Below are 72,089 nucleotides of genomic sequence, written 5' to 3' on the forward strand. Positions count from 1 at the left end.
GGGACCTTCACCGTCATTTCAACAGACAAGTAGGGTCTTTTAAACACACATTTTCTAATTTCATGTATATAATAATTTTATAGTTAAAATATTGATTATCAGAATGAAATTTAAGTAATCAGTCCTATTTCTATCTTAACACTTAAGTTTCGAGCTAATTTCAGGTTTACAAGTGGGGACCTAAACCGTCTTCCAACCTTATATCAGGGGACATTTGTGTATAAATTATTAGGTTTTGTATTAGTGTCGAAGCCTATATGGTTCCATCAGGTATTTCAATTTCATTTTTCACACTCGATAAATTTACAAGTGGGGACCTTCACAGTCATTTCAACAGACAAGTGGGGTCTTTTAAACACACATTTTCAAATTTCATGTATATTATAATTTTATAGTTTAAATATTGATTATTATAATGAAATTTAGGTAATCGGACCTTTTAAAGGCTTAACACTTAAGTTTTGAGCTGATTTCAGATTTACAAGTGGGGACCTAAACCGTCTTCCAACCTTATATCTGGGGACATTTGTGTATAAATTATTAGATTTTGTACTAGTGTCGAAGCCTATATGGTTCCATCAGGTATTTCAATTTCATTTTTCACACTCGATAAATTTACAAGTGGGGACCTTCACCGTCATTTCAACAGACAAGTGGGGTCTTTTAAAAACACATTTTCTAATTTCATGTATATTTTAATTTTATAGTTTAAATATTGATTATTATAATGAAATTTAGGTAATCGGACCTTTTAAAGGCTTAACACTTAAGTTTTGAGCTGATTTCAGATTTACAAGAGGGGACCTAAACCGTCTTCTAACCTTATATCTGGGGACATTTGTGTATAAATTAATAGATTTTGTACTAGTGTCGAAGCCTATATGGTTCCATCAGGTATTTCAATTTCATTTTTCACACTCGATAAATTTACAAGTGGAGCCTTCACTGTCATTTCAACAGATACGTGGGGTCTTTTAAACAAAATTTTCAAATTTCATGTATATTATAATTTTATAGCTAAAATATTGATTATCAGAATGAAATTTAAGTAATCATTCATACTTATAGCTTAACACTTAAGTTTTGACCTAATTTCAGGTTTACAAGTGGGGACCTAAACCGTCTTCCAACCTTATATCTGGGGACATTTGTGTATAAATTATTAGATTTTGAATTAGTGTCAAAGCCTATATGGTTCAATCAAGTATTTCAATTTCATTTTTCACACTCGATAAATTTACAAGTGGGGACCTTCACCGTCATTTCAACAGACAAGTAGGGTCTTTTAAACACACATTTTCTAATTTCATGTGTATAATAATTTTATAGTTAAAATATTGATTATCAGAATGAAATTTAAGTAATCAGTCCTATTTCTATCTTAACACTTAAGTTTCGAGCTGATTTCAGATTTACAAGAGGGGACCTAAACCGTCTTCTAACCTTATATCTGGGGACATTTGTGTATAAATTATTAGATTTTGTACTAGTGTCGAAGCCTATATGGTTCCATCAGGTATTTCAATTTCATTTTTCACACTCGATAAATTTACAAGTGGGGACCTTCACCGCCATTTCAACAGACAAGTGGGGTCTTTTAAACACACATTTTCTAATTTCATGTATATTTTAATTTTATAGTTTAAATATTGATTATTATAATGAAATTTAGGTAATCGGACCTTTTAAAGGCTTAACACTTAAGTTTTGAGCTGATTTCAGATTTACAAGTGGGGACCTAAACCGTCTTCCAACCTTATATCTGGGGACATTTGTGTATAAATTATTTGATTTTGTATTAGTGTCGAAGCCTATATGGTTCCATCAGGTATTTCAATTTCATTTTTCACACTCGATAAATTTACAAGTGGGGACCTTCAAAGTCATTTCAACAGACAAGTGGGGTCTTTTAAACACACATTTTCTAATTTCATGTATATTTTAATTTTATAGTTTAAATATTGATTATTATAATGAAATTTAGGTAATCGGACCCTTTAAAGGCTTAACACTTAAGTTTTGAGCTGATTTCAGATTTACAAGAGGGGACCTAAACCGTCTTCTAACCTTATATCTGGGGACATTTGTGTATAAATTATTAGATTTTGTACTAGTGTCGAAGCCTATATGGTTGCATCAGGTATTTCAATTTCATTTTTCACACTCGATAAATTTACAAGTGGGGACCTTCACCGTCATTTCAACAGACAAGTGGGGTCTTTTAAACAAATATCATTCTGATAATCAATATTTTAACTATAAAATTAAAATATACATGAAATTAGAAAATGTGTAAGTAATCAGTTCTATTTCTATCTTAACACTTAAGTTTTGAGCTAATTTCAGGTTTACAAGTGGGGACCTAAACCGTCTTCCAACCTTATATCTGGGGACATTTGTGAATAAATTATTAGGTTTGAAATTAGTGTCAAAGCCTATATGGTTCAATCAAGTATTTCAATTTCATTTTTCACACTCGATAAATTTACAAGTGGGGACCTTCAACGTCATTTCAACAGACAAGTAGGGTCTTTTAAACACACATTTTCTAATTTCATGTATATAATAATTTTATAGTTAAAATATTGATTATCAGAATGAAATTTAAGTAATCAGTCCTATTTCTATCTTAACACTTAAGTTTCGAGCTAATTTCAGGTTTACAAGTGGGGACCTAAACCGTCTTCCAACCTTATATCAGGGGACATTTGTGTATAAATTATTAGGTTTTGTATTAGTGTCGAAGCCTATATGGTTCCATCAGGTATTTCAATTTCATTTTTCACACTCGATAAATTTACAAGTGGGGACCTTCACAGTCATTTCAACAGACAAGTGGGGTCTTTTAAACACACATTTTCTAATTTCATGTATATTTTAATTTTATAGTTTAAAGATTTATTATTATAATGAAATTTAGGTAATCGGAACTTTTAAAGGCTTAACACTTAAGTTTTGAGCTGATTTCAGATTTACAAGTGGGGACCTAAACCGTCTTCCAACCTTATATCTGGGGACATTTGTGTATAAATTATTTGATTTTGTATTAGTGTCGAAGCCTATATGGTTCCATCAGGTATTTCAATTTCATTTTTCACACTCGATAAATTTACAAGTGGGGACCTTCACAGTCATTTCAACAGACAAGTGGGGTCTTTTAAACACACATTTTCTAATTTCATGTATATTTTAATTTTATAGTTTAAAGATTTATTATTATAATGAAATTTAGGTAATCGGAACTTTTAAAGGCTTAACACTTAAGTTTTGAGCTGATTTCAGATTTACAAGTGGGGACCTAAACCGTCTTCCAACCTTATATCTGGGGACATTTGTGTATAAATTATTAGATTTTGTACTAGTGTCGAAGCCTATATGGTTCCATCAGGTATTTCAATTTCATTTTTCACACTCGATAAATTTACAAGTGGGGACCTTCACCGTCATTTCAACAGACAAGTGGGGTCTTTTAAACACACATTTTCTAATTTCATGTATATTTTAATTTTATAGTTTAAATATTGATTATTATAATGAAATTTAGGTAATCGGACCTTTTAAAGGCTTAACACTTAAGTTTTGAGCTGATTTCAGATTTACAAGTGGGGACCTAAACCGTCTTCCAACCTTATATCTGGGGACATTTGTGTATAAATTATTTGATTTTGTATTAGTGTCAAAGCCTATATGGTTCCATCAAGTATTTCAAGATAATTTTTCACACTCGATAAATTTACAAGTGGAGACCTTCACTGTCATTTCAACAGACAAGTGGGGTCTTTTAAACACACATTTTCTAATTTCATGTATATTTTAATTTTATAGTTTAAAGATTTATTATTATAATGAAATTTTGGTAATCGGAACTTTAAAAGGCTTAACACTTAAGTTTTGAGCTGATTTCAGATTTACAAGTGGGGACCTAAACCGTCTTCCAACCTTATATCTGGGGACATTTGTGTATAAATTATTAGATTTTGTACTAGTGTCGAAGCCTATATGGTTCCATCAGGTATTTCAATTTCATTTTTCACACTCGATAAATTTACAAGTGGGGACCTTCACCGTCATTTCAACAGACAAGTGGGGTCTTTTAAAAACACATTTTCTAATTTCATGTATATTTTAATTTTATAGTTTAAATATTGATTATTATAATGAAATTTAGGTAATCGGACCTTTTAAAGGCTTAACACTTAAGTTTTGAGCTGATTTCAGATTTACAAGTGGGGACCTAAACCGTCTTCCAACCTTATATCTGGGGACATTTGTGTATAAATTATTTGATTTTGTATTAGTGTCGAAGCCTATATGGTTCCATCAGGTATTTCAATTTCATTTTTCACACTCGATAAATTTACAAGTGGGGACCTTCACCGTCATTTCAACAGACAAGTGGGGTCTTTTAAACACACATTTTCTAATTTCATGTATATTTTAATTTTATAGTTTAAAGATTTATTATTATAATGAAATTTAGGTAATCGGAACTTTTAAAGGCTTAACACTTAAGTTTTGAGCTGATTTCAGATTTACAAGTGGGGACCTAAACCGTCTTCCAACCTTATATCTGGGGACATTTGTGTATAAATTATTTGATTTTGTATTAGTGTCGAAGCCTATATGGTTCCATCAGGTATTTCAATTTCATTTTTCACACTCGATAAATTTACAAGTGGGGACCTTCACAGTCATTTCAACAGACAAGTGGGGTCTTTTAAACACACATTTTCTAATTTCATGTATATTTTAATTTTATAGTTTAAATATTGATTATTATAATGAAATTTAGGTAATCGGACCTTTTAAAGGCTTAACACTTAAGTTTTGAGCTGATTTCAGATTTACAAGAGGGGACCTAAACCGTCTTCTAACCTTATATCTGGGGACATTTGTGTATAAATTATTAGATTTTGTACTAGTGTCGAAGCCTATATGGTTCCATCAGGTATTTCAATTTCATTTTTCACACTCGATAAATTTACAAGTGGGGACCTTCACCGTCATTTCAACAGACAAGTGGGGTCTTTTAAACACACATTTTCTAATTTCATGTATATTTTAATTTTATAGTTTAAATATTGATTATTATAATGAAATTTAGGTAATCGGACCTTTTAAAGGCTTAACACTTAAGTTTTGAGCTGATTTCAGATTTACAAGTGGGGACCTAAACCGTCTTCCAACCTTATATCTGGGGACATTTGTGTATAAATTATTTGATTTTGTATTAGTGTCGAAGCCTATATGGTTCCATCAGGTATTTCAATTTCATTTTTCACACTCGATAAATTTACAAGTGGGGACCTTCACCGTCATTTCAACAGACAAGTGGGGTCTTTTAAACACACATTTTCTAATTTCATGTATATTTTAATTTTATAGTTAAAATATTGATTATCAGAATGAAATTTAAGTAATCAGTTCTATTTCTATCTTAACACTTAAGTTTTGAGCTAATTTCAGGTTTACAAGTGGGGACCTAAACCGTCTTCCAACCTTATATCTGGGGACATTTGTGTATAAATTATTAGGTTTGAAATTAGTGTCAAAGCCTATATGGTTCAATCAAGTATTTCAATTTCATTTTTCACACTCGATAAATTTACAAGTGGGGACCTTCACCGTCATTTCAACAGACAAGTAGGGTCTTTTAAACACACATTTTCTAATTTCATGTATATAATAATTTTATAGTTAAAATATTGATTATCAGAATGAAATTTAAGTAATCAGTCCTATTTCTATCTTAACACTTAAGTTTCGAGCTAATTTCAGGTTTACAAGTGGGGACCTAAACCGTCTTCCAACCTTATATCAGGGGACATTTGTGTATAAATTATTAGGTTTTGTATTAGTGTCGAAGCCTATATGGTTCCATCAGGTATTTCAATTTCATTTTTCACACTCGATAAATTTACAAGTGGGGACCTTCACAGTCATTTCAACAGACAAGTGGGGTCTTTTAAACACATATTTTCAAATTTCATGTATATTATAATTTTATAGTTTAAATATTGATTATTATAATGAAATTTAGGTAATCGGACCTTTTAAAGGCTTAACACTTAAGTTTTGAGCTGATTTCAGATTTACAAGTGGGGACCTAAACCGTCTTCCAACCTTATATCTGGGGACATTTGTGTATAAATTATTTGATTTTGTATTAGTGTCGAAGCCTATATGGTTCCATCAGGTATTTCAATTTCATTTTTCACACTCGATAAATTTACAAGTGGGGACCTTCACCGTCATTTCAACAGACAAGTGGGGTCTTTTAAACACACATTTTCTAATTTCATGTATATTTTAATTTTATAGTTTAAAGATTTATTATTATAATGAAATTTAGGTAATCGGAACTTTTAAAGGCTTAACACTTAAGTTTTGAGCTGATTTCAGATTTACAAGTGGGGACCTAAACCGTCTTCCAACCTTATATCTGGGGACATTTGTGTATAAATTATTTGATTTTGTATTAGTGTCGAAGCCTATATGGTTCCATCAGGTATTTCAATTTCATTTTTCACACTCGATAAATTTACAAGTGGGGACCTTCACAGTCATTTCAACAGACAAGTGGGGTCTTTTAAACACACATTTTCTAATTTCATGTATATTTTAATTTTATAGTTTAAATATTGATTATTATAATGAAATTTAGGTAATCGGACCTTTTAAAGGCTTAACACTTAAGTTTTGAGCTGATTTCAGATTTACAAGAGGGGACCTAAACCGTCTTCTAACCTTATATCTGGGGACATTTGTGTATAAATTATTAGATTTTGTACTAGTGTCGAAGCCTATATGGTTCCATCAGGTATTTCAATTTCATTTTTCACACTCGATAAATTTACAAGTGGGGACCTTCACCGTCATTTCAACAGACAAGTGGGGTCTTTTAAACACACATTTTCTAATTTCATGTATATTTTAATTTTATAGTTTAAATATTGATTATTATAATGAAATTTAGGTAATCGGACCTTTTAAAGGCTTAACACTTAAGTTTTGAGCTGATTTCAGATTTACAAGTGGGGACCTAAACCGTCTTCCAACCTTATATCTGGGGACATTTGTGTATAAATTATTTGATTTTGTATTAGTGTCGAAGCCTATATGGTTCCATCAGGTATTTCAATTTCATTTTTCACACTCGATAAATTTACAAGTGGGGACCTTCACCGTCATTTCAACAGACAAGTGGGGTCTTTTAAACACACATTTTCTAATTTCATGTATATTTTAATTTTATAGTTAAAATATTGATTATCAGAATGAAATTTAAGTAATCAGTTCTATTTCTATCTTAACACTTAAGTTTTGAGCTAATTTCAGGTTTACAAGTGGGGACCTAAACCGTCTTCCAACCTTATATCTGGGGACATTTGTGTATAAATTATTAGGTTTGAAATTAGTGTCAAAGCCTATATGGTTCAATCAAGTATTTCAATTTCATTTTTCACACTCGATAAATTTACAAGTGGGGACCTTCACCGTCATTTCAACAGACAAGTAGGGTCTTTTAAACACACATTTTCTAATTTCATGTATATAATAATTTTATAGTTAAAATATTGATTATCAGAATGAAATTTAAGTAATCAGTCCTATTTCTATCTTAACACTTAAGTTTCGAGCTAATTTCAGGTTTACAAGTGGGGACCTAAACCGTCTTCCAACCTTATATCAGGGGACATTTGTGTATAAATTATTAGGTTTTGTATTAGTGTCGAAGCCTATATGGTTCCATCAGGTATTTCAATTTCATTTTTCACACTCGATAAATTTACAAGTGGGGACCTTCACAGTCATTTCAACAGACAAGTGGGGTCTTTTAAACACACATTTTCAAATTTCATGTATATTATAATTTTATAGTTTAAATATTGATTATTATAATGAAATTTAGGTAATCGGACCTTTTAAATTCTTAACACTTAAGTTTTGAGCTGATTTCAGATTTACAAGTGGGGACCTAAACCGTCTTCCAACCTTATATATGGGGACATTTGTGTATAAATTATTAGATTTTGTACTAGTGTCGAAGCCTATATGGTTCCATCAGGTATTTCAATTTCATTTTTCACACTCGATAAATTTACAAGTGGGGACCTTCACCGTCATTTCAACAGACAAGTGGGGTCTTTTAAAAACACATTTTCTAATTTCATGTATATTTTAATTTTATAGTTTAAATATTGATTATTATAATGAAATTTAGGTAATCGGACCTTTTAAAGGCTTAACACTTAAGTTTTGAGCTGATTTCAGATTTACAAGAGGGGACCTAAACCGTCTTCTAACCTTATATCTCGGGACATTTGTGTATAAATTAATAGATTTTGTACTAGTGTCGAAGCCTATATGGTTCCATCAGGTATTTCAATTTCATTTTTCACACTCGATAAATTTACAAGTGGGGACCTTCACCGTCATTTCAACAGACAAGTGGGGTCTTTTAAACACACATTTTCTAATTTCATGTATATTTTAATTTTATAGTTTAAATATTGATTATTATAATGAAATTTAGGTAATCGGACCTTTTAAAGGCTTAACACTTAAGTTTTGAGCTGATTTCAGATTTACAAGTGGGGACCTAAACCGTCTTCCAACCTTATATCTGGGGACATTTGTGTATAAATTATTTGATTTTGTATTAGTGTCAAAGCCTATATGGTTCCATCAAGTATTTCAAGATAATTTTTCACACTCGATAAATTTACAAGTGGAGACCTTCACTGTCATTTCAACAGACAAGTGGGGTCTTTTAAACACACATTTTCTAATTTCATGTATATTTTAATTTTATAGTTTAAAGATTTATTATTATAATGAAATTTAGGTAATCGGAACTTTTAAAGGCTTAACACTTAAGTTTTGAGCTGATTTCAGATTTACAAGTGGGGACCTAAACCGTCTTCCAACCTTATATCTGGGGACATTTGTGTATAAATTATTAGATTTTGTACTAGTGTCGAAGCCTATATGGTTCCATCAGGTATTTCAATTTCATTTTTCACACTCGATAAATTTCCAAGTGGGGACCTTCACCGTCATTTCAACAGACAAGTGGGGTCTTTTAAAAACACATTTTCTAATTTCATGTATATTTTAATTTTATAGTTTAAATATTGATTATTATAATGAAATTTAGGTAATCGGACCTTTTAAAGGCTTAACACTTAAGTTTTGAGCTGATTTCAGATTTACAAGAGGGGACCTAAACCGTCTTCTAACCTTATATCTGGGGACATTTGTGTATAAATTAATAGATTTTGTACTAGTGTCGAAGCCTATATGGTTCCATCAGGTATTTCAATTTCATTTTTCACACTCGATAAATTTACAAGTGGGGACCTTCACCGTCATTTCAACAGACAAGTGGGGTCTTTTAAACACACATTTTCTAATTTCATGTATATTTTAATTTTATAGTTTAAATATTGATTATTATAATGAAATTTAGGTAATCGGACCTTTTAAAGGCTTAACACTTAAGTTTTGAGCTGATTTCAGATTTACAAGTGGGGACCTAAACCGTCTTCCAACCTTATATCTGGGGACATTTGTGTATAAATTATTTGATTTTGTATTAGTGTCAAAGCCTATATGGTTCCATCAAGTATTTCAAGATAATTTTTCACACTCGATAAATTTACAAGTGGAGACCTTCACTGTCATTTCAACAGACAAGTGGGGTCTTTTAAACACACATTTTCTAATTTCATGTATATTTTAATTTTATAGTTTAAAGATTTATTATTATAATGAAATTTAGGTAATCGGAACTTTTAAAGGCTTAACACTTAAGTTTTGAGCTGATTTCAGATTTACAAGTGGGGACCTAAACCGTTTTCCAACCTTATATCTGGGGACATTTGTGTATAAATTATTTGATTTTGTATTAGTGTCGAAGCCTATATGGTTCCATCAGGTATTTCAATTTCATTTTTCACACTCGATAAATTTACAAGTGGGGACCTTCACCGTCATTTCAACAGACAAGTGGGGTCTTTTAAACACACATTTTCTAATTTCATGTATATTTTAATTTTATAGTTTAAATATTGATTATTATAATGAAATTTAGGTAATCGGACCTTTTAAAGGCTTAACACTTAAGTTTTGAGCTGATTTCAGATTTACAAGAGGGGACCTAAACCGTCTTCTAACCTTATATCTGGGGACATTTGTGTATAAATTAATAGATTTTGTACTAGTGTCGAAGCCTATATGGTTCCATCAGGTATTTCAATTTCATTTTTCACACTCGATAAATTTACAAGTGGGGACCTTCACCGTCATTTCAACAGACAAGTGGGGTCTTTTAAACACACATTTTCTAATTTCATGTATATTTTAATTTTATAGTTTAAATATTGATTATTATAATGAAATTTAGGTAATCGGACCTTTTAAAGGCTTAACACTTAAGTTTTGAGCTGATTTCAGATTTACAAGTGGGGACCTAAACCGTCTTCCAACCTTATATCTGGGGACATTTGTGTATAAATTATTTGATTTTGTATTAGTGTCAAAGCCTATATGGTTCCATCAAGTATTTCAAGATAATTTTTCACACTCGATAAATTTACAAGTGGAGACCTTCACTGTCATTTCAACAGACAAGTGGGGTCTTTTAAACACACATTTTCTAATTTCATGTATATTTTAATTTTATAGTTTAAAGATTTATTATTATAATGAAATTTAGGTAATCGGAACTTTTAAAGGCTTAACACTTAAGTTTTGAGCTGATTTCAGATTTACAAGTGGGGACCTAAACCTTTTTCCAACCTTATATCTGGGGACATTTGTGTATAAATTATTTGATTTTGTATTAGTGTCGAAGCCTATATGGTTCCATCAGGTATTTCAATTTCATTTTTCACACTCGATAAATTTACAAGTGGGGACCTTCACCGTCATTTCAACAGACAAGTGGGGTCTTTTAAACACACATTTTCTAATTTCATGTATATTTTAATTTTATAGTTTAAAGATTTATTATTATAATGAAATTTTGGTAATCGGAACTTTAAAAGGCTTAACACTTAAGTTTTGAGCTGATTTCAGATTTACAAGTGGGGACCTAAACCGTCTTCCAACCTTATATCTGGGGACATTTGTGTATAAATTATTAGATTTTGTACTAGTGTCGAAGCCTATATGGTTCCATCAGGTATTTCAATTTCATTTTTCACACTCGATAAATTTACAAGTGGGGACCTTCACCGTCATTTCAACAGACAAGTGGGGTCTTTTAAACACACATTTTCTAATTTCATGTATATTTTAATTTTATAGTTTAAAGATTTATTATTATAATGAAATTTAGGTAATCGGAACTTTTAAAGGCTTAACACTTAAGTTTTGAGCTGATTTCAGATTTACAAGTGGGGACCTAAACCGTCTTCCAACCTTATATCTGGGGACATTTGTGTATAAATTATTTGATTTTGTATTAGTGTCGAAGCCTATATGGTTCCATCAGGTATTTCAATTTCATTTTTCACACTCGATAAATTTACAAGTGGGGACCTTCACAGTCATTTCAACAGACAAGTGGGGTCTTTTAAACACACATTTTCTAATTTCATGTATATTTTAATTTTATAGTTTAAATATTGATTATTATAATGAAATTTAGGTAATCGGACCTTTTAAAGGCTTAACACTTAAGTTTTGAGCTGATTTCAGATTTACAAGAGGGGACCTAAACCGTCTTCTAACCTTATATCTGGGGACATTTGTGTATAAATTATTAGATTTTGTACTAGTGTCGAAGCCTATATGGTTCCATCAGGTATTTCAATTTCATTTTTCACACTCGATAAATTTACAAGTGGGGACCTTCACCGTCATTTCAACAGACAAGTGGGGTCTTTTAAACACACATTTTCTAATTTCATGTATATTTTAATTTTATAGTTTAAATATTGATTATTATAATGAAATTTAGGTAATCGGACCTTTTAAAGGCTTAACACTTAAGTTTTGAGCTGATTTCAGATTTACAAGTGGGGACCTAAACCGTCTTCCAACCTTATATCTGGGGACATTTGTGTATAAATTATTTGATTTTGTATTAGTGTCGAAGCCTATATGGTTCCATCAGGTATTTCAATTTCATTTTTCACACTCGATAAATTTACAAGTGGGGACCTTCACCGTCATTTCAACAGACAAGTGGGGTCTTTTAAACACACATTTTCTAATTTCATGTATATTTTAATTTTATAGTTAAAATATTGATTATCAGAATGAAATTTAAGTAATCAGTTCTATTTCTATCTTAACACTTAAGTTTTGAGCTAATTTCAGGTTTACAAGTGGGGACCTAAACCGTCTTCCAACCTTATATCTGGGGACATTTGTGTATAAATTATTAGGTTTGAAATTAGTGTCAAAGCCTATATGGTTCAATCAAGTATTTCAATTTCATTTTTCACACTCGATAAATTTACAAGTGGGGACCTTCACCGTCATTTCAACAGACAAGTAGGGTCTTTTAAACACACATTTTCTAATTTCATGTATATAATAATTTTATAGTTAAAATATTGATTATCAGAATGAAATTTAAGTAATCAGTCCTATTTCTATCTTAACACTTAAGTTTCGAGCTAATTTCAGGTTTACAAGTGGGGACCTAAACCGTCTTCCAACCTTATATCAGGGACATTTGTGTATAAATTATTAGGTTTTGTATTAGTGTCGAAGCCTATATGGTTCCATCAGGTATTTCAATTTCATTTTTCACACTCGATAAATTTACAAGTGGGGACCTTCACAGTCATTTCAACAGACAAGTGGGGTCTTTTAAACACATATTTTCAAATTTCATGTATATTATAATTTTATAGTTTAAATATTGATTATTATAATGAAATTTAGGTAATCGGACCTTTTAAAGGCTTAACACTTAAGTTTTGAGCTGATTTCAGATTTACAAGTGGGGACCTAAACCGTCTTCCAACCTTATATCTGGGGACATTTGTGTATAAATTATTTGATTTTGTATTAGTGTCGAAGCCTATATGGTTCCATCAGGTATTTCAATTTCATTTTTCACACTCGATAAATTTACAAGTGGGGACCTTCACCGTCATTTCAACAGACAAGTGGGGTCTTTTAAACACACATTTTCTAATTTCATGTATATTTTAATTTTATAGTTTAAAGATTTATTATTATAATGAAATTTAGGTAATCGGAACTTTTAAAGGCTTAACACTTAAGTTTTGAGCTGATTTCAGATTTACAAGTGGGGACCTAAACCGTCTTCCAACCTTATATCTGGGGACATTTGTGTATAAATTATTTGATTTTGTATTAGTGTCGAAGCCTATATGGTTCCATCAGGTATTTCAATTTCATTTTTCACACTCGATAAATTTACAAGTGGGGACCTTCACAGTCATTTCAACAGACAAGTGGGGTCTTTTAAACACACATTTTCTAATTTCATGTATATTTTAATTTTATAGTTTAAATATTGATTATTATAATGAAATTTAGGTAATCGGACCTTTTAAAGGCTTAACACTTAAGTTTTGAGCTGATTTCAGATTTACAAGAGGGGACCTAAACCGTCTTCTAACCTTATATCTGGGGACATTTGTGTATAAATTATTAGATTTTGTACTAGTGTCGAAGCCTATATGGTTCCATCAGGTATTTCAATTTCATTTTTCACACTCGATAAATTTACAAGTGGGGACCTTCACCGTCATTTCAACAGACAAGTGGGGTCTTTTAAACACACATTTTCTAATTTCATGTATATTTTAATTTTATAGTTAAAATATTGATTATCAGAATGAAATTTAAGTAATCAGTTCTATTTCTATCTTAACACTTAAGTTTTGAGCTAATTTCAGGTTTACAAGTGGGGACCTAAACCGTCTTCCAACCTTATATCTGGGGACATTTGTGTATAAATTATTAGGTTTGAAATTAGTGTCAAAGCCTATATGGTTCAATCAAGTATTTCAATTTCATTTTTCACACTCGATAAATTTACAAGTGGGGACCTTCACCGTCATTTCAACAGACAAGTAGGGTCTTTTAAACACACATTTTCTAATTTCATGTATATAATAATTTTATAGTTAAAATATTGATTATCAGAATGAAATTTAAGTAATCAGTCCTATTTCTATCTTAACACTTAAGTTTCGAGCTAATTTCAGGTTTACAAGTGGGGACCTAAACCGTCTTCCAACCTTATATCAGGGGACATTTGTGTATAAATTATTAGGTTTTGTATTAGTGTCGAAGCCTATATGGTTCCATCAGGTATTTCAATTTCATTTTTCACACTCGATAAATTTACAAGTGGGGACCTTCACAGTCATTTCAACAGACAAGTGGGGTCTTTTAAACACACATTTTCAAATTTCATGTATATTATAATTTTATAGTTTAAATATTGATTATTATAATGAAATTTAGGTAATCGGACCTTTTAAAGGCTTAACACTTAAGTTTTGAGCTGATTTCAGATTTACAAGTGGGGACCTAAACCGTCTTCCAACCTTATATCTGGGGACATTTGTGTATAAATTATTAGATTTTGTACTAGTGTCGAAGCCTATATGGTTCCATCAGGTATTTCAATTTCATTTTTCACACTCGATAAATTTACAAGTGGGGACCTTCACCGTCATTTCAACAGACAAGTGGGGTCTTTTAAAAACACATTTTCTAATTTCATGTATATTTTAATTTTATAGTTTAAATATTGATTATTATAATGAAATTTAGGTAATCGGACCTTTTAAAGGCTTAACACTTAAGTTTTGAGCTGATTTCAGATTTACAAGAGGGGACCTAAACCGTCTTCTAACCTTATATCTCGGGACATTTGTGTATAAATTAATAGATTTTGTACTAGTGTCGAAGCCTATATGGTTCCATCAGGTATTTCAATTTCATTTTTCACACTCGATAAATTTACAAGTGGGGACCTTCACCGTCATTTCAACAGACAAGTGGGGTCTTTTAAACACACATTTTCTAATTTCATGTATATTTTAATTTTATAGTTTAAATATTGATTATTATAATGAAATTTAGGTAATCGGACCTTTTAAAGGCTTAACACTTAAGTTTTGAGCTGATTTCAGATTTACAAGTGGGGACCTAAACCGTCTTCCAACCTTATATCTGGGGACATTTGTGTATAAATTATTTGATTTTGTATTAGTGTCGAAGACTATATGGTTCCATCAGGTATTTCAATTTCATTTTTCACACTCGATAAATTTACAAGTGGGGACCTTCACCGTCATTTCAACAGACAAGTGGGGTCTTTTAAACACACATTTTCTAATTTCATGTATATTTTAATTTTATAGTTAAAATATTGATTATCAGAATGAAATTTAAGTAATCAGTTCTATTTCTATCTTAACACTTAAGTTTTGAGCTAATTTCAGGTTTACAAGTGGGGACCTAAACCGTCTTCCAACCTTATATCTGGGGACATTTGTGTATAAATTATTAGGTTTGAAATTAGTGTCAAAGCCTATATGGTTCAATCAAGTATTTCAATTTCATTTTTCACACTCGATAAATTTACAAGTGGGGACCTTCACCGTCATTTCAACAGACAAGTAGGGTCTTTTAAACACACATTTTCTAATTTCATGTATATAATAATTTTATAGTTTAAATATTGATTATTATAATGAAATTTAGGTAATCGGACCTTTTAAAGGCTTAACACTTAAGTTTTGAGCTGATTTCAGATTTACAAGTGGGGACCTAAACCGTCTTCCAACCTTATATCTGGGGACATTTGTGTATAAATTATTTGATTTTGTATTAGTGTCGAAGCCTATATGGTTCCATCAGGTATTTCAATTTCATTTTTCACACTCGATAAATTTACAAGTGGGGACCTTCACAGTCATTTCAACAGACAAGTGGGGTCTTTTAAACACACATTTTCTAATTTCATGTATATTTTAATTTTATAGTTTAAATATTGATTATTATAATGAAATTTAGGTAATCGGACCTTTTAAAGGCTTAACACTTAAGTTTTGAGCTGATTTCAGATTTACAAGTGGGGACCTAAACCGTCTTCCAACCTTATATCTGGGGACATTTGTGTATAAATTATTTGATTTTGTATTAGTGTCGAAGCCTATATGGTTCCATCAGGTATTTCAATTTCATTTTTCACACTCGATAAATTTACAAGTGGGGACCTTCACAGTCATTTCAACAGACAAGTGGGGTCTTTTAAACACACATTTTCTAATTTCATGTATATTTTAATTTTATAGTTTAAATATTGATTATTATAATGAAATTTAGGTAATCGGACCTTTTAAAGGCTTAACACTTAAGTTTTGAGCTGATTTCAGATTTACAAGTGGGGACCTAAACCGTCTTCCAACCTTATATCTGGGGACATTTGTGTATAAATTATTTGATTTTGTATTAGTGTCGAAGCCTATATGGTTCCATCAGGTATTTCAATTTCATTTTTCACACTCGATAAATTTACAAGTGGGGACCTTCACAGTCATTTCAACAGACAAGTGGGGTCTTTTAAACACACATTTTCAAATTTCATGTATATTATAATTTTATAGTTTAAATATTGATTATTATAATGAAATTTAGGTAATCGGATCTTTTAAAGGCTTAACACTTAAGTTTTGAGCTGATTTCAGATTTACAAGTGGGGACCTAAACCGTCTTCCAACCTTATATCTGGGGACATTTGTGTATAAATTATTTGATTTTGTATTAGTGTCGAAGCCTATATGGTTCCATCAAGTATTTCAAGATAATTTTTCACACTCGATAAATTTACAAGTGGAGACCTTCACTGTCATTTCAACAGACAAGTGGGGTCTTTTAAACACACATTTTCTAATTTCATGTATATTTTAATTTTATAGTTTAAAGATTTATTATTATAATGAAATTTAGGTAATCGGAACTTTTAAAGGCTTAACACTTAAGTTTTGAGCTGATTTCAGATTTACAAGTGGGGACCTAAACCGTCTTCCAACCTTATATCTGGGGACATTTGTGTATAAATTATTTGATTTTGTATTAGTGTCGAAGCCTATATGGTTCCATCAGGTATTTCAATTTCATTTTTCACACTCGATAAATTTACAAGTGGGGACCTTCACAGTCATTTCAACAGACAAGTGGGGTCTTTTAAACACACATTTTCTAATTTCATGTATATTTTAATTTTATAGTTTAAAGATTTATTATTATAATGAAATTTAGGTAATCGGAACTTTTAAAGGCTTAACACTTAAGTTTTGAGCTGATTTCAGATTTACAAGTGGGGACCTAAACCGTCTTCCAACCTTATATCTGGGGACATTTGTGTATAAATTATTAGATTTTGTACTAGTGTCGAAGCCTATATGGTTCCATCAGGTATTTCAATTTCATTTTTCACACTCGATAAATTTACATGTGGGGACCTTCACAGTCATTTCAACAGACAAGTGGGGTCTTTTAAACACACATTTTCAAATTTCATGTATACAGGGTGTTTCTGAAAAGTCCATCACAAATTAAGGGGCGTGTTTATGGGACCAAACTGAGCGGAAAGTACCAAAGAACATGGGGTGTACAACATTTTGTTACGGAGATATGGCCTTCCAAACATTCGCCCCTAAAACAAGGAAATATCCAAAAATGAGGAGTAACACTTAAGACCGACTAACCAGCTTGTTTAAAATTACTAGACAATTTCAATAGCCTTTAATCGAACAATTGATTTCTACCTTTACTAATCAGAAGCGTATAAATGAGTAGAAGTATGCCTACGGTGGTAATGTAAAATTAATCCCAAGTGACATGATGTTTCAAGATCTTCCCAGCACCAAGTAAAATGGTTCTGATTGAAGGGACTTTTATTAGCACAGCGTAAACAACGTTATTTTCAGGAATTAGTCCAAATGTCCACGGGCGGCATTACAAAAACGAGGCAGTCTTTCGAATGATACTTGGACATGTTGGAAGATCCCTGGCTTGTTCCTGTTATCTCAAACCGTAAAAAGCTACGCAAATCTTCATCATCACGGACAACACTCTTGTACGTTAGGTATGACCTTGAGAAAACCTAAAAGGACATCTCGAATGTATTTGAAAAACCCATCTCCAATTAAGGGGCGTGTTGTTTGTTTCCAACAGAGTAAACTCGCCCAGAGAACAATTACAATGCAGAGCCACGTTTCGGCGTTAATGGCCCACAAAGGTGGTCCCAAACAAAAGAACAAACTTTAATTTGTTTCGTTCAGTAAGTGTTTCATTTGTCATAGATAAAACGCCATGATTAATGCACGAAGAAAATGAATTTATTGACAAGTTTTAACATTTAATTGCAACTAGTTACAAAAATTGTTCAAAGTGTTCACCACCCGCGTTAAGGCACACATTAGCACGTCTTACAAATGATTCCCTTACACGTTGAAAAATGCCTGGAGTTTCGCGAATTGTTTGACAGCCGTGAATTATTCGTCGACGTAGCTCTTCAACATCGGGCACTTCAGTCTGATAAACTAAGTCTTTCAGGTGGCCCCAAAGAAAGAAATCACAAGGGTTCAGATCGGGTGATCGAGCAGGCCATTCCACAGGTCCACCTCGACCTAACCACCGCAAAGGGAAGGTCGCGTTAAGATAATTTCGGACCGCGATGCTGAAATGTGGTGGTGCACCATCGTGCATGAACCACATTCTGTTTACCAAACCTAAGGGTACGTCTTCGAGTAGTTCCGGTAAATCGTCCCGTAAGAACTGCAAGTAAGCCACACCGTTTAACCTGGGCTCTAGGAAATGTGGCCCAATTAAATTGTCACCCACAATACCACACCACACGTTTAAACTGAATTGTACTTGGTGACTTCTAACGCAAGTTGCGTGGGGGTTTAGCTGGGACCATTGATGTTTATTATGTAAGTTAATAATACCATCCCGTGAAAAGTTAGCTTCGTCAGTAACCAACAAATCCCGTGGGAAATCGATATCGTTTACTTTAGCCAGAAACCACTGACAAAACGCCGTGCGTCGTGGGTAGTCCGCTGGATTCAAACCTTGAACTTTTTGAACATGGAAAGGATGAAACCGGTGGCTTCTGAGGATTTTCCACACGAGCGTGTGGTTTACGCCTAATCGGCGACCAACTTGGCGGGTACTTGATTCAGGCTCGTCCTCGAAAATGGTGAGAACTTCGTCTTCTACGGCCTCTGGGATGGCTCTCGCTCTAGGTTGAGGTCCAGCCGGTTGGATTCGTCCATCTTGCCTCAAACGTCTGTCCACAGCCTCGAACGTCAGTCGATTTGGTAGTCGCCTCTGCGGAAATCTTTCCTGATACAAGCGTACAGCTGCAGCGGCATTCCCCTCGGCTAGTCCATACATTAGGTGCATATCCGCATATTCGGCATTTGTGAAGAAAGGCATTGTAACAGACTTCGTTGAATTATGAGTTTAATAAAACAAACACATGTACGTGAAACCTCTTTTATTCCTTTCTTAAAAAACATAGTGCTCTGTTTTAGTGCTCTGTTTTTTAAGAATAGGCGAAGTTCTCACTATTTTCGAGGACGATCCAAAAACAAGCAGCCGCCAATTGGTTTGCTGATTAAGAAAAAACCACACGCAACTTGCGTTAGAATTCACAAAGTACAATTCAGCTTAAACGTGTGGTGTAGTATTGTGGGTGACATTTTAATTGGGCCATATTTCCTAGAGCCCAGGTTAAACGGTGTGGCTTACTTGTAGTTCTTACGGGACGATTTACCAGAACTACTCGAAGACGTACCCTTAGGTTTAATAAACAGAATGTGGTTCATGCACGATGGTGCACCACCACATTTCAGCATCGCGGTCCGAAAACTTGTCAATAACATTTTCTTTGTGCATTAATCATGGCGTTTTATCTATGACACATGAAATACTTACTGAACGAAACAAATTAAAGTTTGTTCTTTTGTTTGGGACCACCTTTGTGGGCCATTAACGCCGAAACGTGGCTCTGCATTGTAATTGTTCTCTGGGCGAGTTTACTCTGTTGGAAACAAACAACACGCCCCTTAATTGGAGATGGGTTTTTCAAATACATTCGAGATGTCCTTTTAGGTTTTCTCAAGGTCATACCTAACGTACAAGAGTGTTGTCCGTGATGATGAAGATTTGCGTAGCTTTTTACGGTTTGAGATAACAGGAACAAGCCAGGGATCTTCCAACATGTCCAAGTATCATTCGAAAGACTGCCTCGTTTTTGTAATGCCGCCCGTGGACATTTGGACTAATTCCTGAAAATAACGTTGTTTACGCTGTGCTAATAAAAGTCCCTTCAATCAGAACCATTTTACTTGGTGCTGGGAAGATCTTGAAACATCATGTCACTTGGGATTAATTTTACATTACCACCGTAGGCATACTTCTACTCATTTATACGCTTCTGATTAGTAAAGGTAGAAATCAATTGTTCGATTAAAGGCTATTGAAATTGTCTAGTAATTTTAAACAAGCTGGTTAGTCGGCCTTAAGTGTTACTCCTCATTTTTGGATATTTCCTTGTTTTAGGGGCGAATGTTTGGAAGGCCATATCTCCGTAACAAAATGTTGTACACCCCATGTTCTTTGGTACTTTCCGCTCAGTTTGGTCCCATAAACACGCCCCTTAATTTGTGATGGACTTTTCAGAAACACCCTGTATTATAATTTTATAGTTAAAATATTGATTATCAGAATGAAATTTAAGTAATCAGTCCTATTTATATCTTAACACTTAAGTTTTGAGCTAATTTCAGGTTTACAAGTGGGGACATAAACCGTCTTCCAACCTTATATCTGGGGACATTTGTGTATAAATTATTAGGTTTTAAATTAGTGTCAAAGCCTATATGGTTCAATCAAGTATTTCAATTTCATTTTTCACACTCGATAAATTTACAAGTGGAGACCTTCACTGTCATTTCAACAGACAAGTGGGGTCTTTTAAACACACATTTTCTAATTTCATGTATATTTTAATTTTATAGTTTAAAGATTTATTATTATAATGAAATTTAGGTAATCGGAACTTTTAAAGGCTTAACACTTAAGTTTTGAGCTGATTTCAGATTTACAAGTGGGGACCTAAACCGTCTTCCAACCTTATATCTGGGGACATTTGTGTATAAATTATTTGATTTTGTATTAGTGTCGAAGCCTATATGGTTCCATCAGGTATTTCAATTTCATTTTTCACACTCGATAAATTTACAAGTGGGGACCTTCACAGTCATTTCAACAGACAAGTGGGGTCTTTTAAACACACATTTTATAATTTCATGTATATTTTAATTTTATAGTTTAAATATTGATTATTATAATGAAATTTAGGTAATCGGACCTTTTAAAGGCTTAACACTTAAGTTTTGAGCTGATTTCAGATTTACAAGTGGGGACCTAAACCGTCTTCCAACCTTATATCTGGGGACATTTGTGTATAAATTATTTGATTTTGTATTAGTGTCGAAGCCTATATGGTTCCATCAGGTATTTCAATTTCATTTTTCACACTCGATAAATTTACATGTGGGGACCTTCACAGTCATTTCAACAGACAAGTGGGGTCTTTTAAACACACATTTTCTAATTTCATGTATATTTTAATTTTATAGTTTAAATATTGATTATTATAATGAAATTTAGGTAATCGGACGTTTTAAAGGCTTAACACTTAAGTTTTGAGCTGATTTCAGATTTACAAGTGGGGACCTAAACCGTCTTCCAACCTTATATCTGGGGACATTTGTGTATAAATTATTTGATTTTGTATTAGTGTCGAAGCCTATATGGTTCCATCAGGTATTTCAATTTCATTTTTCACACTCGATAAATTTACAAGTGGGGACCTTCACAGTCATTTCAACAGACAAGTGGGGTCTTTTAAACACACATTTTATAATTTCATGTATATTTTAATTTTATAGTTTAAATATTGATTATTATAATGAAATTTAGGTAATCGGACCTTTTAAAGGCTTAACACTTAAGTTTTGAGCTGATTTCAGATTTACAAGTGGGGACCTAAACCGTCTTCCAACCTTATATCTGGGGACATTTGTGTATAAATTATTTGATTTTGTATTAGTGTCGAAGCCTATATGGTTCCATCAGGTATTTCAATTTCATTTTTCACACTCGATAAATTTACATGTGGGGACCTTCACAGTCATTTCAACAGACAAGTGGGGTCTTTTAAACACACATTTTCTAATTTCATGTATATTTTAATTTTATAGTTTAAATATTGATTATTATAATGAAATTTAGGTAATCGGACGTTTTAAAGGCTTAACACTTAAGTTTTGAGCTGATTTCAGATTTACAAGTGGGGACCTAAACCGTCTTCCAACCTTATATCTGGGGACATTTGTGTATAAATTATTTGATTTTGTATTAGTGTCGAAGCCTATATGGTTCCATCAGGTATTTCAATTTCATTTTTCACACTCGATAAATTTACAAGTGGGGACCTTCACAGTCATTTCAACAGACAAGTGGGGTCTTTTAAACACACATTTTCTAATTTCATGTATATTTTAATTTTATAGTTTAAATATTGATTATTATAATGAAATTTAGGTAATCGGACCTTTTAAAGGCTTAACACTTAAGTTATGAGCTGATTTCAGATTTACAAGTGGGGACCTAAACCGTCTTCCAACCTTATATCTGGGGACATTTGTGTATAAATTATTTGATTTTGTATTAGTGTCGAAGCCTATATGGTTCCATCAGGTATTTCAATTTCATTTTTCACACTCGATAAATTTACAAGTGGGGACCTTCACAGTCATTTCAACAGACAAGTGGGGTCTTTTAAACACACATTTTCTAATTTCATGTATATTTTAATTTTATAGTTTAAATATTGATTATTATAATGAAATTTAGGTAATCGGACGTTTTAAAGGCTTAACACTTAAGTTTTGAGCTGATTTCAGATTTACAAGTGGGGACCTAAACCGTCTTCCAACCTTATATCTGGGGACATTTGTGTATAAATTATTTGATTTTGTATTAGTGTCGAAGCCTATATGGTTCCATCAGGTATTTCAATTTCATTTTTCACACTCGATAAATTTACATGTGGGGACCTTCACAGTCATTTCAACAGACAAGTGGGGTCTTTTAAACACACATTTTCTAATTTCATGTATATTTTAATTTTATAGTTTAAATATTGATTATTATAATGAAATTTAGGTAATCGGACGTTTTAAAGGCTTAACACTTAAGTTTTGAGCTGATTTCAGATTTACAAGTGGGGACCTAAACCGTCTTCCAACCTTATATCTGGGGACATTTGTGTATAAATTTTTTGATTTTGTATTAGTGTCGAAGCCTATATGGTTCCATCAGGTATTTCAATTTCATTTTTCACACTCGATAAATTTACAAGTGGGGACCTTCACAGTCATTTCAACAGACAAGTGGGGTCTTTTAAACACACATTTTATAATTTCATGTATATTTTAATTTTATAGTTTAAATATTGATTATTATAATGAAATTTAGGTAATCGGACCTTTTAAAGGCTTAACACTTAAGTTATGAGCTGATTTCAGATTTACAAGTGGGGACCTAAACCGTCTTCCAACCTTATATCTGGGGACATTTGTGTATAAATTATTTGATTTTGTATTAGTGTCGAAGCCTATATGGTTCCATCAGGTATTTCAATTTCATTTTTCACACTCGATAAATTTACATGTGGGGACCTTCACAGTCATTTCAACAGACAAGTGGGGTCTTTTAAACACACATTTTCTAATTTCATGTATATTTTAATTTTATAGTTTAAATATTGATTATTATAATGAAATTTAGGTAATCGGACGTTTTAAAGGCTTAACACTTAAGTTTTGAGCTGATTTCAGATTTACAAGTGGGGACCTAAACCGTCTTCCAACCTTATATCTGGGGACATTTGTGTATAAATTATTTGATTTTGTATTAGTGTCGAAGCCTATATGGTTCCATCAGGTATTTCAATTTCATTTTTCACACTCGATAAATTTACATGTGGGGACCTTCACAGTCATTTCAACAGACAAGTGGGGTCTTTTAAACACACATTTTCTAATTTCATGTATATTTTAATTTTATAGTTTAAATATTGATTATTATAATGAAATTTAGGTAATCGGACGTTTTAAAGGCTTAACACTTAAGTTTTGAGCTGATTTCAGATTTACAAGTGGGGACCTAAACCGTCTTCCAACCTTATATCTGGGGACATTTGTGTATAAATTATTTGATTTTGTATTAGTGTCGAAGCCTATATGGTTCCATCAGGTATTTCAATTTCATTTTTCACACTCGATAAATTTACAAGTGGGGACCTTCACCGTCATTTCAACAGACAAGTGGGGTCTTTTAAACACACATTTTCTAATTTCATGTATATTTTAATTTTATAGTTTAAATATTGATTATTATAATGAAATTTAGGTAATCGGACCTTTTAAAGGCTTAACACTTAAGTTATGAGCTGATTTCAGATTTACAAGTGGGGACCTAAACCGTCTTCCAACCTTATATCTGGGGACATTTGTGTATAAATTATTTGATTTTGTATTAGTGTCGAAGCCTATATGGTTCCATCAGGTATTTCAATTTCATTTTTCACACTCGATAAATTTACAAGTGGGGACCTTCACAGTCATTTCAACAGACAAGTGGGGTCTTTTAAACACACATTTTCTAATTTCATGTATATTTTAATTTTATAGTTTAAATATTGATTATTATAATGAAATTTAGGTAATCGGACGTTTTAAAGGCTTAACACTTAAGTTTTGAGCTGATTTCAGATTTACAAGTGGGGACCTAAACCGTCTTCCAACCTTATATCTGGGGACATTTGTGTATAAATTATTTGATTTTGTATTAGTGTCGAAGCCTATATGGTTCCATCAGGTATTTCAATTTCATTTTTCACACTCGATAAATTTACATGTGGGGACCTTCACAGTCATTTCAACAGACAAGTGGGGTCTTTTAAACACACATTTTCTAATTTCATGTATATTTTAATTTTATAGTTTAAATATTGATTATTATAATGAAATTTAGGTAATCGGACGTTTTAAAGGCTTAACACTTAAGTTTTGAGCTGATTTCAGATTTACAAGTGGGGACCTAAACCGTCTTCCAACCTTATATCTGGGGACATTTGTGTATAAATTTTTTGATTTTGTATTAGTGTCGAAGCCTATATGGTTCCATCAGGTATTTCAATTTCATTTTTCACACTCGATAAATTTACAAGTGGGGACCTTCACAGTCATTTCAACAGACAAGTGGGGTCTTTTAAACACACATTTTCTAATTTCATGTATATTTTAATTTTATAGTTTAAATATTGATTATTATAATGAAATTTAGGTAATCGGACCTTTTAAAGGCTTAACACTTAAGTTATGAGCTGATTTCAGATTTACAAGTGGGGACCTAAACCGTCTTCCAACCTTATATCTGGGGACATTTGTGTATAAATTATTTGATTTTGTATTAGTGTCGAAGCCTATATGGTTCCATCAGGTATTTCAATTTCATTTTTCACACTCGATAAATTTACAAGTGGGGACCTTCACAGTCATTTCAACAGACAAGTGGGGTCTTTTAAACACACATTTTCAAATTTCATGTATATTATAATTTTATAGTTAAAATATTGATTATCAGAATGAAATTTAAGTAATCAGTCCTATTTATATCTTAACACTTAAGTTTTGAGCCAATTTCAGGTTTACAAGTGGGGACATAAACCGTCTTCCAACCTTATATCTGGGGACATTTGTGTATAAATTATTAGGTTTTAAATTAGTGTCAAAGCCTATATGGTTCAATCAAGTATTTCAATTTCATTTTTCACACTCGATAAATTTACAAGTGGGGACCTTCACCGTCATTTCAACAGACAAGTGGGGTCTTTTAAACACACATTTTCTAATTTCATGTATATTTTAATTTTATAGTTTAAATATTGATTATTATAAAGAAATTTAGGTAATCGGACCTATTAAAGGCTTAACACTTAAGTTTTGAGCTAATTTCAGGTTTACAAGTGGGGACCTAAACCGTCTTCCAGCCTTATATCTGGGGACATTTGTGTATAAATTATTAGGTTTTAAATTAGTGTCAAAGCCTATATGGTTCAATCAAGTATTTCAATTTCATTTTTCACACTCGATAAATTTACAAGTGGGGACCTTCACCGTCATTTCAACAGACAAGTGGGGTCTTTTAAACACACATTTTCTAATTTCATGTATATTTTAATTTTACAGTTTAAATATTGATTATTATAATGAAATTTAGGTAATCGGACCTATTAAAGGCTTAACACTTAAGTTTTGAGCTAATTTCAGGTTTACAAGTGGGGACCTAAACCGTCTTCCAACCTTATATCTGGGGACATTTGTGTATAAATTATTAGGTTTTAAATTAGTGTCAAAGCCTATATGGTTCCATCAGGTATTTCAATTTCATTTTTCACACTCGATAAATTTACAAGTGGGGACCTTCACCGTCATTTCAACAGACAAGTGGGGTCTTTTAAACACACATTTTCTAATTTCATGTATATTTTAATTTTACAGTTTAAATATTGATTATTATAATGAAATTTAGGTAATCGGACCTATTAAAGGCTTAACACTTAAGTTTTGAGCTAATTTCAGGTTTACAAGTGGGGACCTAAACCGTCTTCCAACCTTATATCTGGGGACATTTGTGTATAAATTTTTTGATTTTGTATTAGTGTCGAAGCCTATATGGTTCCATCAGGTATTTCAATTTCATTTTTCACACTCGATAAATTTACAAGTGGGGACCTTCACAGTCATTTCAACAGACAAGTGGGGTCTTTTAAACACACATTTTATAATTTCATGTATATTTTAATTTTATAGTTTAAATATTGATTATTATAATGAAATTTAGGTAATCGGACCTTTTAAAGGCTTAACACTTAAGTTATGAGCTGATTTCAGATTTACAAGTGGGGACCTAAACCGTCTTCCAACCTTATATCTGGGGACATTTGTGTATAAATTATTTGATTTTGTATTAGTGTCGAAGCCTATATGGTTCCATCAGGTATTTCAATTTCATTTTTCACACTCGATAAATTTACATGTGGGGACCTTCACAGTCATTTCAACAGACAAGTGGGGTCTTTTAAACACACATTTTCTAATTTCATGTATATTTTAATTTTATAGTTTAAATATTGATTATTATAATGAAATTTAGGTAATCGGACGTTTTAAAGGCTTAACACTTAAGTTTTGAGCTGATTTCAGATTTACAAGTGGGGACCTAAACCGTCTTCCAACCTTATATCTGGGGACATTTGTGTATAAATTATTTGATTTTGTATTAGTGTCGAAGCCTATATGGTTCCATCAGGTATTTCAATTTCATTTTTCACACTCGATAAATTTACAAGTGGGGACCTTCACAGTCATTTCAACAGACAAGTGGGGTCTTTTAAACACACATTTTATAATTTCATGTATATTTTAATTTTATAGTTTAAATATTGATTATTATAATGAAATTTAGGTAATCGGACCTTTTAAAGGCTTAACACTTAAGTTTTGAGCTGATTTCAGATTTACAAGTGGGGACCTAAACCGTCTTCCAACCTTATATCTGGGGACATTTGTGTATAAATTATTTGATTTTGTATTAGTGTCGAAGCCTATATGGTTCCATCAGGTATTTCAATTTCATTTTTCACACTCGATAAATTTACATGTGGGGACCTTCACAGTCATTTCAACAGACAAGTGGGGTCTTTTAAACACACATTTTCTAATTTCATGTATATTTTAATTTTATAGTTTAAATATTGATTATTATAATGAAATTTAGGTAATCGGACGTTTTAAAGGCTTAACACTTAAGTTTTGAGCTGATTTCAGATTTACAAGTGGGGACCTAAACCGTCTTCCAACCTTATATCTGGGGACATTTGTGTATAAATTATTTGATTTTGTATTAGTGTCGAAGCCTATATGGTTCCATCAGGTATTTCAATTTCATTTTTCACACTCGATAAATTTACAAGTGGGGACCTTCACCGTCATTTCAACAGACAAGTGGGGTCTTTTAAACACACATTTTCTAATTTCATGTATATTTTAATTTTATAGTTTAAATATTGATTATTATAATGAAATTTAGGTAATCGGACCTTTTAAAGGCTTAACACTTAAGTTATGAGCTGATTTCAGATTTACAAGTGGGGACCTAAACCGTCTTCCAACCTTATATCTGGGGACATTTGTGTATAAATTATTTGATTTTGTATTAGTGTCGAAGCCTATATGGTTCCATCAGGTATTTCAATTTCATTTTTCACACTCGATAAATTTACAAGTGGGGACCTTCACAGTCATTTCAACAGACAAGTGGGGTCTTTTAAACACACATTTTCTAATTTCATGTATATTTTAATTTCATAGTTTAAATATTGATTATTATAATGAAATTTAGGTAATCGGACGTTTTAAAGGCTTAACACTTAAGTTTTGAGCTGATTTCAGATTTACAAGTGGGGACCTAAACCGTCTTCCAACCTTATATCTGGGGACATTTGTGTATAAATTATTTGATTTTGTATTAGTGTCGAAGCCTATATGGTTCCATCAGGTATTTCAATTTCATTTTTCACACTCGATAAATTTACATGTGGGGACCTTCACAGTCATTTCAACAGACAAGTGGGGTCTTTTAAACACACATTTTCTAATTTCATGTATATTTTAATTTTATAGTTTAAATATTGATTATTATAATGAAATTTAGGTAATCGGACGTTTTAAAGGCTTAACACTTAAGTTTTGAGCTGATTTCAGATTTACAAGTGGGGACCTAAACCGTCTTCCAACCTTATATCTGGGGACATTTGTGTATAAATTTTTTGATTTTGTATTAGTGTCGAAGCCTATATGGTTCCATCAGGTATTTCAATTTCATTTTTCACACTCGATAAATTTACAAGTGGGGACCTTCACAGTCATTTCAACAGACAAGTGGGGTCTTTTAAACACACATTTTCTAATTTCATGTATATTTTAATTTTATAGTTTAAATATTGATTATTATAATGAAATTTAGGTAATCGGACCTTTTAAAGGCTTAACACTTAAGTTATGAGCTGATTTCAGATTTACAAGTGGGGACCTAAACCGTCTTCCAACCTTATATCTGGGGACATTTGTGTATAAATTATTTGATTTTGTATTAGTGTCGAAGCCTATATGGTTCCATCAGGTATTTCAATTTCATTTTTCACACTCGATAAATTTACAAGTGGGGACCTTCACAGTCATTTCAACAGACAAGTGGGGTCTTTTAAACACACATTTTCAAATTTCATGTATATTATAATTTTATAGTTAAAATATTGATTATCAGAATGAAATTTAAGTAATCAGTCCTATTTATATCTTAACACTTAAGTTTTGAGCTAATTTCAGGTTTACAAGTGGGGACATAAACCGTCTTCCAACCTTATATCTGGGGACATTTGTGTATAAATTATTAGGTTTTAAATTAGTGTCAAAGCCTATATGGTTCAATCAAGTATTTCAATTTCATTTTTCACACTCGATAAATTTACAAGTGGGGACCTTCACCGTCATTTCAACAGACAAGTGGGGTCTTTTAAACACACATTTTCTAATTTCATGTATATTTTAATTTTATAGTTTAAATATTGATTATTATAAAGAAATTTAGGTAATCGGACCTATTAAAGGCTTAACACTTAAGTTTTGAGCTAATTTCAGGTTTACAAGTGGGGACCTAAACCGTCTTCCAGCCTTATATCTGGGGACATTTGTGTATAAATTATTAGGTTTTAAATTAGTGTCAAAGCCTATATGGTTCAATCAAGTATTTCAATTTCATTTTTCACACTCGATAAATTTACAAGTGGGGACCTTCACCGTCATTTCAACAGACAAGTGGGGTCTTTTAAACACACATTTTCTAATTTCATGTATATTTTAATTTTACAGTTTAAATATTGATTATTATAATGAAATTTAGGTAATCGGACCTATTAAAGGCTTAACACTTAAGTTTTGAGCTAATTTCAGGTTTACAAGTGGGGACCTAAACCGTCTTCCAACCTTATATCTGGGGACATTTGTGTATAAATTATTAGGTTTTAAATTAGTGTCAAAGCCTTTATGGTTCAATCAAGTATTTCAATTTCATTATTCACACTCGATAAATTTACAAGTGGGGACCTTCACCGTCATTTCAACAGACAAGTGGGGTCTTTTAAACACACATTTTCTAATTTCATGTATTTTTTAATTTTATAGTTTAAATTATTGATTGTTATAATGAAATTTAGGTAATCGGACCTTTTAAAGGCTTAACACTCAAGTTTTGAGCTGATTTCAGATTTACAAGAGGGGACCTAAACCGTCTTCCAACCTTATATCTGGGGACATTTGTGTATAAATTATTAGGTTTTGTATTAGTGTCTAAGCCTATATGGTTCCATCAGGTATTTCAATTTCATTTTTCACACTCGATAAATTTACAAGTGGGGACCTTCACCGTCATTTCAACAGACAAGTGGGGTCTTTTAAACACACATTTTCAAATTTCATGTATATTATAATTTTACAGTTAAAATATTGATTATCAGAATGAAATTTAAGTAATCAGTCCTATTTCTAGCTTAACACTTTAGTTTTGAGCTAATTTCAGGTTTACAAGTGGGGACCTAAACCGTCTTCCTACCTTATATCTGGGGACATTTTTTGATTATACATTTTCAAGATCCACGCAGTGACTTCATTGACAAGTGGGGACTTTCACCTAGCGACATCTATATCTGAAAATTGAAAGTAATCTGGAATTAAGGTCCCCATTTATGCGGTGAAAATATCGTGTGTTTTCAGGTCCCTACATATAAATGTCTTGGGTTCTTTTTCCACAGCGAGTGTTTAATTATATGCTTTACGGCGCTCAACTAATTGTGAAATCCTCTTTTTAATGAACTATAGTTAATTGGGTCCTCAGATGTCAATCACTCCTTACCGGTCCCCAAGTGTCAATCGTGTGCCCAAAGGGGTGTGTGTGTGTGTCTGTTGTTACACCCACGTGACCGCGTTCGCAGTTTCCAAATCGGAGCAAACGTGTTCGCCATTTCCGAACTGCTTTCACAGTCACGGAAATGGCTCCTTTACTTGAGTTCTCACACCACCATCTTCTCGTCTTCGTCCATTCCACTTGGACACCAGTCTGTACATACTGGCTTCTAATCACCACCATCTTTTGGTCTTTGTCCATCCCACATGGACACCAGTCTGTACATACTGGCTTCAAATCACCACCATCTTTTGGTCTTCGTCCATCCCACATGGACACCAGTCTGTACATACTGGCTTCTAATCACCACCATCTTCTGGTCTTCGTCCATCCCACATGGACACCAGTCTGTACATACTGGCTTCTAATCACCACCATCTTCTGGTCTTCGTCCATTCCACTTGGACACCAGTCTGTACACCTGGCTTCTACTCCATCGTCATCGTTGGGTTTAAGACATTCGCGGCGATCAGCTAGGGTTACGAGAAACGTCTAGCCTCCCTAGGGTGGGTTGTCCACCAAAGGTTTTCGCAATTGCGGTTGTTCTTGCTTTTAGCTGTAGTTCGACACCCTTATATACTACCTATTTGAGTAAGGTAATGCAACCGGCGTATGCTTCATTTCAAACGCCAATATTAGTCAAGTCTCTCAAGAATGTCTAATTGTTCTTTATCAACGCGATGTAACGCTCAATAAGGCGAACAACTAACGAAGAAAATATTTAATATTAATTATATTTATTTTAATATTTAAGATAATCTTGTTTCTCAACTCAAAATTAAAACGGAAAGAGTTAAAAAGCAGTCTATGTTTTAGTCTGTGTATGTCCGTCCGTTAGTGCATCGCGTTAGCAGTTCGCTTTGTTTTGTGGAAAGAAATCCTACAAAACCTTAATATTTGGTTTTCTCATAATGTATAATTAATATATGGAAATATTTTTCGTAATTTCGATGCCTTTAGTGGTTTTGTAGCTATAAAGCTCTGTTTCATTTTGATATCCCAAGAACTTTTTTTAATATTATTATTTGAAAACGATGTTTATATATTACTTAAGCTATACTACATCTGTTTATAGCATAATCCTTTCTAAAGTGATTTCAAGAAGAACGCCACTATATTGGTCAAATGAACTTTCATCTGTCAATAGGCCTAGTGAACCATAAAGTAAACGCTAGGTTTTCGTTTCTGTAATGCAGAGACATTAACGGTTCAGAGTGAGCCGAAGTTAATTACACTTTTAAATAATCAGGCTAAGATTTTATAATCATGGTGGAAGTCTGGGCCGCGTTGAGCAGAGCTCAGCGCTGTTAGCAGTGTCCTACAGAACGGGATTTTGGTTATGAATTTTGACGGCACGGTGCTCAGCGTTGAGCCATTGCGGTCACCAAAGAAAATAGTCAAGTTTTTGGATAACGTGACGTAAAACGCGTAGTTCTCAGCTTGGCGAAAAAAACATGGAGGAATTAATACAAATAGCTCTTGCTGATTCTGATCATAGAGACTAGAAACCCCAAGGAGTGGCAGGAATGCCTCAACTTGTTGCCCTTTTTCATGGTACACGCAACGGGTACACGGCGACTTCCGCTAAGCAAATTAAACGGGCCGGAAGCTCTCATGTACCAATTTATGAGCAACATATTATTTGCGCTTGTAGAGCGGGGGACCTGCCACTCCTTGGGGTTTCTAGTCTCTATGTTCTGATGGGACTATAGCTATTTATTTGACGTGAAACCAGTTGATCACGCGAGAATTTTAAGAGATATGTTAGTTTCTATGTTTAATTATAAAAGTTGTTCTTATCTATCTCCATAAATATGTTATCATACAATTTTTGTTAAGCCTTTGTACCTTGCACGCTTTATTGCGCTAGCTTCATTTTTAAAACACCGATGACCGGAGAAAAGCTATGACGACAGATCTCACCGGTAAACGTTTTCCAAAATCCGCTGTCTTTTTTGGTGAGCTCTGCTGAACGCAGCCCAGATCAGTGAAAGGTCTGATCGTAATCGGATTATAGCTTCATGTTATCATGATTTTAATGGTGCACGTTTACTTTCAGTGTGTGTAGCCACAAATTAGCTTTGGTGTTATGTAACTTTAATCGTCATGTTGACAAACTAAGAAAATTGTTGAGGTGAAAGGAGAGGATTATGGAACGCCAATCGTGTCACATGCAACACAAATCAACGCGTTAAAATTTAAAATCAACGCGACAAAAATTTTTTGTCGCGTTAAAATTTTTAACCAACCAAATCCACGGATATTTTTGATAAAAATATTTTAACGAATCATATTACGGAAATCAGGAGGGAGTGGCAAAGGCGTGACTTTAAATTTTAACGCGACAAAATAATTTTAACGCGTTGAAAATATTTTAACGCGATGAAATCGTCTCGTCGCGTTGATTTTCATTTTAACGCGACAAAATCGTGTCGTTCATTTTCGATGGTTTTCTATTGGCTCAACCTTTGTCCAATAACCAGAAACATTTGCCCAAAGGGAGTTGTTTAATGATCTTCACTAACGTAATTGGTCCATTACCAGTTTCACGACATCAAATCTAGTATATCATTGGTCTAAATTATCGTCGCGTCAAAATATTTTCAACGCGTCAAAATCATCTTGCATGTGACACGATTGGCGAGTTTGTCGCGTTAAAAATGAAATTCAACGCGACAAAAATCCGAAATCATCGCGTCAAAATATTTTTAACGCGTCAAAATCATGTAGCATGTGACACGATTGGCGAGTTTGTCGCGTTAAAAATGAAATTCAACGCGACAAAAAACCCGAAATCAACGCGACAAAAATCCGAAATCATCGCGTCAAAATATTTTCAACGCGTCAAAATCATGTAGCATGTGACACGATTGGCGAGTTTGTCGCGTTAAAAATGAAATTCAACGCGACAAAAATCCGAAATCATCGCGTCAAAATATTTTCAACGCGTCAAAATCATCTTGTATGTGACACGATTGGCGAGTTTGTCGCGTTAAAAATGAAATTCAACGCGACAAAAAACCCGAAATCAACGCGACAAAAAAACCCGAAATCAACGCGTCAAAATATTTTCAACGCGTCAAAATCATCTTGCATGTGACACGATTGGCGAGTTTGTCGCGTTAAAAATGAAATTCAACGCGACAAAAATCAGAAATCATCGCGTCAAAATATTTTCAACGCGTCAAAATCATGTAGCATGTGACACGATTGGCGAGTTTGTCGCGTTAAAAATGAAATTCAACGCGACAAAAAACCCGAAATCAACGCGTCAAAATATTTTCAACGCGTCAAAATCATCTTGCATGTGACACGATTGGCGAGTTTGTCGCGTTAAAAATGAAATTCAACGCGACAAAAATCCGAAATCATCGCGTCAAAATATTTTCAACGCGTCAAAATCATGTAGCATGTGACACGATTGGCGAGTTTGTCGCTTTAAAAATGAAATTCAACGCGACAAAAAACCCGAAATCAACGCGTCAAAATATTTTCAACGCGTCAAAATCATCTTGCATGTGACACGATTGGCGAGTTTGTCGCGTTAAAAATGAAATTCAACGCGACAAAAAACCCGAAATCAACGCGACAAAAATCCGAAATCATCGCGTCAAAATATTTTCAACGCGTCAAAATCATCTTGCATGTGACACGATTGGCGAGTTTGTCGCGTTAAAAATGAAAATCAACGCGACAAAATCATGTAGCATGTGAGACGATTGGCGAGTTAACGCGTTGAAATTCATGTCGTTCGGAGCTGAACACCGGTAATTCACCGATCCCTATTTTATAAGCAACCACGGGCTACGGTTCATAATTCAGAGCGTTTCCGAACACACTTCTTTTTAAATCCAAGAAAAAAAAATCCCAGCAACCAACCGAAGATTGCACAGTGCATAATCATAGGTTCAGTTGTAACTTTATGGTTTTCTATCACTGAAGAAGAGCCCTTAAAAGTATGTAGGCATTGAAAACTACGCCTGGTCTTGCTTTTAGCCAACCAGGCATCGCAAATCGTTTGGAATAGCGATATTAACATGGCGGATTTCAGGAGGCGTATTGCCAAATAAATTCTATTATGAGACCTCAGAAAAGTTAATTACTTTATTTAATCACTGAAAATGAGGTAAATTTGGTTGTAAGAATCGCCGAATTAAAAATTATTATTTTAACAATTATAATTGAACGTTAACATTCGTGTGAGTTGAGCTCTATAATCTAAGCCTTGGCGTCAACTGCACTATAGAAGCCCGTTCAATCGGCCAATAAATGAGACCTTTGGATTATCGGCGGGAAGTTCGAATGATGGCAAAAGTAACATTTAAGTTCTATGGGAGGAGGTAGCTTTTTGGCCATATCCTCTGTCCTATTGATCCAATTGACCTGAAATTTTAATAAGACGTGTGGTTCGATGTGTTTTATTAATTTAAAAAGGATTCAAGATTTCAGAGTAGTAGGCAGATTTTTTTAAAATAAATTAATAAACATATTGCTTAAGCATGACACTAAAAATCTTATAATTAAACAAAATTATAGTCCCTAAAGCCTAAAACACGCCTATTTTGGAAAGGTTCAGAAGAGCCCTTGTGTTTCAACGCGACAAAAAACAGAAATCAACGCGACAAAAAACCGATATCATCGCGTCAAAATATTTTTAACGCGTCAAAATCATGTAGCATGTGACACGATTGGCGAGTTTGTCGCGTTAAAAATGAAATTCAACGCGACAAAAAACCCGAAATCAACGCGACAAAAACCCGAAATCAACGCGTCAAAATATTTTCAACGCGTCAAAATCATCTTGCATGTGACACGATTGGCGAGTTTGTCGCGTTAAAAATGAAATTCAACGCGACAAAAATCCGAAATCATCGCGTCAAAATATTTTCAACGCGTCAAAATCATGTAGCATGTGACACGATTGGCGAGTTTGTCGCGTTAAAAATGAAATTCAACGCGACAAAAAACCCGAAATCAACGCGACAAAAATCCGAAATCATCGCGTCAAAATATTTTCAACGCTTCAAAATCATGTAGCATGTGACACGATTGGCGAGTTTGTCGCGTTAAAAATGAAATTCAACGCGACAAAAATCCGAAATCATCGCGTCAAAATATTTTCAACGCGTCAAAATCATCTTGCATGTGACACGATTGGCGAGTTTGTCGCGTTAAAAATGAAATTCAACGCGACAAAAAACCCGAAATCAACGCGACAAAAAACCCGAAATCAACGCGTCAAAATATTTTCAACGCGTCAAAATCATCTTGCATGTGACACGATTGGCGAGTTTGTCGCGTTAAAAATGAAATTCAACGCGACAAAAATCCGAAATCATCGCGTCAAAATATTTTCAACGCGTCAAAATCATCTTGCATGTGACACGATTGGCGAGTTTGTCGCGTTAAAAATGAAATTCAACGCGACAAAAAACCCGAAATCAACGCGTCAAAATATTTTCAACGCGTCAAAATCATCTTGCATGTGACACGATTGGCGAGTTTGTCGCGTTAAAAATGAAATTCAACGCGACAAAAATCCGAAATCATCGCGTCAAAATATTTTCAACGCGTCAAAATCATCTTGCATGTGACACGATTGGCGAGTTTGTCGCGTTAAAAATGAAATTCAACGCGACAAAAAACCCGAAATCAACGCGACAAAAATCCGAAATCATCGCGTCAAAATATTTTCAACGCGTCAAAATCATCTTGCATGTGACACGATTGGCGAGTTTGTCGCGTTAAAAATGAAATTCAACGCGACAAAAAACCCGAAATCAACGCGACAAAAAACCCGAAATCAACGCGTCAAAATATTTTCAACGCGTCAAAATCATCTTGCATGTGACACGATTGGCGAGTTTGTCGCGTAAAGGCTAGTTCTCACTTGTCAAATAGTCGCGACGAATTAATTTTTCGCGTGGCGAAAAAAGCCGGCGATATTTTATTCGCTGGGGGAGTGGTTCTCATTGGGCGCGAAATTTAAAAAACGCTTCAGCGCTATTTTACGCATCTTAAGCCTAAAAATTCAAACTTGTATTCTATTTAATAATGAACCAAGTTATTTTCTTGCCTCCCTTAATAGAATTTTTTGACATATCCATATTTATCTAATAGAAACATAATCAATTTTAGCTAGCGTACGTATTTCACTCTTAAAAAATTAAATTAGAAGCGTACTTGCCTAAACTTAACTCTGTTATTTTCATAGAGATCAGAACATATATATTAGAACTCAATTGTTATTTTCATTCATCAAGTAACCAAGGCTTAAAATTGGCGACATAGCACACTCACACTCCCCCTTCCCCTTCCCACTACCTGAACCTGATTGGCTGAAGTCTTTTGTCGCCGAGCGTTTAGCGAAAAAAAATAGAACAGTCGCTTTGGGACTCTTTGGGGCGATTTTGACGGCGACTAGAAGAAAATTCGCTCATTTTAGTCGCGCGTATCAAGTCGCGTGGCGAAAAATGCATTTTTTCGCCAAGTGAGAACCAGGCTTTAAAAGTGAAATTCAACGCGACAAAAATCCGAAATCATCGCGTCAAAATATTTTCAACGCGTCAAAATCATCTTGCATGTGACACGATTGGCGAGTTTGTCGCGTTAAAAATGAAATTCAACGCGACAAAAAACCCGAAATCAACGCGACAAAAATCCGAAATCATCGCGTCAAAATATTTTCAACGCGTCAAAATCATCTTGCATGTGACACGATTGGCGAGTTTGTCGCGTTAAAAATGAAAATCAACGCGACAAAATCATGTAGCATGTGAGACGATTGGCGAGTTAACGCGTTGAAATTCATGTCGTTCGGAGCTGAACACCGGTAATTCACCGATCCCTATTTTATAAGCCACCACGGGCTACGGTTCATAATTCAGAGCGTTTCCGAACACACTTCTTTTTAAATCCAAGAAAAAAAAAATCCCAGCAACCAACCGAAGATTGCACAGTGCATAATCATAGGTTCAGTTGTAACTTTATGGTTTTCTATCACTGAAGAAGAGCCCTTAAAAGTATGTAGGCATTGAAAACTACGCCTGGTCTTGCTTTTAGCCAACCAGGCATCGCAAATCGTTTGGAATAGCGATATTAACATGGCGGATTTCAGGAGGCGTATTGCCAAATAAATTCTATTATGAGACCTCAGAAAAGTTAATTACTTTATTTAATCACTGAAAATGAGGTAAATTTGGTTGTAAGAATCGCCGAATTAAAAATTATTATTTTAACAATTATAATTGAACGTTAACATTCGTGTGAGTTGAGCTCTATAATCTAAGCCTTGGCGTCAACTGCACTATAGAAGCCCGTTCAATCGGCCAATAAATGAGACCTTTGGATTATCGGCGGGAAGTTCGAATGATGGCAAAAGTAACATTTAAGTTCTATGGGAGGAGGTAGCTTTTTGGCCATATCCTCTGTCCTATTGATCCAATTGACCTGAAATTTTAATAAGACGTGTGGCTCGATGTGTTTTATTAATTTAAAAAGGATTCAAGATTTCAGATTAGTGGGCAGATTTTATTTTTTTTTGATATAAAAACTATTTTCCAAAAGTCAAAATGATGACTGAATATTTCTTCGGGTCTACTGGTCCAAATGTCCTGAAATTTGAATGAGAGGTGTGTTTCAATCTATTTTATTATAATGAAAAGGATCTAAGCTTATAGAGGGAATAGTTTTTAAATAAAAATTAATTTCCTATGTCAAAATCGTAAATTCAATACTTACAACCGGTTTCTAAGATAAAAAATACCCAATCTCATCCTACTTTTCCAAAACATTTCTACTTTTAGAGAATATTAGATTTAAGAAACCTAGACCTTTGGAACCAATTTTCTAAGATTTCAATCGAGACAAGGCCTTACATCTTGGCACCAATTAAGACATGGAGCCCATGAAATCCTGTTGCCCCAAAGAATGTGGCGCCATAGATTGAATCGGCAATGGCGAAAGGGACTTCAATGTATTTTCAAGCTTACAATAATGATTGTATAATAGTGACTAAAAGTGATTTTTAGCCTGGTTTGGGTTATTATTCAAGATGCTATGATGTGATGATGTAATTGAAATTCCTGATAAAAATTAATGCATTAAAATTTAAAATATAAAGTCTACCACACAAGAAGCTTTAGAATGTCAGAGGACAGCTGTGAGGGACCTTTTTTCTTCTTGGCCCTCCTTGACAACTGAGTATAATTTAAAACTATATATCCTTGTTTTTTACCAACATCAACAGGTATTATGAAATTTTCCCCAACGTTTTTCAGTTAGCTTCTAATCATGTTTATTCTAAAATATGTAATCTTTTCAATAAATACAATTTAGAACTAAAATGGATTTTTACTTGGTAGAAACACAAGGGCTCTTCTGAACCTTTCCAAAATAGGCGTGTTTTAGGCTTTAGGTACTATAATTTTGTTTAATTATAAGATTTTTAGTGTCATGCTTAAGCAATATGTTTAATAATTTATTAAAAAAATAAAATCTGCCCACTACTCTGAAATCTTGAATCCTTTTTAAATTAATAAAACACATCGAGCCACACGTCTTATTAAAATTTCAGGTCAATTGGATCAATAGGACAGAGGATATGGCCAAAAAGCTACCTCCTCCCATAGAACTTAAATGTTACTTTTGCCATCATTCGAACTTCCCGCCGATAATCCAAAGGTCTCATTTATTGGCCGATTGCAGTTGACGCCAAGGCTTAGATTATAGAGCTGAACTCACACGAATGTTAACGTTCAATTATAATTGTTAAAATAATAATTTTTAATTCGGCGATTCTTACAACCAAATTTACCTCATTTTCAGTGATTGAATAAAGTAATTAACGTTTCTGAGGTCTCATAATAGAATTTGTTTGGCAATACGCCTCCTGAAATCCGCCATGTTAATATCGCTATTCCAAACGATTTGCGATGCCTGGTTGGCTAAAAGCAACACCAGGCGTAGTTTTCAATGCCTACATACTTTAAAGGGCTCTTCTTCAGTAATAGCAGAAGAAAATAGGGGAAGTGGGTAGCTTGGGCAACTTCGCGAGGCGTCCCGTTTACGGATTTTTCGCGCCATTTCCCTCCCCGTGGGGGTGAAGAGAGATAGGATTTTTACGCGCATTAACACACGAGTGACGTGATTCTGTGGACAGTACGGTCCTACGCCTTCCAACTGACTAGAGGCGTCTGCTAGAGGCAGTGAGGCACTCAGGCAGAATGGCAGAGGCTGGAATCGAGTGGTAAGTACTAAATTCATAACTTATTTTAAAATATGTCTTTATTTTTAAATACAATTGTATTTCGAAGTTCCAGGGAAAAAATTAACTTGTCCGAAGTTTTAAACTGTGATAGGGAAGAGTTCAAAGTAATAAAGTTGTATCCAAGTTGTTGTAGTTTGATTTTTAACATTGGGATTGGTTTGGGTAGATCTTACTTTTCCTTTCAACACAGCCTGAGTTTTCTTATCGGTAGTTTCCTTGTACGTTAAATCACACTGCGTACTCTTAACGACATTCATTTTATTAAATAACCGAATTTTCGTCCTTAATTAAACCAATATCCGCATTAACCCGTTGCCTGACGTAACCCTAACTCAAACTGAAGCACAGCAGAAATATAAGCAGACTACACAGGTTAGTTCCACAGTTCGCTACATGGTGGCGTTCGCAATAAAATCTGGTACTATTTTATGCTTCGCGCCGATTGGCCAGATTCAAATTTTAAGGGTGGTAGGGGAATCGACCATTGTAAGTGAGAATCACTGGACGACTTGTATGGCTCAAGGCTACGGCTACCCACTTCCCCTATTTTCTTCTGGTAATAGAAAACCATAAAGTTACAACTGAACCTATGATTATGCACTGTGCAATCTTCGGTTGGTTGCTGGGATTTTTTTTCTTGGATTTAAAAAGAAGTGTGTTCGGAAACGCTCTGAATTAAGAACCGTAGCCCGTGGTTGCTTATAAAATAGGGATCGGTGAATTACCGGTGTTCAGCTCCGAACGACATGAATTTCAACGCGTTAACTCGCCAATCGTCTCAAATGCTACATGATTTTGTCGCGTTGATTTTCATTTTTAACGCGACAAACTCGCCAATCGTGTCACATGCAAGATGATTTTGACGCGTTAAAAATATTTTGACGCGATGATTTCGGATTTTTGTCGCGTTGATTTCGGGTTTTTTGTCGCGTTGAATTTCATTTTTAACGCGACAAACTCGCCAATCGTGTCACATGCAAGATGATTTTGACGCGTTGAAAATATTTTGACGCGATGATTTCTGATTTTTGTCGCGTTGAATTTCATTTTTAACGCGACAAACTCGCCAATCGTGTCACATGCTACATGATTTTGACGCGTTGAAAATATTTTGACGCGATGATTTCGGATTTTTGTCGCGTTGATTTCGGGTTTTTTGTCGCGTTGAATTTCATTTTTAACACGACAAACTCGCCAATCGTGTCACATGCAAGATGATTTTGACGCGTTGAAAATATTTTGACGCGATGATTTCGGATTTTTGTCGCGTTGAATTTCATTTTTAACGCGACAAACTCGCCAATCGTGTCACATGCCACATGATTTTGACGCGTTGAAAATATTTTGACGCGATGATTTCGGATTTTTGTCGCGTTGATTTCGGGTTTTTTGTCGCGTTGAATTTCATTTTTAACGCGACAAACTCGCCAATCGTGTCACATGCTACATGATTTTGACGCGTTGAAAATATTTTGACGCGATGATTTCGGATTTTTGTCGCGTTGAATTTCATTTTTAACGCGACAAACTCGCCAATCGTGCCACATGCAAGATGATTTTGACGCGTTGAAAATATTTTGACGCGTTGATTTCGGGTTTTTGTCGCGTTGATTTCGGGTTTTTTGTCGCGTTGAATTTCATTTTTAACGCGACAAACTCGCCAATCGTGTCACATGCTACATGATTTTGACGCGTTAAAAATATTTTGACGCGATGATATCGGTTTTTTGTCGCGTTGATTTCTGTTTTTTGTCGCGTTGAAACACAAGGGCTCTTCTGAACCTTTCCAAAATAGGCGTGTTTTAGGCTTTAGGGACTATAATTTTGTTTAATTATAAGATTTTTAGTGTCATGCTTAAGCAATATGTTTAATAATTTATTTTAAAAAAATCTGCCTACTACTCTGAAATCTTGAATCCTTTTTAAATTAATAAAACACATCGAGCCACACGTCTTATTAAAATTTCAGGTCAATTGGATCAATAGGACAGAGGATATGGCCAAAAAGCTACCTCCTCCCATAGAACTTAAATGTTACTTTTGCCATCATTCGAACTTCCCGCCGATAATCCAAAGGTCTCATTTATTGGCCGATTGAACGGGCTTCTATAGTGCAGTTGACGCCAAGGCTTAGATTATAGAGCTCAACTCACACGAATGTTAACGTTCAATTATAATTGTTAAAATAATAATTTTTAATTCGGCGATTCTTACAACCAAATTTACCTCATTTTCAGTGATTAAATAAAGTAATTAACTTTTCTGAGGTCTCATAATAGAATTTATTTGGCAATACGCCTCCTGAAATCCGCCATGTTAATATCGCTATTCCAAACGATTTGCGATGCCTGGTTGGCTAAAAGCAAGACCAGGCGTAGTTTTCAATGCCTACATACTTTTAAGGGCTCTTCTTCAGTGATAGAAAACCATAAAGTTACAACTGAACCTATGATTATGCACTGTGCAATCTTCGGTTGGTTGCTGGGATTTTTTTTTCTTGGATTTAAAAAGAAGTGTGTTCGGAAACGCTCTGAATTATGAACCGTAGCCCGTGGTTGCTTATAAAATAGGGATCGGTGAATTACCGGTGTTCAGCTCCGAACGACATGAATTTCAACGCGTTAACTCGCCAATCGTCTCACATGCTACATGATTTTGTCGCGTTGATTTTCATTTTTAACGCGACAAACTCGCCAATCGTGTCACATGCAAGATGATTTTGACGCGTTGAAAATATTTTGACGCGATGATTTCGGATTTTTGTCGCGTTGATTTCGGGTTTTTTGTCGCGTTGAATTTCATTTTTAACGCGACAAACTCGCCAATCGTGTCACATGCTACATGATTTTGACGCGTTGAAAATATTTTGACGCGATGATTTCTGATTTTTGTCGCGTTGAATTTCATTTTTAACGCGACAAACTCGCCAATCGTGTCACATGCAAGATGATTTTGACGCGTTGAAAATATTTTGACGCGTTGATTTCGGGTTTTTTGTCGCGTTGAATTTCATTTTTAACGCGACAAACTCGCCAATCGTGTCACATGCAAGATGATTTTGACGCGTTGAAAATATTTTGACGCGATGATTTCGGATTTTTGTCGCGTTGAATTTCATTTTGAACGCGACAAACTCGCCAATCGTGTCACATGCTACATGATTTTGACGCGTTGAAAATATTTTGACGCGATGATTTCGGATTTTTGTCGCGTTGATTTCGGGTTTTTTGTCGCGTTGAATTTCATTTTTAACGCGACAAACTCGCCAATCGTGTCACATGCTACATGATTTTGACGCGTTGAAAATATTTTGACGCGATGATTTCGGATTTTTGTCGCGTTGAATTTCATTTTTAACGCGACAAACTCGCCAATCGTGTCACATGCAAGATGATTTTGACGCGTTGAAAATATTTTGACGCGTTGATTTCGGGTTTTTGTCGCGTTGATTTCGGGTTTTTTGTCGCGTTGAATTTCATTTTTAACGCGACAAACTCGCCAATCGTGTCACATGCTACATGATTTTGACGCGTTAAAAATATTTTGACGCGATGATATCGGTTTTTTGTCGCGTTGATTTCTGTTTTTTGTCGCGTTGAAACACAAGGGCTCTTCTGAACCTTTCCAAAATAGGCGTGTTTTAGGCTTTAGGGACTATAATTTTGTTTAATTATAAGATTTTTAGTGTCATGCTTAAGCAATATGTTTAATAATTTATTAAAAAAAAAATCTGCCTACTACTCTGAAATCTTGAATCCTTTTTAAATTAATAAAACACATCGAACCACACGTCTTATTAAAATTTCAGGTCAATTGGATCAATAGGACAGAGGATATGGCCAAAAAGCTACCTCCTCCCATAGAACTTAAATGTTACTTTTGCCATCATTCGAACTTCCCGCCGATAATCCAAAGGTCTCATTTATTGGCCGATTGAACGGGCTTCTATAGTGCAGTTGACGCCAAGGCTTAGATTATAGAGCTCAACTCACACGAATGTTAACGTTCAATTATAATTGTTAAAATAATAATTTTTAATTCGGCGATTCTTACAACCAAATTTACCTCATTTTCAGTGATTAAATAAAGTAATTAACTTTTCTGAGGTCTCATAATAGAATTTATTTGGCAATACGCCTCCTGAAATCCGCCATGTTAATATCGCTATTCCAAACGATTTGCGATGCCTGGTTGGCTAAAAGCAAGACCAGGCGTAGTTTTCAATGCCTACATACTTTTAAGGGCTCTTCTTCAGTGATAGAAAACCATAAAGTTACAACTGAACCTATGATTATGCACTGTGCAATCTTCGGTTGGTTGCTGGGATTTTTTTTTCTTGGATTTAAAAAGAAGTGTGTTCGGAAACGCTCTGAATTATGAACCGTAGCCCGTGGTTGCTTATAAAATAGGGATCGGTGAATTACCGGTGTTCAGCTCCGAACGACATGAATTTCAACGCGTTAACTCGCCAATCGTCTCACATGCTACATGATTTTGTCGCGTTGATTTTCATTTTTAACGCGACAAACTCGCCAATCGTGTCACATGCAAGATGATTTTGACGCGTTGAAAATATTTTGACGCGATGATTTCGGATTTTTGTCGCGTTGATTTCGGGTTTTTTGTCGCGTTGAATTTCATTTTTAACGCGACAAACTCGCCAATCGTGTCACATGCAAGATGATTTTGACGCGTTGAAAATATTTTGACGCGTTGATTTCGGGTTTTTTGTCGCGTTGAATTTCATTTTTAACGCGACAAACTCGCCAATCGTGTCACATGCTACATGATTTTGACGCGTTGAAAATATTTTGACGCGATGATTTCTGATTTTTGTCGCGTTGAATTTCATTTTTAACGCGACAAACTCGCCAATCGTGTCACATGCAAGATGATTTTGACGCGTTGAAAATATTTTGACGCGTTGATTTCGGGTTTTTTGTCGCGTTGATTTCGGGTTTTTTGTCGCGTTGAATTTCATTTTTAACGCGACAAACTCGCCAATCGTGTCACATGCAAGATGATTTTGACGCGTTGAAAATATTTTGACGCGATGATTTCGGATTTTTGTCGCGTTGAAAATATTTTGACGCGATGATTTCGGATTTTTGTCGCGTTGAATTTCATTTTTAACGCGACAAACTCGCCAATCGTGTCACATGCTACATGATTTTGACGCGTTAAAAATATTTTGACGCGATGATATCGGTTTTTTGTCGCGTTGATTTCTGTTTTTTGTCGCGTTGAAACACAAGGGCTCTTCTGAACCTTTCCAAAATAGGCGTGTTTTAGGCTTTAGGGACTATAATTTTGTTTAATTATAAGATTTTTAGTGTCATGCTTAAGCAATATGTTTAATAATTTATTAAAAAAAAAATCTGCCTACTACTCTGAAACCTTGAATCCTTTTTAAATTAATAAAACACATCGAACCACACGTCTTATTAAAATTTCAGGTCAATTGGATCAATAGGACAGAGGATATGGCCAAAAAGCTACCTCCTCCCATAGAACTTAAATGTTACTTTTGCCATCATTCGAACTTCCCGCCGATAATCCAAAGGTCTCATTTATTGGCCGATTGAACGGGCTTCTATAGTGCAGTTGACGCCAAGGCTTAGATTATAGAGCTCAACTCACACGAATGTTAACGTTCAATTATAATTGTTAAAATAATAATTTTTAATTCGGCGATTCTTACAACCAAATTTCCCTCATTTTCAGTGATTAAATAAAGTAATTAACTTTTCTGAGGTCTCATAATAGAATTTATTTGGCAATACGCCTCCTGAAATCCGCCATGTTAATATCGCTATTCCAAACGATTTGCGATGCCTGGTTGGCTAAAAGCAAGACCAGGCGTAGTTTTCAATGCCTACATACTTTTAAGGGCTCTTCTTCAGTGATAGAAAACCATAAAGTTACAACTGAACCTATGATTATGCACTGTGCAATCTTCGGTTGGTTGCTGGGATTTTTTTTTTCTTGGATTTAAAAAGAAGTGTGTTCGGAAACGCTCTGAATTATGAACCGTAGCCCGTGGTTGCTTATAAAATAGGGATCGGTGAATTACCGGTGTTCAGCTCCGAACGACATGAATTTCAACGCGTTAACTCGCCAATCGTCTCACATGCTACATGATTTTGTCGCGTTGATTTTCATTATTAACGCGACAAACTCGCCAATCGTGTCACATGCAAGATGATTTTGACGCGTTGAAAATATTTTGACGCGATGATTTCGGATTTTTGTCGCGTTGATTTCGGGTTTTTTGTCGCGTTGAATTTCATTTTTAACGCGACAAACTCGCCAATCGTGTCACATGCAAGATGATTTTGACGCGTTGAAAATATTTTGACGCGTTGATTTCGGGTTTTTTGTCGCGTTGAATTTCATTTTTAACGCGACAAACTCGCCAATCGTGTCACATGCTACATGATTTTGACGCGTTGAAAATATTTTGACGCGATGATTTCGGATTTTTGTCGCGTTGAATTTCATTTTTAACGCGACAAACTCGCCAATCGTGTCACATGCAAGATGATTTTGACGCGTTGAAAATATTTTGACGCGTTGATTTCGGGTTTTTTGTCGCGTTGAATTTCATTTTTAACGCGACAAACTCGCCAATCGTGTCACATGCTACATGATTTTGACGCGTTGAAAATATTTTGACGCGATGATTTCTGATTTTTGTCGCGTTGAATTTCATTTTTAACGCGACAAACTCGCCAATCGTGTCACATGCAAGATGATTTTGACGCGTTGAAAATATTTTGACGCGTTGATTTCGGGTTTTTTTGTCGCGTTGATTTCGGGTTTTTTGTCGCGTTGAATTTCATTTTTAACGCGACAAACTCGCCAATCGTGTCACATGCAAGATGATTTTGACGCGTTGAAAATATTTTGACGCGATGATTTCGGATTTTTGTCGCGTTGAATTTCATTTTTAACGCGACAAACTCGCCAATCGTGTCACATGCTACATGATTTTGACGCGTTGAAAATATTTTGACGCGATGATTTCGGATTTTTGTCGCGTTGATTTCGGGTTTTTTGTCGCGTTGAATTTCATTTTTAACGCGACAAACTCGGCAATCGTGTCACATGCTACATGATTTTGACGCGATAAAAATATTTTGACGCGATGATTTCGGATTTTTGTCGCGTTGAATTTCATTTTTAACGCGACAAACTCGCCAATCGTGTCACATGCAAGATGATTTTGACGCGTTGAAAATATTTTGACGCGACGATAATTTAGACCAATGATATACTAGATTTGATGTCGTGAAACTGGTAATGGACCAATTACGTTAGTGAAGATCATTAAACAACTCCCTTTGGGCAAATGTTTCTGGTTATTGGACAAAGGTTGAGCCAATAGAAAACCATCGAAAATGAACGACACGATTTTGTCGCGTTAAAATGAAAATCAACGCGACGAGACGATTTCATCGCGTTAAAATATTTTCAACGCGTTAAAATTATTTTGTCGCGTTAAAATTTAAAGTCACGCCTTTGCCACTCCCTCCTGATTTCCGTAATATGATTCGTTAAAATATTTTTATCAAAAATATCCGCGGATTTGGTTGGTTAAAAATATTAACGCGACAAAAAATTTTTGTCGCGTTGATTTTAAATTTTAACGCGTTGATTTGTGTTGCATGTGACACGATTGGCGTTCCATAGAGGATAGTGTTTACATGGCAACCCTGTTGTGAATATGGCTTTGAACATAGAGGGTATACAGTTGAGGAGTAGCAAATTGGGCCTTTACAAACACGTAAAGGTAATATCCCTCCAAAGTTTTATCTCTTCATTTCCCGTTTTTCCCCCATCGGATGATTTTAATGTGTACAAGTATATCCTTATTGGATGTAAAATGTCGTCTGATTTACAGTATATTTTCTATGCTTTGTATACTGCTTTAATATTTCATAAATTTTAACTTCAGTATTTGTTCATAAAAAAAAAGAAACATTTCCATAACTGGGTAAATAAGTTTGTAGGTAGTCCTTCTCTTGACTCGGAGAGGTAGTATTTTGGTTTTCCCAACTTGTTACGTCACATCTGAGACCTCACAACACCGCTCCCGGATGGGCTCGAACCACCAACCTATTGGTTAACAGCCGAACGCGCTAACCATTGCGCCACGGAAGCCCAAAAGTTAAATGCTCGTCAGGTATTGTGTAAAAACCTTGACTTTTTACGTCACATCTGAGACCTCACAACACCGCTCCCGGATGGGGTCGAACCACCAACCTACTGGTTAACAGCCGAACGCGCTAACCATTGCGCCACGGAAGCCCAAAAATTAAATGGTCGTCATTTATTGTGCAAAAACTTTGGCTTTCTACGTTACATTTGAGATCCCACAACACCGCTCCCGGATGGGCTCGAACCACCAACCTACTGGTTAACAGCCGAACGCGCTAACCATTGCGCCACGGAAGCCCAAAAGTTAAATGCTCGTCAGGTATTGTGTAAAAACCTTGACTTTTTACGTCACATCTGAGACCTCACAACACCGCTCCCGGATGGGCTCGAACCACCAACCTATTGGTTAACAGCCGAACGCGCTAACCATTGCGCCATGGAAGCCCAAAAGTTAAATGCTCGTCAGGTATTGTGTAAAAACCTTGACTTTTTACGTCACATCTGAGACCTCACAACACCGCTCCCGGATGGGCTCGAACCACCAACCTATTGGTTAACAGCCGAACGCGCTAACCATTGCGCCACGGAAGCCCAAAAGTTAAACGCTCGTCAGGTATTATGTAAAAACCTTGTTTTTTACGTCACATCTGAGACCTCACAACACCGCTCCCGGATGGGGTCGAACCACCACCCTATGGGTTAACAGCCGAACGCGCTAACCATTGCGCCACGGAAGCCCAAAAATTAAATGGTCGTCATTTATTGTGCAAAAACTTTGGCTTTCTACGTTACATTTCAGATCCCACAACACCGCTCCCGGGTGGGCTCGAACCAACAACCTTTTGGTTAACAGCCGAACGCGCTAACCATTGCGCCACGGAAGCCCAAAAGTTAAATGCTCGTCAGGTATTGTGTAAAAACCTTGACTTTTTACGTCACATCTGAGACCTCACAACACCGCTCCCGGATGGGCTCGAACCACCAACCTATTGGTTAACAGCCGAACGCGCTAACCATTGCGCCACGGAAGCCCAAAAGTTAAATGCTCGTCAGGTATTGTGTAAAAACCTTGACTTTTTACGTCACATCTGAGACCTCACAACACCGCTCCCGGATGGGCTCGAACCACCAACCTATTGGTTAACAGCCGAACGCGCTAACCATTGCGCCACGGAAGCCCAAAAGTTAAACGCTCGTCAGGTATTGTGTAAAAACCTTGACTTTTTACGTCACATCTGAGACCTCACAACACCGCTCCCGGATGGGCTCGAACCACCAACCTATTGGTTAACAGCCGAACGCGCTAACCATTGCGCCACGGAAGCCCAAAAGTTAAACGCTCGTCAGGTATTATGTAAAAACCTTGTTTTTTACGTCACATCTGAGACCTCACAACACCGCTCCCGGATGGGGTCGAACCACCACCCTATGGGTTAACAGCCGAACGCGCTAACCATTGCGCCACGGAAGCCCAAAAATTAAATGGTCGTCATTTATTGTGCAAAAACTTTGGCTTTCTACGTTACATTTCAGATCCCACAACACCGCTCCCGGGTGGGCTCGAACCACCAACCTTTTGGTTAACAGCCGAACGCGCTAACCATTGAGCCACGGAAGCTCAGAAATTAAATGGTTGTCAGGTATTGTGGAAAACCTTGACTTTTTACGTCACATCTGAGACCTCACAACACCGCTCCCGGATGAGCTGGAACCACCAACCTATTGGTTAACAGCCGAACGTGCTAACCATTGCGCCAAGGAAGCCCAAAAATTAAATGGTCGTCAGGTATTGTGGAAAAACATTGGCTTTCTACGTTACATTTGAGATCACACAACACCGCTCCCGGGTGGGCTCGAACCACCAACCTATTGGTTAACAGCCGAACGCGCTAACCATTGCGCCAAGGAAGCCCAAAATTTAAATGCTCGTCAGGTATTGTGTAAAAACCTTGACTTTTTACGTCACATCTGAGACCTCACAACACCGCTCCCGGATGGGCTCGAACCACCAACCTATTGCTTAACAGCCGAACGCGCTAACCATTGCGCCACGGAAGCCCAAAACCTAAATGCTCGTCAGGTATTGTGCAAAAAACTTGACTTTTTACGTCACATCTGAGACCTCACAACACCGCTCCCGGATGGGGTCGAACCACCAACCTATTGGTTAACAGCCGAACGCGCTAACCATTGCGCCACGGAAGCCCAAAAGTTAAATACTCGTCAGGTATTGTGTAAAAACCTTGACTTCTTACGTCACATCTGAGACCTCACAACACCGCTCCCGGATGGGCTCGAACCACCAACCTATTGGTTAACAGCCGATCGCGCTAACCATTGCGCCACGGAAGCCCAAAAGTTAAGTGCTCGTCAGGTATTGTGTAAAAACCTTGACTTTTTACGTCACATCTGAGACCTCACAACACCGCTCCCGGATGGGCTCGAACCACCAACCTATTGGTTAACAGCCGAACGCGCTAACCATTGAGCCACGGAAGCTCAGAAATTTAATGGTTGTCAGGTGTTGTGGAAAAACTTTGGCTTTCTACGTTACATTTGAGACCCCACAACACCTCTCCCGGGTGGGCTCGAACCACCAACCTTTCGATTAACAGCCGAACGCGCTAACCATTGCGCCACGGAAGCCCAAAAGTTAAATGCTCGTTAGGTATTGTGTAAAAACCTTGACTTTTTACGTCACATCTGAGACCTCACAACACCGCTCCCGGATGGGCTCGAACCACCAACCTATTGGTTAACAGCCGAACGCGCTAACCATTGCGCCACGGAAGCCCAAAAGTTAAATGCTCGTCAGGTATTATGTAAAAACCTTGACTTTTTACGTCACATCTGAGACCTCACAACACCGCTCTCGGATGGGGTCAAACCACCAACCTATTGGTTAACAGCCGAACGCGCTAACCATTGAGCCACGGAAGCTCAGAAATTAAATGGTTGTCAGGTATTGTGGAAAACCTTGACTTTTTACGTCACATCTGAGACCTCACAACACCGCTCCCGGATGGGCTCGAACCACCAACCTATTGGTTAACAGCCGAACGCGCTAACCATTGCGCCACGGAAGCCCAAAAGTTAAATGCTCGTCAGGTATTGTGTAAAAACCTTGACTTTTTACGTCACATCTGAGACCTCACAACACCGCTCCCGGATGGGGTCGAACCACCAACCTACTGGTTAACAGCCGAACGCGCTAACCATTGCGCCACGGAAGCCCAAAAATTAAATGGTCGTCATTTATTGTGCAAAAACTTTGGCTTTCTACGTTACATTTGAGATCCCACAACACCGCTCCCGGATGGGCTCGAACCACCAACCTACTGGTTAACAGCCGAACGCGCTAACCATTGCGCCACGGAAGACCAAAAGTTAAATGCTCGTCAGGTATTGTGTAAAAACCTTGACTTTTTACGTCACATCTGAGACCTCACAACACCGCTCCCGGATGGGCTCGAACCACCAACCTATTGGTTAACAGCCGAACGCGCTAACCATTGCGCCAAGGAAGCCCAAAATTTAAATGCTCGTCAGGTATTGTGTAAAAACCTTGACTTTTTACGTCACATCTGAGACCTCAAAACACCGCTCCCGGATGGGCTCGAACCACCAACCTATTGCTTAACAGCCGAACGCGCTAACCATTGCGCCACGGAAGCCCAAAACCTAAATGCTCGTCAGGTATTGTGCAAAAAACTTGACTTTTTACTTCACATCTGACACCTCACAACACCGCTCCCGGATGGGGTCGAACCACCAACCTATTGGTTAACAGCCGAACGCGATAACCATTGCGCCACGGAAGCCCAAAACCTAAATGCTCGTCAGGTATTGTGTAAAAACCTTGACTTCTTACGTCACATCTGAGACCTCACAACACCGCTCCCGGATGGGCTCGAACCACCAACCTATTGGTTAACAGCCGATCGCGCTAACCATTGCGCCACGGAAGCCCAAAAGTTAAGTGCTCGTCAGGTATTGTGTAAAAACCTTGACTTTTTACGTCACATCTGAGACCTCACAACACCGCTCCCGGATGGGCTCGAACCACCAACCTATTGGTTAACAGCCGAACGCGCTAACCATTGAGCCACGGAAGCTCAGAAATTTAATGGTTGTCAGGTGTTGTGGAAAAACTTTGGCTTTCTACGTTACATTTGAGACCCCACAACACCTCTCCCGGGTGGGCTCGAACCACCAACCTTTCGATTAACAGCCGAACGCGCTAACCATTGCGCCACGGAAGCCCAAAAGTTAAATGCTCGTTAGGTATTGTGTAAAAACCTTGACTTTTTACGTCACATCTGAGACCTCACAACACCGCTCCCGGATGGGCTCGAACCACCAACCTATTGGTTAACAGCCGAACGCGCTAACCATTGCGCCACGGAAGCCCAAAAGTTAAATGCTCGTCAGGTATTATGTAAAAACCTTGACTTTTTACGTCACATCTGAGACCTCACAACACCGCTCCCGGATGGGGTCGAACCATCAACCTATTGGTTAACAGCCGAACGCGCTAACCATTGAGCCACGGAAGCTCAGAAATTAAATGGTTGTCAGGTATTGTGGAAAACCTTGACTTTTTACGTCACATCTGAGACCTCACAACACCGCTCCCGGATGGGCTCGAACCACCAATCTATTGGTTAAAAGCCGAACGTGCTAACCATTGCGCCACGGAAGCCCAAAAATTAAATGGTCGTCAGGTATTGTGGAAAAACTTTGGCTTTCTACGTTACATTTGAGATCACACAACACCGCTCCCGGATGGGCTCGAACCACCAACCTATTGGTTAACAGCCGAACGCGCTAACCATTGCGCCACGGAAGCCCAAAAGTTAAGTGCTCGTCAGGTATTGTGTAAAAAACTTGACTTTTTACGTCACATCTGAGACCTCACAACACCGCTCCCGGATGGGCTCGAACCACCAACCTATTGCTTAACAGCCGAACGCGCTAACCATTGCGCCACGGAAGCCCAAAACCTAAATGCTCGTCAGGTATTGTGCAAAAAACTTGACTTTTTACGTCACATCTGAGACCTCACAACACCGCTCCCGGATGGGGTCGAACCACCAACCTATTGGTTAACAGCCGAACGCGCTAACCATTGCGCCAAGGAAGCCCAAAATTTAAATGCTCGTCAGGTATTGTGTAAAAACCTTGACTTTTTACGTCACATCTGAGACCTCAAAACACCGCTCCCGGATGGGCTCGAACCACCAACCTATTGCATAACAGCCGAACGCGCTAACCATTGCGCCACGGAAGCCCAAAACCTAAATGCTCGTCAGGTATTGTGCAAAAAACTTGACTTTTTACGTCACATCTGACACCTCACAACACCGCTCCCGGATGGGGTCGAACCACCAACCTATTGGTTAACAGCCGAACGCGCTAACCATTGCGCCACGGAAGCCCAAAACCTAAATGCTCGTCAGGTATTGTGTAAAAACCTTGACTTCTTACGTCACATCTGAGACCTCACAACACCGCTCCCGGATGGGCTCGAACCACCAACCTATTGGTTAACAGCCGATCGCTCTAACCATTGCGCCACGGAAGCCCAAAAGTTAAGTGCTCGTCAGGTATTGTGTAAAAACCTTGACTTTTTACGTCACATCTGAGACCTCACAACACCGCTCCCGGATGGGCTCGAACCACCAACCTATTGGTTAACAGCCGAACGCGCTAACCATTGAGCCACGGAAGCTCAGAAATTTAATGGTTGTCAGGTGTTGTGGAAAAACTTTGGCTTTCTACGTTACATTTGAGACCCCACAACACCTCTCCCGGGTGGGCTCGAACCACCAACCTTTCGATTAACAGCTGAACGCGCTAACCATTGCGCCACGGAATCCCAAAAATTAAATGCTCGTCAGGTATTGTGTAAAAACCTTGACTTTTTACGTCACATCTGAGACCTCACAACACCGCTCCCGGATGGGCTCGAACCACCAACCTATTGGTTAACAGCCGAACGCGCTAACCATTGCGCCACGGAAGCCCAAAAGTTAAATGCTCGTTAGGTATTGTGTAAAAACCTTGACTTTTTACGTCACATCTGAGACCTCACAACACCGCTCCCGGATGGGCTCGAACCACCAACCTATTGGTTAACAGCCGAACGCGCTAACCATTGCGCCACGGAAGCCCAAAAGTTAAATGCTCGTCAGGTATTATGTAAAAACCTTGACTTTTTCCGTCACATCTGAGACCTCACAACACCGCTCCCGGATGGGGTCGAACCACCAACCTATTGGTTAACAGCCGAACGCGCTAACCATTGAGCCACGGAAGCTCAGAAATTAAATGGTTGTCAGGTATTGTGGAAAACCTTGACTTTTTACGTCACATCTGAGACCTCACAACACCGCTCCCGGATGGGCTCGAACCACCAACCTATTGGTTAACAGCCGAACGCGCTAACCATTGCGCCAAGGAAGCCCAAAATTTAAATGCTCGTCAGGTATTGTGTAAAAACCTTGACTTTTTACGTCACATCTGAGACCTCACAACACCGCTCCCGGATGGGCTCGAACCACCAACCTATTGCTTAACAGCCGAACGCGCTAACCATTGCGCCACGGAAGCCCAAACCTAAATGCTCGTCAGGTATTGTGCAAAAAACTTGACTTTTTACGTCACATCTGAGACCTCACAACACCGCTCCCGGATGGGGTCGAACCACCAACCTATTGGTTAACAGCCGAACGCGCTAACCATTGCGCCAAGGAAGCCCAAAATTTAAATGCTCGTCAGGTATTGTGTAAAAACCTTGACTTTTTACGTCACATCTGAGACCTCACAACACCGCTCCCGGATGGGCTCGAACCACCAACCTATTGCTTAACAGCCGAACGCGCTAACCATTGCGCCACGGAAGCCCAAAACCTAAATGCTCGTCAGGTATTGTGCAAAAAACTTGACTTTTTACGTCACATCTGAGACCTCACAACACCGCTCCCGGATGGGGTCGAACCACCAACCTATTGGTTAACAGCCGAACGCGCTAACCATTGCGCCACGGAAGCCCAAAAGTTAAATACTCGTCAGGTATTGTGTAAAAACCTTGACTTCTTACGTCACATCTGAGACCTCACAACACCGCTCCCGGATGGGGTCGAACCACCAACCTATTGGTTAACAGCCGAACGCGCTAACCATTGCGCCACGGAAGCCCAAAAGTTAAGTGCTCGTCAGGTATTGTGTAAAAACCTTGACTTCTTACGTCACATCTGAGACCTCACAACACCGCTCCCGGATGGGCTCGAACCACCAACCTATTGGTTAACAGCCGAACGCGCTAACCATTGCGCCACGGAAGCCCAAAAGTTAAGTGCTCGTCAGGTATTGTGTAAAAACCTTGACTTTTTACGTCACATCTGAGACCTCACAACACCGCTCCCGGATGGGCTCGAACCACCAACCTATTGGTTAACAGCCGAACGCGCTAACCATTGAGCCACGGAAGCTCAGAAATTAAATGGTTGTCAGGTATTGTGGAAAACCTTGACTTTTTACGTCACATCTGAGACCTCACAACACCGCTCCCGGATGGGCTCGAACCACCAACCTATTGGTTAACAGCCGAACGCGCTAACCATTGCGCCAAGGAAGCCCAAAATTTAAATGCTCGTCAGGTATTGTGTAAAAACCTTGACTTTTTACGTCACATCTGAGACCTCACAACACCGCTCCCGGATGGGCTCGAACCACCAACCTATTGCTTAACAGCCGAACGCGCTAACCATTGCGCCACGGAAGCCCAAACCTAAATGCTCGTCAGGTATTGTGCAAAAAACTTGACTTTTTACGTCACATCTGAGACCTCACAACACCGCTCCCGGATGGGGTCGAACCACCAACCTATTGGTTAACAGCCGAACGCGCTAACCATTGCGCCAAGGAAGCCCAAAATTTAAATGCTCGTCAGGTATTGTGTAAAAACCTTGACTTTTTACGTCACATCTGAGACCTCACAACACCGCTCCCGGATGGGCTCGAACCACCAACCTATTGCTTAACAGCCGAACGCGCTAACCATTGCGCCACGGAAGCCCAAAACCTAAATGCTCGTCAGGTATTGTGCAAAAAACTTGACTTTTTACGTCACATCTGAGACCTCACAACACCGCTCCCGGATGGGGTCGAACCACCAACCTATTGGTTAACAGCCGAACGCGCTAACCATTGCGCCACGGAAGCCCAAAAGTTAAATACTCGTCAGGTATTGTGTAAAAACCTTGACTTCTTACGTCACATCTGAGACCTCACAACACCGCTCCCGGATGGGGTCGAACCACCAACCTATTGGTTAACAGCCGAACGCGCTAACCATTGCGCCACGGAAGCCCAAAAGTTAAGTGCTCGTCAGGTATTGTGTAAAAACCTTGACTTCTTACGTCACATCTGAGACCTCACAACACCGCTCCCGGATGGGCTCGAACCACCAACCTATTGGTTAACAGCCGAACGCGCTAACCATTGCGCCACGGAAGCCCAAAAGTTAAGTGCTCGTCAGGTATTGTGTAAAAACCTTGACTTTTTACGTCACATCTGAGACCTCACAACACCGCTCCCGGATGGGCTCGAACCACCAACCTATTGGTTAACAGCCGAACGCGCTAACCATTGAGCCACGGAAGCTCAGAAATTTAATGGTTGTCAGGTGTTGTGGAAAAACTTTGGCTTTCTACGTTACATTTGAGACCCCACAACACCTCTCCCGGGTGGGCTCGAACCACCAACCTTTCGATTAACAGCTGAACGCGCTAACCATTGCGCCACGGAATCCCAAAAATTAAATGCTCGTCAGGTATTGTGTAAAAACCTTGACTTTTTACGTCACATCTGAGACCTCACAACACCGCTCCCGGATGGGCTCGAACCACCAACCTATTGGTTAACAGCCGAACGCGCTAACCATTGCGCCACGGAAGCCCAAAAGTTAAATGCTCGTTAGGTATTGTGTAAAAACCTTGACTTTTTACGTCACATCTGAGACCTCACAACACCGCTCCCGGATGGGCTCGAACCACCAACCTATTGGTTAACAGCCGAACGCGCTAACCATTGCGCCACGGAAGCCCAAAAGTTAAATGCTCGTCAGGTATTATGTAAAAACCTTGACTTTTTACGTCACATCTGAGACCTCACAACACCGCTCCCGGATGGGGTCGAACCACCAACCTATTGGTTAACAGCCGAACGCGCTAACCATTGAGCCACGGAAGCTCAGAAATTAAATGGTTGTCAGGTATTGTGGAAAACCTTGACTTTCTACGTCACATCTGAGACCTCACAACACCGCTCCCGTATGGGCTCGAACCACCAACCTATTGGTTAACAGCCGAACGCGCTAACCATTGCGCCAAGGAAGCCCAAAATTTAAATGCTCGTCAGGTATTGTGTAAAAACCTTGACTTCTTACGTCACATCTGAGACCTCAAAACACCGCTCCCGGATGGGCTCGAACCACCAACCTATTGCTTAACAGCCGAACGCGCTAACCATTGCGCCACGGAAGCCCAAAACCTAAATGCTCGTCAGGTATTGTGTAAAAACCTTGACTTTTTACGTCACATCTGACACCTCACAACACCGCTCCCGGATGGGGTCGAACCACCAACCTATTGGTTAACAGCCGAACGCGCTAACCATTGCGCCACGGAAGCCCAAAAGTTAAATACTCGTCAGGTATTGTGTAAAAACCTTGACTTCTTACGTCACATCTGAGACCTCACAACACCGCTCCCGGATGGGCTCGAACCACCAACCTATTGGTTAACAGCCGAACGCGCTAACCATTGCGCCACGGAAGCCCAAAAGTTAAGTGCTCGTCAGGTATTGTGTAAAAACCTTGACTTTTTACGTCACATCTGAGACCTCACAACACCGCTCCCGGATGGGCTCGAACCACCAACCTATTGGTTAACAGCCGAACGCGCTAACCATTGAGCCACGGAAGCTCAGAAATTTAATGGTTGTCAGGTGTTGTGGAAAAACTTTGGCTTTCTACGTTAGATTTGAGACCCCACAACACCTCTCCCGGGTGGGCTCGAACCACCAACCTTTCGATTAACAGCTGAACGCGCTAACCATTGCGCCACGGAATCCCAAAAATTAAATGCTCGTCAGGTATTGTGTAAAAACCTTGACTTTTTACGTCACATCTGAGACCTCACAACACCGCTCCCGGATGGGCTCGAACCACCAACCTATTGGTTAACAGCCGAACGCGCTAACCATTGCGCCACGGAAGCCCAAAAGTTAAATGCTCGTTAGGTATTGTGTAAAAACCTTGACTTTTTACGTCACATCTGAGACCTCACAACACCGCTCCCGGATGGGCTCGAACCACCAACCTATTGGTTAACAGCCGAACGCGCTAACCATTGCGCCACGGAAGCCCAAAAGTTAAATGCTCGTCAGGTATTATGTAAAAACCTTGACTTTTTACGTCACATCTGAGACCTCACAACACCGCTCCCGGATGGGGTCGAACCACCAACCTATTGGTTAACAGCCGAACGCGCTAACCATTGAGCCACGGAAGCTCAGAAATTAAATGATTGTCAGGTATTGTGGAAAACCTTGACTTTTTACGTCACATCTGAGACCTCACAACACCGCTCCCGGATGGGCTCGAACCACCAACCTATTGGTTAACAGCCGAACGCGCTAACCATTGCGCCAAGGAAGCCCAAAATTTTAATGCTCGTCAGGTATTGTGTAAAAACCTTGACTTTTTACGTCACATCTGAGACCTCAAAACACCGCTCCCGGATGGGCTCGAACCACCAACCTATTGCTTAACAGCCGAACGCGCTAACCATTGCGCCACGGAAGCCCAAACCTAAATGCTCGTCAGGTATTGTGCAAAAAACTTGACTTTTTACGTCACATCTGAGACCTCACAACACCGCTCCCGGATGGGGTCGAACCACCAACCTATTGGTTAACAGCCGAACGCGCTAACCATTGCGCCAAGGAAGCCCAAAATTTAAGTGCTCGTCAGGTATTGTGTAAAAACCTTGACTTTTTACGTCACATCTGAGACCTCAAAACACCGCTCCCGGATGGGCTCGAACCACCAACCTATTGCTTAACAGCCGAACGCGCTAACCATTGCGCCACGGAAGCCCAAAACCTAAATGCTCGTCAGGTATTGTGCAAAAAACTTGACTTTTTACGTCACATCTGACACCTCACAACACCGCTCCCGGATGGGGTCGAACCACCAACCTATTGGTTAACAGCCGAACGCGCTAACCATTGCGCCACGGAAGCCCAAAAGTTAAATACTCGTCAGGTATTGTGCAAAAAACTTGACTTCTTACGTCACATCTGAGACCTCACAACACCGCTCCCGGATGGGCTCGAACCACCAACCTATTGGTTAACAGCCGAACGCGCTAACCATTGCGCCACGGAAGCCCAAAAGTTAAGTGCTCGTCAGGTATTGTGTAAAAACCTTGACTTTTTACGTCACATCTGAGACCTCACAACACCGCTCCCGGATGGGCTCGAACCACCAACCTATTGGTTAACAGCCGAACGCGCTAACCATTGAGCCACGGAAGCTCAGAAATTTAATGGTTGTCAGGTGTTGTGGAAAAACTTTGGCTTTCTACGTTACATTTGAGACCCCACAACACCTCTCCCGGGTGGGCTCGAACCACCAACCTTTCGATTAACAGCTGAACGCGCTAACCATTGCGCCACGGAATCCCAAAAATTAAATGCTCGTCAGGTATTGTGTAAAAACCTTGACTTTTTACGTCACATCTGAGACCTCACAACACCGCTCCCGGATGGGCTCGAACCACCAACCTATTGGTTAACAGCCGAACGCGCTAACCATTGCGCCACGGAAGCCCAAAAGTTAAATGCTCGTTAGGTATTGTGTAAAAACCTTGACTTTTTACGTCACATCTGAGACCTCACAACACCGCTCCCGGATGGGCTCGAACCACCAACCTATTGGTTAACAGCCGAACGCGCTAACCATTGCGCCACGGAAGCCCAAAAGTTAAATGCTCGTCAGGTATTATGTAAAAACCTTGACTTTTTACGTCACATCTGAGACCTCACAACACCGCTCCCGGATGGGGTCGAACCACCAACCTATTGGTTAACAGCCGAACGCGCTAACCATTGAGCCACGGAAGCTCAGAAATTAAATGGTTGTCAGGTATTGTGGAAAACCTTGACTTTTTACGTCACATCTGAGACCTCACAACACCGCTCCCGGATGGGGTCGAACCACCAACCTATTGGTTAACAGCCGAACGCGCTAACCATTGCGCCAAGGAAGCCCAAAATTTAAATGCTCGTCAGGTATTGTGTAAAAACCTTGACTTTTTACGTCACATCTGAGACCTCACAACACCGCTCCCGGATGGGCTCGAACCACCAACCTATTGCTTAACAGCCGAACGCGCTAACCATTGCGCCACGGAAGCCCAAAACCTAAATGCTCGTCAGGTATTGTGCAAAAAACTTGACTTTTTACATCACATCTGAGACCTCACAACACCGCTCCCGGATGGGGTCGAACCACCAACCTATTGGTTAACAGCCGAACGCGCTAACCATTGCGCCACGGAAGCCCAAAAGTTAAATACTCGTCAGGTATTGTGTAAAAACCTTGACTTCTTACGTCACATCTGAGACCTCACAACACCGCTCCCGGATGGGCTCGAACCACCAACCTATTGGTTAACAGCCGAACGCGCTAACCATTGCGCCACGGAAGCCCAAAAGTTAAGTGCTCGTCAGGTATTGTGTAAAAACCTTGACTTTTTACGTCACATCTGAGACCTCACAACACCGCTCCCGGATGGGCTCGAACCACCAACCTATTGGTTAACAGCCGAACGCGCTAACCATTGCGCCACGGAAGCCCAAAAGTTAAATGCTCGTTAGGTATTGTGTAAAAACCTTGACTTTTTACGTCACATCTGAGACCTCACAACACCGCTCCCGGATGGGCTCGAACCACCAACCTATTGGTTAACAGCCGAACGCGCTAACCATTGCGCCACGGAAGCCCAAAAGTTAAATGCTCGTCAGGTATTATGTAAAAACCTTGACTTTTTACGTCACATCTGAGACCTCACAACACCGCTCCCGGATGGGGTCGAACCACCAACCTATTGGTTAACAGCCGAACGCGCTAACCATTGAGCCACGGAAGCTCAGAAATTAAATGGTTGTCAGGTATTGTGGAAAACCTTGACTTTTTACGTCACATCTGAGACCTCACAACACCGCTCCCGGATGGGCTCGAACCACCAACCTATTGGTTAACAGCCGAACGCGCTAACCATTGCGCCAAGGAAGCCCAAAATTTAAATGCTCGTCAGGTATTGTGTAAAAACCTTGACTTTTTACGTCACATCTGAGACCTCACAACACCGCTCCCGGATGGGCTCGAACCACCAACCTATTGCTTAACAGCCGAACGCGCTAACCATTGCGCCACGGAAGCCCAAACCTAAATGCTCGTCAGGTATTGTGCAAAAAACTTGACTTTTTACGTCACATCTGAGACCTCACAACACCGCTCCCGGATGGGGTCGAACCACCAACCTATTGGTTAACAGCCGAACGCGCTAACCATTGCGCCAAGGAAGCCCAAAAGTTAAATGCTCGTCAGGTATTGTGTAAAAACCTTGACTTTTTACGTCACATCTGAGACCTCACAACACCGCTCCCGGATGGGCTCGAACCACCAACCTATTGCTTAACAGCCGAACGCGCTAACCATTGCGCCACGGAAGCCCAACACCTAAATGCTCGTCAGGTATTGTGCAAAAAACTTGACTTTTTACATCACATCTGAGACCTCACAACACCGCTCCCGGATGGGGTCGAACCACCAACCTATTGGTTAACAGCCGAACGCGCTAACCATTGCGCCACGGAAGCCCAAAAGTTAAATACTCGTCAGGTATTGTGTAAAAACCTTGACTTCTTACGTCACATCTGAGACCTCACAACACCGCTCCCGGATGGGCTCGAACCACCAACCTATTGGTTAACAGCCGAACGTGCTAACCATTGAGCCACGGAAGCTCAGAAATTTAATGGTTGTCAGGTGTTGTGGAAAAACTTTGGCTTTCTACGTTACATTTGAGACCCCACAACACCCCTCCCGGGTGGGCTCGAACCACCAACCTTTCGATTAACAGCTGAACGCGCTAACCATTGCGCCACGGAATCCCAAAAATTAAATGCTCGTCAGGTATTGTGTAAAAACCTTGACTTTTTACGTCACATCTGAGACCTCACAACACCGCTCCCGGATGGGCTCGAACCACCAACCTATTGGTTAACAGCCGAACGCGCTAACCATTGCGCCACGGAAGCCCAAAAGTTAAATGCTCGTTAGGTATTGTGTAAAAACCTTGACTTTTTACGTCACATCTGAGACCTCACAACACCGCTCCCGGATGGGCTCGAACCACCAACCTATTGGTTAACAGCCGAACGCGCTAACCATTGCGCCACGGAAGCCCAAAAGTTAAATGCTCGTCAGGTATTATGTAAAAACCTTGACTTTTTACGTCACATCTGAGACCTCACAACACCGCTCCCGGATGGGGTCGAACCACCAACCTATTGGTTAACAGCCGAACGCGCTAACCATTGAGCCACGGAAGCTCAGAAATTAAATGGTTGTCAGGTATTGTGGAAAACCTTGACTTTTTACGTCACATCTGAGACCTCACAACACCGCTCCCGGATGGGCTCGAACCACCAATCTATTGGTTAAAAGCCGAACGTGCTAACCATTGCGCCACGGAAGCCCAAAAATTAAATGGTCGTCAGGTATTGTGGAAAAACTTTGGCTTTCTACGTTACATTTGAGATCACACAACACCGCTCACGGATGGGCTCGAACCACCAACCTATTGGTTAACAGCCGAACGCGCTAACCATTGATCCACGGAAGCTCAGAAATTAAATGGTTGTCAGGTATTGTGGAAAAACTTTGGCTTTGTATGTTACATTTGAGACCCCACAACACCTTTCCCGGATGGGCTCGAACCACCAACCTATTGCTTAACAGCCGAACGCGCTAACCATTGCGCCACGGAAGCCCAAAACCTAAATGCTCGTCAGGTATTGTGCAAAAAACTTGACTTTTTACGTCACATCTGAGACCTTACAACACCGCTCCCGGATGGGCTCGAACCACCAAACTATTGGTTAACAGCCGAACGCGCTAACCATTGCGCCACGGAAGCCCAAAAGTTTTAACTCGTCAGGTATTGTGTAAAAACCTTGACTTCTTACGTCACATCTGAGACCTCACAACACCGCTCCCGGATGGGCTCGAACCACCAACCTATTGGTTAACAGCCGAACGCGCTAACCATTGCGCCACGGAAGCCCAAAAGTTAAGTGCTCGTCAGGTATTGTGTAAAAACCTTGACTTTTTACGTCACATCTGAGACCTCACAACACCGCTCCCGGATGGGCTCGAACCACCAACCTATTGGTTAACAGCCGAACGTGCTAACCATTGAGCCACGGAAGCTCAGAAATTTAATGGTTGTCAGGTGTTGTGGAAAAACTTTGGCTTTCTACGTTACATTTGAGACCCCACAACACCCCTCCCGGGTGGGCTCGAACCACCAACCTTTCGATTAACAGCTGAACGCGCTAACCATTGCGCCACGGAATCCCAAAAATTAAATGCTCGTCAGGTATTGTGTAAAAACCTTGACTTTTTACGTCACATCTGAGACCTCACAACACCGCTCCCGGATGGGCTCGAACCACCAACCTATTGGTTAACAGCCGAACGCGCTAACCATTGCGCCACGGAAGCCCAAAAGTTAAATGCTCGTTAGGTATTGTGTAAAAACCTTGACTTTTTACGTCACATCTGAGACCTCACAACACCGCTCCCGGATGGGCTCGAACCACCAACCTATTGGTTAACAGCCGAACGCGCTAACCATTGCGCCACGGAAGCCCAAAAGTTAAATGCTCGTCAGGTATTATGTAAAAACCTTGACTTTTTACGTCACATCTGAGACCTCACAACACCGCTTTCGGATGGGCTCGAACCACCAACCTATTGGTTAACAGCCGAACGCGCTAACCATTGCGCCACGGAAGCCCAAAAGTTTTAACTCGTCAGGTATTGTGTAAAAACCTTGACTTCTTACGTCACATCTGAGACCTCACAACACCGCTCCCGGATGGGCTCGAACCACCAACCTATTGGTTAACAGCCGAACGCGCTAACCATTGCGACACGGAAGCCCAAATGTTAAATGCTCGTCAGGTATTGTGTCAAAACCTTGACTTTTTACGTCACATCTGAGACCTCACAACACCGCTCCCGGATGGGCTCGAACCACCAACCTATTGGTTAACATCCGAACGCGCTGACCATTGAGCCACGGAAGCTCAGAAATTAAATGGTTGTCAGGTGTTGTGGAAAAACTTTGGCTTTCTACGTTACATTTGAGACCCCACAACACCTCTCCCGGATGGGCTCGAACCACCAACCTTTCGATTAACAGCTGAACGCGCTAACCATTGCGCCACGGAATCCCAAAAATTTAATGCTCGTCAGGTATTGTGTAAAAACCTTGACTTTTTACGTCACATCTGAGACCTAACAACACCGCTCCCGGATGGGCTCGAACCACCAACCTATTGGTTAACAGCCGAACGCGCTAACCATTGCGCCACGGAAGCCCAAAAGTTAAATACTCGTCAGGTATTGTGTAAAAACCTTGACTTCTTACGTCACATCTGAGACCTCACAACACCGCTCCCGGATGGGCTCGAACCACCAACCTATTGGTTAACAGCCGAACGCGCTAACCATTGCGCCACGGAAGCCCAAAAGTTAAATGCTCGTCAGGTATTGAGTAAAAACCTTGACTTTTTACGTCACATCTGAGACCTCACAACACCGCTCCCGGATGGGCTCGAACCACCAACCTATTGGTTAACAGCCGAACGCGCTAACCATTGAGCCACGGAAGCTCAGAAATTAAATGGTTGTCAGGTGTTGTGGAAAAACTTTGGCTTTCTACGTTACATTTGAGACCCCACAACACCTTTCCCGGGTGGGCTCGAACCACCAACCTTTCGATTAACAGCTGAACGCGCTAACCATTTTGCCACGGAATCCCAAAAATTAAATGCTCGTCAGGTATTGTGTAAAAACCTTGACTTTTTACGTCACATCTGAGACCTCACAACACCGCTCCCGGATGGGCTCGAACCACCAACCTATTGGTTAACAGCCGAACGCGCTAACCATTGCGCCACGGAAGCCCAAAAGTTAAATACTCGTCAGGTATTGTGTAAAAACCTTGACTTTTTACGTCACATCTGAGACCTCACAACACCGCTCCCGGATGGGGTCGAACCACCAACCTATTGGTTAACAGCCGAACGCGCTAACCATTGAGCCACGGAAGCTCAGAAATTAAATGGTTGTCAGGTATTGTGGAAAACCTTGACTTTTTACGTCACATCTGAGACCTCACAACACCGCTCCCGGATGGGCTCGAACCACCAATCTATTGGTTAAAAGCCGAACGTGCTAACCATTGCGCCACGGAAGCCCAAAAATTAAATGGTCGTCAGGTATTGTGGAAAAACTTTGGCTTTCTACGTTACATTTGAGATCACACAACACCGCTCACGGATGGGCTCGAACCACCAACCTATTGGTTAACAGCCGAACGCGCTAACCATTGATCCACGGAAGCTCAGAAATTAAATGGTTGTCAGGTATTGTGGAAAAACTTTGGCTTTGTATGTTACATTTGAGACCCCACAACACCTTTCCCGGATGGGCTCGAACCACCAACCTATTGCTTAACAGCCGAACGCGCTAACCATTGCGCCACGGAAGCCCAAAACCTAAATGCTCGTCAGGTATTGTGCAAAAAACTTGACTTTTTACGTCACATCTGAGACCTCACAACACCGCTCCCGGATGGGCTCGAACCACCAACCTATTGGTTAACAGCCGAACGCGCTAACCATTGCGCCACGGAAGCCCAAAAGTTTTAACTCGTCAGGTATTGTGTAAAAACCTTGACTTCTTACGTCACATCTGAGACCTCACAACACCGCTCCCGGATGGGCTCGAACCACCAACCTATTGGTTAACAGCCGAACGCGCTAACCATTGCGCCACGGAAGCCCAAATGTTAAATGCTCGTCAGGTATTGTGTCAAAACCTTGACTTTTTACGTCACATCTGAGACCTCACAACACCGCTCCCGGATGGGCTCGAACCACCAACCTATTGGTTAACATCCGAACGCGCTGACCATTGAGCCACGGAAGCTCAGAAATTAAATGGTTGTCAGGTGTTGTGGAAAAACTTTGGCTTTCTACGTTACATTTGAGACCCCACAACACCTCTCCCGGATGGGCTCGAACCACCAACCTTTCGATTAACAGCTGAACGCGCTAACCATTGCGCCACGGAATCCCAAAAATTTAATGCTCGTCAGGTATTGTGTAAAAACCTTGACTTTTTACGTCACATCTGAGACCTAACAACACCGCTCCCGGATGGGCTCGAACCACCAACCTATTGGTTAACAGCCGAACGCGCTAACCATTGCGCCACGGAAGCCCAAAAGTTAAATACTCGTCAGGTATTGTGCAAAAACCTTGACTTCTTACGTCACATCTGAGACCTCACAACACCGCTCCCGGATGGGCTCGAACCACCAACCTATTGGTTAACAGCCGAACGCGCTAACCATTGCGCCACGGAAGCCCAAAAGTTAAATGCTCGTCAGGTATTGAGTAAAAACCTTGACTTTTTACGTCACATCTGAGACCTCACAACACCGCTCCCGGATGGGCTCGAACCACCAACCTATTGGTTAACAGCCGAACGCGCTAACCATTGAGCCACGGAAGCTCAGAAATTAAATGGTTGTCAGGTGTTGTGGAAAAACTTTGGCTTTCTACGTTACATTTGAGACCCCACAACACCTTTCCCGGGTGGGCTCGAACCACCAACCTTTCGATTAACAGCTGAACGCGCTAACCATTTTGCCACGGAATCCCAAAAATTAAATGCTCGTCAGGTATTGTGTAAAAACCTTGACTTTTTACGTCACATCTGAGACCTCACAACACCGCTCCCGGATGGGCTCGAACCACCAACCTATTGGTTAACAGCCGAACGCGCTAACCATTGCGCCACGGAAGCCCAAAAGTTAAATACTCGTCAGGTATTGTGTAAAAACCTTGACTTCTTACGTCACATCTGAGACCTCACAACACCGCTCCCGGATGGGCTCGAACCACCAACCTATTGGTTAACAGCCGAACGCGCTAACCATTGCGCCACGGAAGCACAAAAGTTAAATGCTCGTCAGGTATTGTGTAAAAACCTTGACTTTTTACGTCACATCTGAGACCTCACAACACCGCTCCCGGATGGGCTCGAACCACCAACCTATTGGTTAACAGCCGAACGCGCTAACCATTGCGCCACGGAAGCCCAAAAGTTAAATGCTCGTTAGGTATTGTGTAAAAACCTTGACTTTTTACGTCACATCTGAGACCTCACAACACCGCTCCCGGATGGGCTCGAACCACCAACCTATTGGTTAACAGCCGAACGCGCTAACCATTGCGCCACGGAAGCCCAAAAGTTAAATGCTCGTCAGGTATTATGTAAAAACCTTGACTTTTTTACGTCACATCTGAGACCTCACAACACCGCTCCCGGATGGGCTCGAACCACCAACCTATTGGTTAACAGCCGAACGCGCTAACCATTGAGCCACGGAAGCTCAGAAATTAAATGGTTGTCAGGTGTTGTGGAAAAACTTTGGCTTTCTACGTTACATTTGAGACCCCACAACACCTTTCCCGGGTGGGCTCGAACCACCAACCTTTCGATTAACAGCTGAACGCGCTAACCATTTTGCCATGGAATCCCAAAAATTAAATGCTCGTCAGGTATTGTGTAAAAACCTTGACTTTTTACGTCACATCTGAGACCTCACAACACCGCTCCCGGATGGGCTCGAACCACCAACCTATTGGTTAACAGCCGAACGCGCTAACCATTGCGCCACGGAAGCCCAAAAGTTAAATGCTCGTCAGGTATTATGTAAAAACCTTGACTTTTTACGTCACATCTGAGACCTCACAACACCGCTTTCGGATGGGCTCGAACCACCAACCTATTGGTTAACAGCCGAACGCGCTAACCATTGCGCCACGGAAGCCCAAAAGTTTTAACTCGTCAGGTATTGTGTAAAAACCTTGACTTCTTACGTCACATCTGAGACCTCACAACACCGCTCCCGGATGGGCTCGAACCACCAACCTATTGGTTAACAGCCGAACGCGCTAACCATTGCGCCACGGAAGCCCAAATGTTAAATGCTCGTCAGGTATTGTGTCAAAACCTTGACTTTTTACGTCACATCTGAGACCTCACAACACCGCTCCCGGATGGGCTCGAACCACCAACCTATTGGTTAACATCCGAACGCGCTGACCATTGAGCCACGGAAGCTCAGAAATTAAATGGTTGTCAGGTGTTGTGGAAAAACTTTGGCTTTCTACGTTACATTTGAGACCCCACAACACCTCTCCCGGATGGGCTCGAACCACCAACCTTTCGATTAACAGCTGAACGCGCTAACCATTGCGCCACGGAATCCCAAAAATTTAATGCTCGTCAGGTATTGTGTAAAAACCTTGACTTTTTACGTCACATCTGAGACCTAACAACACCGCTCCCGGATGGGCTCGAACCACCAACCTATTGGTTAACAGCCGAACGCGCTAACCATTGCGCCACGGAAGCCCAAAAGTTAAATACTCGTCAGGTATTGTGTAAAAACCTTGACTTCTTACGTCACATCTGAGACCTCACAACACCGCTCCCGGATGGGCTCGAACCACCAACCTATTGGTTAACAGCCGAACGCGCTAACCATTGCGCCACGGAAGCCCAAAAGTTAAATGCTCGTCAGGTATTGAGTAAAAACCTTGACTTTTTACGTCACATCTGAGACCTCACAACACCGCTCCCGGATGGGCTCGAACCACCAACCTATTGGTTAACAGCCGAACGCGCTAACCATTGAGCCACGGAAGCTCAGAAATTAAATGGTTGTCAGGTGTTGTGGAAAAACTTTGGCTTTCTACGTTACATTTGAGACCCCACAACACCTTTCCCGGGTGGGCTCGAACCACCAACCTTTCGATTAACAGCTGAACGCGCTAACCATTTTGCCACGGAATCCCAAAAATTAAATGCTCGTCAGGTATTGTGTAAAAACCTTGACTTTTTACGTCACATCTGAGACCTCACAACACCGCTCCCGGATGGGCTCGAACCACCAACCTATTGGTTAACAGCCGAACGCGCTAACCATTGCGCCACGGAAGCCCAAAAGTTAAATACTCGTCAGGTATTGTGTAAAAACCTTGACTTTTTACGTCACATCTGAGACCTCACAACACCGCTCCCGGATGGGGTCGAACCACCAACCTATTGGTTAACAGCCGAACGCGCTAACCATTGAGCCACGGAAGCTCAGAAATTAAATGGTTGTCAGGTATTGTGGAAAACCTTGACTTTTTACGTCACATCTGAGACCTCACAACACCGCTCCCGGATGGGCTCGAACCACCAATCTATTGGTTAAAAGCCGAACGTGCTAACCATTGCGCCACGGAAGCCCAAAAATTAAATGGTCGTCAGGTATTGTGGAAAAACTTTGGCTTTCTACGTTACATTTGAGATCACACAACACCGCTCACGGATGGGCTCGAACCACCAACCTATTGGTTAACAGCCGAACGCGCTAACCATTGATCCACGGAAGCTCAGAAATTAAATGGTTGTCAGGTATTGTGGAAAAACTTTGGCTTTGTATGTTACATTTGAGACCCCACAACACCTTTCCCGGATGGGCTCGAACCACCAACCTATTGCTTAACAGCCGAACGCGCTAACCATTGCGCCACGGAAGCCCAAAACCTAAATGCTCGTCAGGTATTGTGCAAAAAACTTGACTTTATACGTCACATCTGAGACCTCACAACACCGCTCCCGGATGGGCTCGAACCACCAACCTATTGGTTAACAGCCGAACGCGCTAACCATTGCGCCACGGAAGCCCAAAAGTTTTAACTCGTCAGGTATTGTGTAAAAACCTTGACTTCTTACGTCACATCTGAGACCTCACAACACCGCTCCCGGATGGGCTCGAACCACCAACCTATTGGTTAACAGCCGAACGCGCTAACCATTGCGCCACGGAAGCCCAAATGTTAAATGCTCGTCAGGTATTGTGTCAAAACCTTGACTTTTTACGTCACATCTGAGACCTCACAACACCGCTCCCGGATGGGCTCGAACCACCAACCTATTGGTTAACATCCGAACGCGCTGACCATTGAGCCACGGAAGCTCAGAAATTAAATGGTTGTCAGGTGTTGTGGAAAAACTTTGGCTTTCTACGTTACATTTGAGACCCCACAACACCTCTCCCGGATGGGCTCGAACCACCAACCTTTCGATTAACAGCTGAACGCGCTAACCATTGCGCCACGGAATCCCAAAAATTTAATGCTCGTCAGGTATTGTGTAAAAACCTTGACTTTTTACGTCACATCTGAGACCTAACAACACCGCTCCCGGATGGGCTCGAACCACCAACCTATTGGTTAACAGCCGAACGCGCTAACCATTGCGCCACGGAAGCCCAAAAGTTAAATACTCGTCAGGTATTGTGCAAAAACCTTGACTTCTTACGTCACATCTGAGACCTCACAACACCGCTCCCGGATGGGCTCGAACCACCAACCTATTGGTTAACAGCCGAACGCGCTAACCATTGCGCCACGGAAGCCCAAAAGTTAAATGCTCGTCAGGTATTGAGTAAAAACCTTGACTTTTTACGTCACATCTGAGACCTCACAACACCGCTCCCGGATGGGCTCGAACCACCAACCTATTGGTTAACAGCCGAACGCGCTAACCATTGAGCCACGGAAGCTCAGAAATTAAATGGTTGTCAGGTGTTGTGGAAAAACTTTGGCTTTCTACGTTACATTTGAGACCCCACAACACCTTTCCCGGGTGGGCTCGAACCACCAACCTTTCGATTAACAGCTGAACGCGCTAACCATTTTGCCACGGAATCCCAAAAATTAAATGCTCGTCAGGTATTGTGTAAAAACCTTGACTTTTTACGTCACATCTGAGACCTCACAACACCGCTCCCGGATGGGCTCGAACCACCAACCTATTGGTTAACAGCCGAACGCGCTAACCATTGCGCCACGGAAGCCCAAAAGTTAAATACTCGTCAGGTATTGTGTAAAAACCTTGACTTCTTACGTCAAATCTGAGACCTCACAACACCGCTCCCGGATGGGCTCGAACCACCAACCTATTGGTTAACAGCCGAACGCGCTA

The 72,089-nt window shown here is 39.0% G+C and overlaps 3 long non-coding RNA genes across 4 annotated transcripts; 2 read left to right on the forward strand and 1 right to left on the reverse strand.

Annotated features, from left to right (window-relative positions):
• The first annotated feature begins 38,073 nt into the window (after positions 1 to 38,073).
• LOC149631466 (uncharacterized) lies at positions 38,074 to 39,524 on the forward strand. The gene is made up of 2 exons (XR_016374066.1): positions 38,074 to 38,810; positions 38,985 to 39,524. It is a non-coding gene; the product is annotated as an uncharacterized LOC149631466 (long non-coding RNA).
• On the reverse strand, positions 38,689 to 39,873 carry LOC149631467 (uncharacterized). 2 transcript variants are annotated; one of them, XR_016374065.1, is made up of 3 exons: positions 39,685 to 39,873; positions 39,536 to 39,598; positions 38,689 to 39,480 (listed from the first exon to the last, which is right to left on the reverse strand). It is a non-coding gene; the product is annotated as an uncharacterized LOC149631467 (long non-coding RNA). The 2 variants fall into 2 exon arrangements; XR_016374064.1 differs by having other exon boundaries at positions 39,536 to 39,873.
• Positions 39,874 to 39,898: 25 nt separating this feature from the next.
• On the forward strand, positions 39,899 to 41,004 carry LOC149631468 (uncharacterized). The gene is made up of 2 exons (XR_016374068.1): positions 39,899 to 40,426; positions 40,494 to 41,004. It is a non-coding gene; the product is annotated as an uncharacterized LOC149631468 (long non-coding RNA).
• Positions 41,005 to 72,089: the final 31,085 nt, after the last annotated feature.

Source organism: Phalangium opilio, unplaced genomic scaffold (genome assembly GCF_054372755.1).
Source record: "Phalangium opilio isolate 3A_F unplaced genomic scaffold, DU_Popi_V2 ptg000101l_1, whole genome shotgun sequence".
Taxonomy (NCBI): Eukaryota; Metazoa; Arthropoda; class Arachnida; order Opiliones; family Phalangiidae; genus Phalangium; species Phalangium opilio.